Source organism: Podarcis cretensis (genome assembly GCF_951804945.1).
Source record: "Podarcis cretensis genome assembly, chromosome: 7".
Taxonomy (NCBI): domain Eukaryota; kingdom Metazoa; phylum Chordata; class Lepidosauria; order Squamata; family Lacertidae; genus Podarcis; species Podarcis cretensis.
This window is the reverse complement of record NC_137176.1, coordinates 36,531,259-36,603,347: the sequence shown is the minus strand read 5'-3', so window position 1 is coordinate 36,603,347 and position 72,089 is coordinate 36,531,259. Positions and strand designations below refer to the sequence as shown.

The 72,089-nt window shown below is 41.6% G+C and overlaps 1 protein-coding gene across 1 annotated transcript; it reads left to right on the top strand.

Annotated features, from left to right (window-relative positions):
- Nucleotides 1-23,893: 23,893 nt before the first annotated feature.
- On the top strand, nt 23,894-39,819 carry GALR1 (galanin receptor 1). The gene is made up of 3 exons (XM_079983806.1): nt 23,894-24,651; nt 36,322-36,387; nt 39,162-39,819. Exons 1-3 carry the CDS (start codon nt 23,932-23,934, stop codon nt 39,471-39,473), a joined length of 1,098 nt encoding a protein of 365 aa, XP_079839932.1. The 5' UTR covers nt 23,894-23,931; the 3' UTR covers nt 39,474-39,819.
- The last annotated feature ends 32,270 nt before the right edge of the window (nt 39,820-72,089 follow it).

Genomic DNA, 72,089 nt, shown 5'->3' with positions numbered 1-72,089 from the left:
AAGGAGCCCTGCTTGGTCACACCAAAGGCCCATCAAATCCAGTACAGTGGTACCTCGGGTTACAGACGCTTCAGGTTACAGACTCTGCTAACCCAGAAATAGTACCTTGGGTTAAGAACTTTGCTTCAGGATGAGATCAGAAATCGCGCGGCAGCAGCAGGAGGCCCCATTAGCTAAAGTGGTACCTCAGGTTAAGAACAGTTTCAGGTTAAGAATGGACCTCCAGAATGAATTAAGTTCTTAACCCGAGGTACCACTGTATTCTGTTCCCACAATGACCAACTAGATCCTATGAGAAGCTCCTAAACAGGACATGAATGTAAATTGTTTGCCCCACTGGTGCATCCCAGCACCTATCATTCAGAGTCCAAATGGTAGCAGTAATTTCCATGTTTGGGTAATGGGTCAAAAATTCATCTTATATATTCATTTTCTGATTATATTTGGTGGTGGTTTTTTTTAAAAGCCTGAATGGGTAATCTGAAGTATAATGCAGTTCTTTATGTTACTTTGACAGAAATGTATCCTAAACTCAGTGTGAAATATGAGGTAGAAATGTGGTTGGTTCAAAATATCAGCTTATTTAACATTTTATGGTTGAATTAGCTGTGCAGAGAAAGAGATTTCTAAACGACTTAAGCAGCCAATTCTTAAAAAGTCTGGAATCATTAAGTTTCAATTAAAAATAATTTCCTTCTGAGCACTAATGGTGCCAAGGAGTCTAGATGTCTAAGAATGTAATCCAGGGCACCAATATGTCCTGCACAGGCAGTAGCACCATCTAATTCCTGAGATGTTATTAGCCTCATTTTCCAAGTCCTCTACTTTCCCAAGATGAATGAGACTTTTGTTACTGTGGCAATTTGGTGATTCATTATCTGGGCTCCCTTTGCTCAACTCAAAATTGTCCTGTGCTCCAGCTACCAGGGACTTCGGCTATTCCTCCATCAAAGCAAATACAAAGCATTACTTAGAAGAACAAAGGCTGACCAAGCAAGCTATTGCTAAAACAAAAAAACCCTGGATACCTTCACACTGCAGACCAGAAGCAAATCCACAGGAGTCTTGGATGCTTAATCACAGAAATCTAGATGCTTTATCGCATTGTCATCTAGGTATAAAAAAGAGGCACAAACTCAAAATAGTTTTATTTGCCATAAGGAAAACTGAATTTTAAGAAATAATAGAAAACCCTTACAAAATGCCCTAATGCCTTATTCTGGTGTGCAAAAACACATTTTCCCTATTATAGAACCACCTTTTCAAAAGGGGGTGCTGCCTCCTTTTCTTCCTACATCGCATTACAAGACAAGCAAGTAATCCTTCACAAACACATTCTCCCTCCCTCCCTCCCTCCCTCTCCCTCTCTATATTTCTTTTAAAAAGTATCAGCACCTAATGTGAAGGTAACTTTGTTCTTGGGTACCTCATTTAAGCATGTTCATCATCATCATTATCATTATTTCTAAACCATTTAACATGTGCTAAGTGTTTTACAATGCCTTTTTTAATAGCAATCTCAGCCTATAAATATACAATCTGGTAACGTTACTGATAACCTTCTTCACAGTTTCCTCTGATAGACAGAAGTTATCAAAAGCTCTCATTTTAATTTTTAACTATATATGGTTTAGTTAGTGTTATGGCCAAATGCAGCATACTGGGGTGAGCCTTTGTTGGGGTTTACTCAAAAAAGCCAGCATCAGACTGTTGCTGCCCAAAAAAAGGCCCCATGTCACCATTTTGTGTGTCTCCCATCATTGAATTCCTCGGCTCTAGGTGCTTATCCATTTTCTTGCCTGGTACAGGAAAGCTGAGCAGGGACTTGGCTGCACATAAAGAGACTTTCCTACCAGAACATCTCTATTAGAGCTGGAACAGAGAAAAATATCATGGACAAATAAAAACAAATAGAAAAGTTAAGGAATCAGTTGTAGCCGATAGTGTAAACACCTTGATTTCCAATTGGTTCCAATCAAATGAAAGCTCCATGGCACACCAACTGATGTGGGCTTTGATGAGTGCTGCTTATCAATTAGGGCTTCTTGATACAATGGGGTGGGGAACGCTAGGCTCAGAGACTTTCTCCCTAACTGCCCCTGCTTTGCAAGCACCAGTGAGTGTTTTGGCCTGGCTTGAATGAGTCCCTGAGATCTTTCTGGCCTGGCTGCAGGACAGAAGAAGAAGAAAAAGAAGAAGAAGAAGAAGAAGAAGAAGAAGAAGAAGAAGAAGAAGAAGAAGAAGAATAGTAGTAGTAGTAGTAGTTTGGATTTGATATCCCGCTTTATCACTACCCGAAGGAGTCTCAAAGCGGCTCACATTCTCCTTTCCCTTCCTCCCCCACAACAAACACTCTGTGAGGTGAGTGGGGCTGAGAGATTAAGAGAAGTGTGACTAGCCCAAGGTCACCCAGCAGCTGCATGCGGAGGAGCGGGGAAGCGAACCTGGTTCCCCAGATTACGAGTCCACCGCTCTTAACCACTACACCACACTGGCTCTCCAAGTCCTGCTTTGCAAGCACTGGTGAATGTTTTGGCCTGATTTGACTGAGTCCCTGAGATCTTTCTGGCCTGGCTGGGGGACAGAAGTGTATGGTATGGTGCACCGTGCAAAGGCAAAATCGACATTTGTTGCTCCGCCCACTTTTTTGTCTCCGGCCCCACCCACTGTTGGTGCCTGGCCCCAAGAAGGCCTAATGTTAAATGCGTTTTTGCACTTAATGTGCTTTAAACAACCAACGCCACAGAAATGCAAATTTGGATATTCCTTCCAAATGCCAGCAGCAGCTGTGCAGGAGCAATTTTCATACAGAATATAAGAGAGGGAAAAAGGATGAAACTCCTGCTTACCACCTGCTGTGATCCTGATAATAATCAGTCCTCCCTCACTACTGACTGGTATTTTGTATGTTTTTGTAAAAAATGTTAGTTGCAAGCAGAATTTATTTGTTATTTATTAGTTATTACATTTATATGCCCACATTTTAGTTTCACAACAACCCTGTGAGGTAGATTAGGTTGAGAGACAGTGACTGGTCCAGGGTCACTCAGTGAGCTTCATGGCTGAGTGGGGAGTTGAACCCTGGTCTCCAAGATCTTAGTCCAACACCCTAAGCACTATAGCACACACTAGACTCATCTAATTTAGTCCCAGGTTAACAGAACTGGTCATCTTCAACCTCCTGAGCCACTGAACTATGCACGAGCCCTTTAGCTGGTTTCTCACCAAGCAGCAAAGCTCTTGGGGCTGGGGCTGCCATCACATTCCCTTTTTCTACTTCCAAAAGCTAAAAAATCTGTGAAGAAATAAAATAGAAGCAGAAAAATTACCCTTGGTTCTATTTTATCCGATTCCAAGGAGAAAGGATTTCTTTAATGGCATCTCAAATAAGAAATATTAGCAAAAGTGTCTTTAGATTTCCTTCAAAGCCGGCACTTCTTTCATGAAGCCTGACAAATCCTCATTGCATATGCATGCAATCTCGAAGAGACTAAAGTTACCTTTGTGGAAATCATGATTTATACGATATATATAAATTATATAAATGTAATAAAGGACCCTTATAGTTATTTTCCCCCTTGCTCTCTTTTTTCTTTCTTTTTCTTTTTTCTTGGTTTCTTATTCTTTTTATTATTTAGATTAGTTTGATTTTTATTGTATTTCATGTTGAGATATGTGTGTGTGTGTGTGTGTGTGTGTGTGTGTGTGCATATTCCTAAAGAAGAAGCTGTTGGGGTGGTGCTTGGCAATCTGTCATAATATGGCACCCTGTGCAAGGCCAAAATTTGATCTCCCCAAGTGGATCTTCTCGATTTTGCACCCCCTTGACTCTACACCCTGTACTGGGGAAACACCCAAAACCTGGCACTGCTGCTGTTTGTTATGGGAGGGAGGCTGCTATTCAGCTAGAGATCTTTGTTGGGAGTCTAGCACAGGAGAAGGGATGGATTAACCTCCGTTCCCCATGGTCTATGGTCCCAAACCCATGATCACTTCTTTTTTTAAAGTGGACATGCTAGATGCAATCATTAATTCAACCAAATATGTCATTTGGCCCAGAGTTCAACTAACAACTGGCCCGGGTGTGTGTGTGTGTGTGTGTGTGTGTGTGTGACACAAATGAAAGGGTGGAAGAATTAAGGATCTCTGTTAGATCAATTTAGAGCACCTTACTAAACCATAGGGACGTTGGTGGCACTGTGGTCTAAACCACTGAGCCTAGGGCTTGTCGATCGGAAGGTTGGCAGTTCGAGGCCCTGTGACGGGGTGAGGTCCTGTTGTTCAGTCCCAGCTCCTGCCAACCTAGCAGTTCGAAAGCACGTCAAAGTGCAAGTAGATAAATAGGTACCGCTCCGGTGGGAAGGTAAACAGCATTTCCGTGCGCTGCTCTGGTTTTGTCAGAAGCGGCTTAGTCATGCTGGCCACATGACCCGGAAGCTGTATGCCGGCTCCCTCGGCCAATAAAGCGAGATGAGCGCCGCAACCCCAGAGCTTGTCACGACTGGACCTAATGGTCAGGGGTCCCTTTAACCTTTAACAGGAGCCCACCCCGTCGCGGGGATTCGAACCGCCAACCTTCTGATCGGCAAGTCCTAGGCTCTGTGGTTTAACCCACAGTGCCACCCGCGTCCCTATTGCAATTTGTAAACTTAAGGCGATGGCATTGCACTATGGCTGCTAATATAATTCTCAATTTCTCATTTTTCTAATCAGTTCACCATGTTTCTGCATGAGTGTGATTTCTTTTTAAAGCCCTCACCAAAATTTGTCAACATTTTCATACACATTTCTCCTAACATAGACAACTTTGTATACACTTGGCTACCACTTACGTGAGGGTTTGGTTCTGGGGGGAAAAACAGAGAGCAGAGGATGGTGGGTTTCCCCAGCTTTCCATTTATTTATTTGTTTGTTGATTCCTCACCCACATAAGGTTGTGATACTATAAGTAAAGTGAGCATAAGCTGCAAGTGCACTGTTTTATTTTCCCTAATGTACACTGTTTTGCAAGCTATTTCCCCCCCTAATATGCATTCACAAATATATGCATTTTTATGCACGGTTTCCCTTGTTTGCAGAGCGGCTGGTCATCTCAATCCTCCTTACCACAATTGTACAAACAGATTTCATAAAAATGAATGTATTGCCAAGGATGCTGTTTTTGTTTCAAACATTGCAAATTTTGGATAAAATGGAATGTTTCAAGAAGTGGCAGAGAGATATTTCTAGATTTGTCTGGCAGGGCAAGAAGCCTTGAATAAAATTTAAGATATTAACTGATGCTAAAGAAAGAGGTGGATTTGCCCTGCCAGACCTTAAGCTTTATTATGAATCAGCCGCATTTTGTTGGCTGAGAGAATGGCTGCTTCTTGAAAACACTGACATTCTAGACTTAGAAGGTTTTAATAATGTATTTGGGTGGCATGCATATTTGTGGTATGATAAGGTCAAAGCACATAAAGCGTTTAAAAACCATATTGTCAGGAAAGCACTGTTTAATGTCTGGATAAGATACAAGGACTTGCTTGAAAACAAAACTCCAAGGTGGTTGTCACCAATGGAAGCGAAGGCTCAGAAAAAGCTCAATATGGAGGCCAAATGGCCGAAATATTGGGAAATTTTGGAACAAGAGGGAGATAGATTAAAACTGCAGAGTTTTGAAAAACTAAAAAACAAAGTGCGAGACTGGCTTCATTATTATCAAATAACGGAGGCTTACAATTTGGACAAGAAAATTGGCTTTCAGGTGGAAAAATCAAAATTGGAAATGGAACTGTTAGATCCTAAAATTAAGAACTTGTCAAGAATGTATAACTTGCTGTTGAAATGGAACACTCAGTTTGAAACGGTGAAATCTGCTATGATTAAATGGGTACAAGATGTTGGACATAATATTATGATGGCTGACTGGGAACAGTTATGGACCACAGGTATGAAATTTACGGCATGCAATGCCCTAAGAGAGAATTTAATGAAAATGATTTATAGGTGGTACATGACACCAGTCAAGCTTGCAAAAATTTATCATTTACCCGATAATAAATGTTGGAAATGTAAAGAGACGGAAGGTACATTCTTTCACCTTTGGTGGACATGCCCAAAGATTAAGACTTTCTGGGAGATGATCTATAATGAAATGAAAAAGGTATTTAAATATACCTTTCTGAAGAAACCAGAGGCCTTTCTCCTGGGCATGGTCGGCTAATTGGTGTCAAAGAAGGATAGAACTTTCTTAATGTATGCTACAACAGCAGCAAGAATACTTATTGCAAAGTACTGGAAGACACAAGATCTACCCACCCGGGAAGAATGGCAGATGAAGGTGATGGACTACATGGAACTGGCGGAAATGACTGGCAGAATCCGAGACCAGGGAGAAGAGTCGGTGGAGGAAGATTGGAAGAAATTTAAAGACTATCTACAGAAACATTGTAAAATTAATGAATGTTAGAAGGATGTTGGAATGAAGTTATGTGGTTTTAGCAGAAATGTTATAAGGGTTTAGGAAAAAATAGACTGTTAATTGGTGAAAGGAGGGAAAGTAAAGTTACATTATATTAAGATAAATTACAGAGCAAAAAGTGGAAAAGATGGAAAGGATTTGCTGAAATAGTTAACTGAACTAGAATACAAAAAAGGGAGGTGTGAGGAGGTCAAGGAAACAAGCAAATGAAAGACAAGTTATGGGAAGATTAGCTGTGTTTTTTTTCTTTTCTTCTTCTTCTTCTTTCTTATTGTGATGCGTTGTTTTGTTCTTGTTTGATATGGTGTTTTTTCTTTTTCTTTTTGTAACCTTTAAAATTTTAATAAATATTATTTATTAAAAAATAATAATAAATTGTACAAACAGATTTTGGTCAGAGGACTGCATTTCAAAAATAGGAGAAGTGCATATTTTGAAGGACAGCTGCATTTCATTTTATAATATTGTTTCAGGAAGTAAAAATTAGTGCAAACTTCAGAAGTGCAAACTGGTATTCTCCCCATCTTTAGCTGCGACAGATTTCTCTCTCGCGCACACACTTCTCCACCCCACCGCTTCTGCCTTCAACTTTCCTTTTGTGATCTTTCTGAGACCTCTTTTTGGAAACCTGTAACTGTGGAGCACTTCAGCAGTTTCACCTTGCTAGCTGAGAGCATGAGCAGTGTGGCTGTCTGTGGCTACTGGGCGAGTGGAACAACAGTATAATTCATACGAAATGGGTTGCGCACTTTTGCTGCAGAGAGAAAACTGGGAAGTAAAGGATGATTGATGCCCACCTGTTATCACTATTTTCACACGCTGTTCCATATTCAGGGACAGAATGAACCTGTGACTGGGTTCTAGTGCTATGTCAGGAATCAGAATTAAACCAAATGTTCTGTTTGAAAGAGCTGTCGTGAAAGGACAGGTTGCACCTTCAGTTCCTTCTACAGCATCTTAAACTCACAAGGACGGATTTCACCTTTTTTTCTAACATGTTGTTGTTTAGTCGTTTAGTCGTGTCCGACTCTTCGTGACCCCATGGACCAGAGAATGCCAGGCACTCCTGTCCTCCACTGCCCCCCGCAGCTTGGTCAGACTCATGCTGGTAACCTCGAAAACACTATCCAACCATCTCGTCCTCTGTCGCCCCCTTCTCCTTGTGCCCTCCATCTTTCCCAACATCAGGGTCTTCTCCAGGGAGTCTTCTCTTCTCATGAGGTGGCCAAAGTACTGGAGCCTCAGCTTCACAATCTGTCCTTCCAATGAGCACTCAGGGCTGATTTCCTTCAGAATGGAGAGGTTTGATCTTCTTGCAGTCCATGGGACTCTCAAGAGTCTCCTCCAGCACCATAATTCAAAAGCATCAATTCTTTGGCGATCAGCCTTCTTTATGGTCCAGCTCTCACTTCCATACATCACTACTGGGAAAACCATAGCTTTAACTATACGGACCTTTGTTGGCAAGGTGATGTCTCTACTTCTCAAGATGCTGTCTAGGCCTGTCATTGCCCTTCTCCCAAGAAGCAGGCGTCTTTTAATTTCGTGGCTGCTGTCACCATCTGCAGTGATCATGGAGCCCAAGAAAGTAAAATCTCTCACTGCCTCCATTTCTTCCCCTTCTATTTGCCAGGAGGTGATGGGACCAGTAGCCATGATCTTCGTTTTTTTGATGTTGAGCTTCAGACCATATTTTGCACTCTCCTCTTTCACCCTCAATAAAAGGTTCTTTAATTCCTCCTCACTTTCTGCCATCAAGGTTGTGTCATCTGCATATCTGAGGTTGTTGATATTTCTTCCGGCAATCTTAATTCCGGCTAGGGATTCATCCAGCCCAGCCTTTCGCATGATGAATTCTGCATATAAGTTAAATAAGCAGGGAGACAAAATGCAGCCTTGTCGTACTCCTTTCCCAATTTTGAACCAGTCAGTTGTTCCATATCCAGTTCTAACTGTAGCTTCTTGTCCCACATAGAGATTTCTCAGGAGATAGATGAGGTGATCAGGCACTCCCATTTCTTTAAGAACTTGCCATAGTTTGCCATGGTCGACACAGTCAAAGGCTTTTGCATAGTCAATGAAGCAGAAGTAAATGTCTTTCTGGAACTCTCTAGCTTTCTCCATAATCCAGCGCATGTTTGCAATTTGGTCTCTGGTTCCTCTGCCTCTTCTAAATCCAGCTTGCACTTCTGGGAGTTCTCGGTCCACATACTGCTTGAGCCTTCCTTGTAGAATTTTAAGCATAACCTTGCTAGCGTGAGAAATTAGTGCAATTGTGCGATAGTTGGAGCATTCTTTGGCACTGCCCTTCTTTGGGATTGGGATGTAGACTGATCTTCTCCAATCTTCTGGCCACTGCTGAGTTTTCCAAACTTGCTGGCATATTGAGTGTAGCACCTTAACAGCATCATCTTTTAAAATTTTAAATAGTTCAGCTGGAATACCATCACTTCCACTGGCCTTGTTATTTGCAGTGCTTTCTAAGGCCCATTTGACTTCACTCTCCAGGATGTCTGGCTCAAGGTCAGCAACCACACTACCTGGGGTATATGAGACATCCGTTTCTTTCTGGTATAATTCCTCTGTGTATTCTTGCCACCTCTTCTTGATGTCTTCTGCTTCTGTTAGGTCCTTTCCACTTTTGTCCTTTATTATGGAAATCTTTGTACGAAATGTTCCTTTCATATCTCCAATTTTCTTGAACAGATCTCTGGTTCTTCCCATTCTATTGCTTTCCTCTATTTCTTTGCATTGCTTGTTTAAGAAGGTCTTCTTGTCTCTCCTTGCTATTCTTTGGAAATCTGCATTCAATTTCCTGTATGTTTCACGATCTCCCTTGCATTTTGCTTGCCTTCTCTCCCCCGCTATTTGTAAGGCCTCATTGGACAGCCACTTTGCTTTCTTGCATTTCCTTTTCATTGGGATGGTTTTCGTTGCTGCCTCCTGTATAATGTTACGAGCCTCCATCCATAGTTCTTCAGGCACTCTGTCCACCAAATCTAAATCCTTAAACCTGTTCCTCACTTCCACTGTGTATTCATAAGGGATTTGACTTAGATTGTATCTTACCGGCCCAGTGGTTTTTCCTACTTTCTTCAGTTTAAGCTTGAATTTTGCTATAAGAAGCTGATGATCTGAGCCACAGTCAGTCTGTATGTCTCCAAACTGAAACCACACCAATATACAATAGTATACTGTATCAGTTTTGTCTTTCCCCCCACATAATTTCTACTGGCATTTCCTACCATACCCAGGTGCATGCTACGTGTGTGAGTCATTTGCTGCACTGAAATTTCTCTTTTGTGCAATGACGATAGCTCCCATGTCTTTATACTAAGATCCTCCAAGGGGAATTTTGTTTGTATTAGAGAAACAATCCATAGCCTGAAAGGGATACGCTAAAGGCCTCTTGATCAGTGCTATCTTTTATATCCTTTTCTGGTCTATTATTATTCCACATGACTTCACAAGATGACTGAATATAGAATCAAACCCACCATCTGGGAACTGTTGGTGTAACAGAGGACGATGAACAAAATCTGTCACAGATGGTTGTGTGATTCTTCTGAATTGTAATGCAATTCTTTTCATGTTGACTTGGTAGTTGTATCATGCTTGCTCAGCGTGTTGCGCTGGGCCTTATTAGTTTAGAAACAAGTGAAGAGTAGGATTGAACCCAGGACCTTCTACATGCAAAGGATGTGTCCTGCCACCAACAAGTTGTCAGCAGCAGCAGCAATTCATATGTAACAACTACTCAATGATTTCCACAGTAACAGATAAACTAAGCCACTACTGCATGATACAGGAAGACCCTGAAGCTAGTCAGCTCAGCTCTTGGCAGAATGTCAGGAATGCACAGCAGGTGACTCGAAACAAAATAAAACAGCTTACTAAATTTACTGTCCCACATCAAACCTGTTTCATGCTTTTAGTAACACAGAAGCCAAGGCCAGCTAAATCTCTCCTCTAGGCTGGTAGGCTTTATCACAGTTTTCTTTCCATTCAATTACCTTGCCTTTTATTATTTTTTTACCAGCTGCTTTCGCTTTGCTCTGTTTGATTCCATATAGTTCAAGCCTTTCTGCACTGCTGCTTTTGTAAAAGCCTGCACTTAGCTGATAATTGATGTAGGCTCTGTTCTTGGTTATATAATTTGCTCTGTTTTTGAGTCCAGCTGATTATGCACAGTCAGTTTACTGTAGTCTCAGGAAGTTCATTTATAATTTCCTCACTTGTCATTGGTTAGAAACTCATTGTGAAATTCATTGTTTATTACACATAGATATTTTTTTTCTGGCAAGAATCCTAATTTCATCTCTGACAAAGAGAAGACTGTTGGATTGAATGGCTTCCTAATGTATGAGATAAATATTTGATTATTTTAGATTGCACAAGCAAGTTTTTGCTCTGGATCTTCTCTAGATAGTGTTTGTAACAAATAAACGACTACCAGCTAAAAATGGTTGCATAGTTAATTTACTGTACAATGGTCTACATGTCTATTAAGAAGTAAGCCTCTCTGTGCTTAAGGAAGCTTACTCCCAGGTAAGTGGGTACAAGATGTCAAATGAAATTGTGGTTTAGGATTAGCATGGGGAGGAAATAAAATAATTGTGTCTTTAGCTGCTGTATGGCAGGCAGAATTTCAACAGGCTACGCCTTTTCTAGTATGGAAATTGAATTATGGGAAAAGCTTCACCTTGACTGTACTGTCTCTAATTTTGTGCTATGCCATGCCCCTATGGCAGCCATTTTGTGACTGGCGCCCACAGCCCTCTCTCAGAATTCAAAATGTGCCCACTAGTTTTGAATTACAGTGGTACCTCTGTTTACGCACTTAATCTGTTCCAGAAGTTTGTTCTTAAACCAAAACCGTTCTTAAACCGAGGCACGCTTTTCCTAATGAGGCCTCCCACCACCAGTGCCCTTCCACTGTTTGGATTCCATTCTTAGACCGAGGTAAAGTTCTCAAACCAAGACACTATTTCCATTTTTGTGGAGTTTGTAAACCAAATCGTTCTTAAACCGGACTGTTCTTAAACCAAGGTACCACTGTACTATATTCCTGTGTGCAAAGATGAATGGTAACACTCTGAAGAAGTGAATGAGAACAGGGCTTTGGGTGTTAAATTGGGTTGCCTGCGTTGATGTGTTCCATCAGCTGACAAGTGAGACTATAGATTGTCAGTGCCTGAGTAAAGTGACTACAGATTTGTAGTAAGTGTAAGACCTCTTTACATGCCCTGGCCCAAACCCTATAACCACAGATGATAAAGCAGAAACAAAATTACTCATTGAATGTTCTCTCTAGGGTTCATAGGATTAAAGTTGTTACTGGCTTATAATAGTAGCAATATGACATTTATATCTCTCCTTCTGACTGGTAAATACTTAGCTATCCAACTGATACATATGTATTTGTTTTTCTAAAAAAGAAAAGAAAAAAAGACAAAATATTTTACCCATAAACAGAGACAAAATAGTATCCAGCTTATCTACTTCTTGGATACATTTATTTTCATAAACCTATTCTACATTTGTTGCAAATGCAAAAACAGAATAACAAGTTACGATTTTTGGAATGGGCATAGCTTCTGTCTCAACTGACTACTGCAGAGAGTTATGTTTCTTTGACACAATTCTACAATATCAGCCACTTGATACAGATAACGATGCAAATGTAGTAAAAATTTCAGGACTGGTATAAACGTGAGTTTAAAATTTCTAGTATAAATATGAATTTGTGACAAATGTTTTTAATTTGCATTTTCTGATGAACCTGGAAATAAATTTCATTGCAAAGCCTGGTAAAAGATTTATGATCTGTAATTCTCTTCCCAGCTAAACATGCTGTAATAATATTAGCATAGAAAATACTTGCTTTCACTTGCTTGCTAGAGAGAAAAATATCACCCTAAACTTCAAGAAGTTGTTGCATTAATATAAAGAAGATCCATCAAGTTGAATGGGATTTAACTGCTAGGCAGGTGTACATAATGAAAAGCTCTTTTTAACTGTGGAGTATGTTAGTTTATTGGGTTACCAGAAACTAAATAAAAAACAGCACAGCGTTCTCCATCTCCTTACCAGAAAAGCAGTGAGTCTGGTCAATTTTACATTCTCCGATGGTCACTGATGCCTTATAGACATCTATCAGTTAGGGCAGGGATCAAACCTGATGGGGCCCTGAACCAAGGGACTGAGTTCAGTTTCCTTTTTATTGGTCTCTGCCAGCTCTCAAGTCACATTTCACAGGTAACGGTGTGTGCGTGTCACACCTTTCAGAAGGCAAGAGATGCTAAACACCTCCTGTGGGTTATCTTGGTGTCAAGTAATGCCCCAAGTTTTCCCCTTATTATTTTTGTTTGGCAGCTTATTGTATAACCTATGGATTTGCAAGCTGGGTAGGAGATACTTGCTCAGGGAAAAGAGAGGTCAGAAGACCAAGACTGTCCCTGTCAGTACTTAAAACAGTGGGGTTATCCTGACGCTTTCACAACTCCTACATATATTCCATGGTTACCAAAAAAAAAGGGCTGTGGTCTTTTGTGTTTGATGAAAAAGCAACCCACCTACTCTCAGTGTTCTTGCATGTATCCCACTATATGGTGAAAAATGATGCTCAGGTATGCTGATAAGAAAAATGAAATACGACTTGCACAAAATGTGCTTTTCAGTAGAAGTAGAAGCAATTCAAATGTGATAATATATTATCTAGAGAAATGAGTTGATTTCATTGTTCTACCCCAGCTACAAGAAAAATCCAGTTTCAAGTTTGTTTTGACAGAAAATGGACTTTTTAAAAAATCTTTATTGCATTTTAAAATATACATAACAAGAAAATGGATTTTTATTCCATGAACCATTTATCTTGGATGTGCATGTTAGCTAATATGGTGTATTTGGTTCAATTTTATTTTATTTTATGTGATTCTGGCTTTATTTCTCACAGCTCAGCACTAGGGACAAAAGAATCAAAGCTTTGAGTCAGATTATCATACATTATTGTATTGCCATTTAAATGGATTTAAAGTGAACAAATATTACTGCCACTCAGATATTACACGTGTTTCTGCTTATGAAAGGTGATGTTAGAAGGGGTATATTCTGTATGCCATAACTTTTAATACATTGCCTGCATATTTGGGTGGGGGGTGGGGGGGCAGGGGAAATAAGGTCTCATAGAAAGCTACGTTGTTGATATTGAATGATTTTCCTTCTTCTTGGCAGATGGATGCCCACAGGAAACCTGTTCCATAACTGGCAGAACTGATTTATAGAGCTCATGTGAAAGAAACCCCAAACCAGCAATGGTGAGACCAGGTTCACTACACACATTGATCCATTATCAGGATAGATGTTGAGGCACTGTATTGATATATCCATTGATACAGTAACCCCCATCCCAGCGGCTCTAGAACGGGCACTGTTTTAACAATCAATATTTTTTCCTTGATTCTTCATTCCCATAGTTGAACTAGATGTAAGCAACTGCTATTAGCAACTGTGTGAATGGGTCCTTAAAGGCAAATTGTAGTTGTGGAAGTCCTGATCTGGATTCAGTCTCCTGGTGTGAAGGGTAGAGAGTTATAACCTCCCCTCTTTCTTGTCTTAGTCAAGACAGAACCTGCACCTTTTTGCATTGGGCAAAAAAAGGAGAAAAAGCTCACTTAAAACAAACCATCTACACAATTGCTGATTGCATAAACAACATCTTGACTATTTTGGCCCTCGATTTTGAAGCCAAACCCTTCTTTGTAATTAGCAATATTCCAAGGGCTGTAATAAGAACCCAATGGGGAAAAGTGGAGTTACTGTCAGATATGACAAATAAGTCTCTTAACATGGTCAAGAATGTTGGTGAAAACTGAAGGAGAGGGGCTGGTAGGCAAGTAAGTATTTTATGTGAAACAAACACTGCTACACTGAAAGAAAGTTAGATTTTCATCTTGTCCGGGCGGGTGAATATAATGTTTGCCTGTGTTTATAGCTTCTCAACCTATCTAAAACTTCCGAGCCTCAGTTACTAGATGAATGTATCAGACACAAAATATCATTTGGTAGCATTCCTTAAAGGTCCAACATCTGTTAATGCAGGAGTGCCTTCAAGCTTCTGAGTGGCAAAAACATTTTGTCACGTAGGAACTGAAAAAGGCAGTTATTCCCTAGAAATATCCCATAGCAAAATGCTACAATATCCCTTCTGCTTTTCTTCTTGCATGCATGGCAGATAGTGAAACTCTGGGGTCATAATCCAATACAGGTTTAATAATGTTATAGATCCAAACTACACGTTCTATTAATCACATGAATGACATTAATGAACTTTTTGCAATTATAATAGCAGCTATGGTGAGTCCAGATGGACTAAAGAAAGCCTTTTAAATATAGAATTAGTGGCTTCAGGGGCTACTAATTTTCAGTAGGAAAATTATCAGCATGTCATGTTCCAGTTCTGAGATGCTCTCCACCATCCCCAGAAGTTGATATTTAAATGTTAAAAAAATAAGGACATTAATTGCATCCACATGGTTTATTTGGAGAGTATTTATGCATGGCTAAACCTATTTTAATTGGTTCTCTTGTCCTTCATATAGCTGAGATCAAACTAGCTTCCCATTCTGCCTGATGAATAACACTGAAAGACTTAAAACTTATGGTTGTATAAGTGTTGTCAGAAAGGCTGTGTTCAGGGTCACCCTTTTAGAATGACTACTCTGAGACTAAACCCTGCCAAGCCCTTGCTCAGAATATGCTTTTTTGTTTTAGTTTTCCATCACTGCCACCACCATACCATTTACATTGAGACCCTAGTCATTTAATTCAGAATTTTTTAAAATCTAAGTAAAGATAACTGGGGGGACGCAGGTGGCGCTGTGGGTTAACCCACAGAGCCTAGGGCTTGCCGATCAGAAGGTCAGCAGTTCAAAGCCCTACGACGGGGTGAGCTCCTGTTGTTCAGTCCCAGCTCCTGCCAACCTAGCAGTTTGAAAGCACGTCAAAGTGCAAGTAGATAAATAGGTACCACTCCGGCGGGAAGGTAAACACCGTTTCCGTGTGCTGCTCTGGTTTGCCAGAAGCGGCTTAGTCATGCTGGCCACATGACCCAGAAGCTGAACGCCGGCTCCCTCAGCCAATAAAGCGAGATGAGCGTCACAACCCCAGAGTTGGTCACGACAGGACGTAATGGTCAGGGGTCCCTTTACCTTTATGTTAAAGATAATTGGGAACGTAAGTAATGATAACTATTTTGGGCCTCCAGTTTTATTTATTTAATATAAATATTGATATACAGCTCACTCATGTAAAATAGCAAGGTGGCATACAACAATAAAACCTAAAAATTTTTTTTCTTTCCAGTAGCACCTTAAAGACCAACTAAGTTAGTTCTTGGTATGAGCTTTCGTGTGCATGCACACTTCTTCAGATACACTGAAACAGAAGTTTCCAGACCCTTCTATATAGTGAGAAGGTGGGGAGGGGTATTACTCAGAAGGGTGGTGGGAATGGGTGATTGGCAGATAGCTGTGATGAGCCTGTTGATGACTCTTAACGACTGCAATAGGTCTTACAGGAAAAAGCAAGGGGTGAGAAGGTGAAAAATGGCTTTGTCATGTATAATGAGATAAGAATCCAAGGTCTTTGTTCAGACCAGGACTCTCCATGGTTTTAAGTTTGGTGATAAGTTGCAATTCAGCAGCTTCTCTTTCCAGTCTATTTCTGAAATTCCTTTGTAGTAAAACAGCTACTTTGAGATCTTGTATAGAATGTCCTGGGAGATTGAAGTGTTCTCCTACTGGTTTCTCTGTCTTGTGATTCCTGATGTCTGATTTATGTCCGTTTATTCTTTGGCGTAAGGTCTGGCCTGTTTGTCCAATATAGAGAGCTGAAGGACACTGTTGGCATTTGATTGCATACACAATGTTAGACGATGAGCAATTAAATAGTCCCGAGATGGTATGTGTGATGTTGTTGGGGCCAGTAATGGTGTTGTCCGGGTGTATGTGGCAGCAAAGTTGGCATCTGGGTTTATTGCAGGCTCTGGTGCCAGTGTCCGTGTTAGGTCTGGTTGTAGTATTATTGTGGGTTAGGAGTTGTTTAAGATTGGGTGGCTGTCTGTAGGCAATGAAAGGTCATTGTCTGTAGGCAATGAAAGGTCTTCCTCCCAGAGCTTGAGAAAGAGAACTGTCATTGTCCAGGAGAGGTTGTAGATCTCTGATGATGCGTTGTACTGTTTTAACTTGGGAGCTGTATGTGATGACTAGAGGTGTTCTGTTATTTTCTTTTTTGGGTCTGTCTTGCAGCAAGTTCTCTCTGGGTGACTTGCTGCAAGACAGACCCAAAAAAGAAAATAACAGAACACCTCTAGTCATCACATACAGCTCCCAAGTTAAAACAGTACAACGCATCATCAGAGATCTACAACCTCTCCTGGACAATGACAGTTCTCTTTCTCAAGCTCTGGGAGGAAGACCTTTCATTGCCTACAGACAGCCACCCAATCTTAAACAACTCCTAACCCACAATAATACTACAACCAGACCTAACACGGACACTGGCACCAGAGCCTGCAATAAACCCAGATGCCAACTTTGCTGCCACATACACCCGGACAACACCATTACTGGCCCCAACAACATCACACATACCATCTCGGGACTATTTAATTGCTCATCGTCTAACATTGTGTATGCAATCAAATGCCAACAGTGTCCTTCAGCTCTCTATATTGGACAAACAGGCCAGACCTTACGCCAAAGAATAAACGGACATAAATCAGACATCAGGAATCACAAGACAGAGAAACCAGTAGGAGAACACTTCAATCTCCCAGGACATTCTATACAAGATCTCAAAGTAGCTGTTTTACTACAAAGGAATTTCAGAAATAGACTGGAAAGAGAAGCTGCTGAATTGCAACTTATCACCAAACTTAAAACCATGGAGAGTCCTGGTCTGAACAAAGACCTTGGATTCTTATCTCATTATACATGACAAAGCCATTTTTCACCTTCTCACCCCTTGCTTTTTCCTGTAAGACCTATTGCAGTCGTTAAGAGTCATCAACAGGCTCATCACAGCTATCTGCCAATCACCCATTCCCACCACCCTTCTGAGTAATACCCCTCCCCACCTTCTCACTATATAGAAGGGTCTGGAAACTTCTGTTTCAGTGTATCTGAAGAAGTGTGCATGCACACGAAAGCTCATACCAAGAACTAACTTAGTTGGTCTTTAAGGTGCTACTGGAAAGAAAAAAATTTTTTTGTTTTGACTATGGCAGACCAACACGGCTACCTATCTGTAACTGGAACAATAAAACCTAATATACATTCTGACAATACAGAAGAATCACAAAATGACCAGCTCCACAAATACTAGGCAAATTAGAATAGTAATGCTTTAGATTGTATGCAGCCTGGATAGTTCAGTTGGTTAAAGCATGGTGCTGATAACGCTAAGGTTGCAGGTTCGATCCCATATGGGACAGCTTCATATACATTCCTGCATTGCAGAGGGTTGGAATAGATGATCCTCAGGTTATACCTTCCAGTTCTATGATAGTGAGAGGGAATGTTTTGAAACCTTGAGGCCATAAAAGAATAAAAGTTGCTGTCCTCAAACTTTTTACTGCAGAGTTAACCCCTTTGACCACAGTGCCCCCAAACATGCGTAGATTGTGCTGAAAATGTCAAATGAAATAACTTTCAGGTTCATGAGTCTCTTCTGTGTTAGAATGCAGAGAACACTGAGAAGGATGTCCTTAAATTATTGATCATGAAGTATTCGAATCTATGCTTTTAAAACAGGGCAGCTACAAGCAATATTGGTGTGTTATAGTTTGAGAATCCATTCCTTGCATCACTTGGGGGAAATTTGTGTTCTTTATCTGCCGAAGCTGAAACCAGTAAAATACAGTTTCTAAAAAAATGTGCATTGCAGCGGACATATGCCTTTCTGCCCTAATAAATAATGTAAACTTTCCTGAAGGTTCAGCGGCAAAGATCTTAATGATGAGGGAAACAGCAGGGAGAATATGGACAGGTTTGAGACTGACCAAAAGATTAGGTGTGAAGGTGATGTGAAAGTGAAGAATGCAAAGATTTGTCAGATGGAAATCTATAATAGGCAGGAAATCTATAATAAAATTGGACACTAAGGGGACAGCCCTATGATAAGACCCCACAGAACTACCAGTTTAGGCTGCTGTCTGGCTCAGCTGACTGGTGCCTGGCTCAGCCAAGCTCAGCTTCTGTTCAATCCTCAACCCTGGCTGAGCCAAATATACACTAGTGATACTTGCTCTGCCCCAAGAGACTGGATCCTAAGCCCACTCTGCTTGGTCATGTGACCTGGCAACATGACAAGGAACACTATTTAAAATGCTTGTTTTCCCTCTGCCGGGCTTAGGTAAAGCAGGAGCAGCAGCCCTGCTGGATCTGGTGTAACTATGCCAGCTTAATTTACACTGACTTGTTTTATGCCAGCTTCTTAAGCATAGGATTGCTCCCTTGCTAAATGGCAATTACTATCCAGAAATCACTTCTACGCAATAAAAATCATACACCCCATGAATAATACCTGGCAGTCTGTATCCACTTTGCCATTTTCTATACATAATTTAAATTTTATGTAAACATTTCTTATATCCTCCCCATGTATTCCATGTTTAGCACAATGAAATGCAGAGTTGTTAGCAATCAACTGAACACAATCCAGACTTCTTCCCTCAATGTGGTACTTCTGTTTGAGTTTTAGTGCATTTTCACAGTGCTGGGTTCACTGTATTTCATATCTAGAAAAATGCAATTATTTCTCCAAGTAGTGCTTTACTACAGTGATAGCTGTGCGAAATGTGTCTCTGGAGGGTCAGAGTCACTTATTGACTATTTTCTGTAATGTGTGATGGATGATGAGTGACAGAAATGAAGTGTATTTGTTATTGTGCATCTGCCAGTGTCCATCTGCAACCCTCCTTCCAACTTTGTGAAGCTTTTGTTTTTCATGTATTTGAAGTCTGCGCATTCCTGTTTTCAGCGCTTGAGTGCCTATATCATGTTATTTTTGTTTTATTTTTTAAAAACCATACAATCGTATGCCAATTTCATTATTGAATCCACCATACTTATCCATTGCATGAGGGCAGGATATTGCTTTATTTCACTTCAAATATGCACTGATGTTGGGACAGTCACAAGGAGGCATATATTTACTAATCATCATCTTAAATTCAAGGAAGATTCTTCTCATTGAAGAGTGATGGCTTCTCAGTGTTCTGTCTTGCACATGCAACGTACCCAAAGAATACCAGAATTTTCAACTCTAATATGGGGGGGGGGGTCTGAAAGATTTTACATCTCCCTTCTATTATACATATATTGCATGTTTTCAATGTTTGAATAAATCCTTTTATCAGTTTATGCATCTTCCCTACAAAAAGCCTCACAGCAGCATATAATGTTGTTCATATTCCATCATGTCAAGATTCTTGAAATGAGACTCATTTCAGCCCTGAGTGCTCACTGGAAGGACAGATCCTGAAGCTGAGGCTTCTATACTTTGGCCACCTCGTGAGAAGAGAAGACTCCCTGGAAAAGACCCTGATGTTGGGAAAGATGGAGGGCACAAGGAGAAGGGGACGACAGAGGATGAGATGGTTGGATAGTGTTCTCGAAGCTACAAACATGAGTCTGACCAAACTGCGGGAGGCAGTGGAAGACAGGAGTGCCTGGTGTGCTCTGGTCCACGGGGTGACGAAGAGTCGGACACGACTAAACGACTAAACAACAACAACAACATTTTCTTGTAAAATGTATTGTAAAGGCAGCTATAGTGTTTTGCTGTTTGCATAGATGAACAGCTACTATGTGGGAAAGAATGTTGAAAATGTGAATAGCTTTTCAGGTTGGGGTAATGGTAAATTCTGAAGTGTAAGCACTCTTCCTGGCTAGCCCCATCCCAGCCCCATACCTGTTCCCCTTTAAAGGCTATGCCAAGGCAGACATTGTGGCTCTGATATTGAGAAGGCTCTCCGCTCCCACTTTACTTAACATGCAGCCTCACGAAGAGTTGCAACAGACTGAAAAAACTTGCTCACTATTTTGTGACATTTTGGTTGTTCATAATAAACAGATTTAGGAATTCGCAGAAACAAAAGTGGCAATTTAACAATTAGCAATCCGTGTTAATGCAACTTGCCTCTCCTGCTTAGGAGAAAGGCTGGTTCGTTTGGCAACCAGCACTCTAGGACAATACGCCATTGTCCTTGCTGCGCCATAAGCACCAGCTCTTTGTTCCTTCCTGTCCCTGCTTTGTACTGATTATCCAGGTCCATGTACCTTTAAAAACACATCCAAGAACTTCTAGGAGAACAGAGATGCAATCAAATATATATTATATGCAGAAGTAAGCCCCACTGTGTTCAATCCATACTAGGACATCTCTTTATTTGGACCAACTAAAATTTCACAAAGTAGCAAGCTCTTGAGTTCTTCAGCATTATTCAACAAATAAATTGATGATGATGATGATGATGATATATGTATACCCCACCCATCTGGCTGGGTTTCCCCAGCCACTCTGGGCAGCTCCCAACAGAATATTAAAAACAAGGTAAAACATCAAACATTTAAAACTTTCCTAAGCAGGGTTGCCTTCAGATGTCTTCTAAAAGTCAGATAGTTGCTTATTTCCTTGACATCTGATGGGAGGGCATTCCACAGGGCAGGCATATAGCTACCGAGAAGGCCCTCTGCCTGTTGAAAGCTACGCTCAGTGGGATTCAGGGATGCATTTTAAAGAGAGAAATGAGAGGCAGGCACAATTGTATGTGTTTAGCTTAGGACTTTGTTGCTAGTTTGGGGTGGTCTAGTGAAGCATCTTGAATAACAAGCTTCTTTAAGAACAGTAAGTTTAGGAACCTAAATGAGAAAAGATGGCAACAGTGAAAAATGTAGCCAGCAGGGGGTGCTAGTGAACAGCAACACCCATAGCAGTGCTTGGGTAAACCATTTCATACATAAGCCTTAAATTAATTCATCACCACTGAGAATCTTTCGCAGAATCATAGAATTGTAAGGGACCCTGAGGGTCACCTAGTCCAAACCCCAGCAATGCAGGAATCTCAACACACAGTCCCCCACCCCATTCAATTTGAAACCATACCAGTCCCTGCTTAGCTTTGCACATGTGCAAGCAGTTTTATTGCTGCACCACTAGGAACTCCTCATCAGGAGAGGCAATTGTTATCCAAAGTCAGGGCAGGCTTTACATTCGCTTTGCAGACCAATTGACCAGGAGCCCCCTTAAACCCTCAAGTTGTGAAAAACTACTAGCTCATTCCAGAGCAGTAGCTACACGGGGGGCAGGGGGGCGAGCCGGGTTTTTTGCCCCAGGTAAAGCCTCCAGAAGAGCGCCAATGAGGGTCCCAGCCTGTGCATGTGTGTACACAAATGTGTGTGGGTGTCAAATTGGGTCTTTGACCTGGGTGAAATAAAGCCTAGTTTTGCCCCTGGCTCATTCACGACTTACTGAGTCTGAGAGTGTGCCCCAACTCCATTTTAGTCTTGTCTGGTCTGCAAAGCAATAGACCAGAGCTAACAGATAGGGATTGCCCTGTGCTTGCCTGCTGATGACTAAAAAAAAGAGAATTGTGGTTGGCATTTCTAAAACTGGGACACTTTTAGATCCCCAGGGGAAATATGAGTTGATACATAAGCCTTAAATTAATTCATCACCACTGAGAATCTTTCACAGAATCACAAAATTGATGAATCTGTGCATTGCCTACAAAGAATGAAAAAGGAGAGGTATTGGATATAACCCTCAATAGCTACACTACAGCTCTTGCGTTCAGTATTAAGCCAAACCTTTAAAGAAGATAAAAACAAAAATTTAAAGCATATTCGATGCCATGAAGGTAGTGATTTAAGATACTGTCATGCTACAGAGAAGGGAAAATGGAGTGGAAATGCTTAGTGGGATTTCTAGAGTAAGAAACGTTTTTAACAGGTCTGTTCCTCCGCAGCCAACAGGAGACATGAATCAGATGAAGGTATGCAAATAGCCTTAGGAGAAATGCTTTGCCCATTTTGTTTCTAAAAGTCACAGGATCCTTTTCAGTGTGAAAAAGTTTGTCAAAAACTGGGAAGTGTAGAGATCGATGAATGACACCTGTCGAACACTCCATGGGCAAAGTAGCCATTTTTCACAGGTGGTTTTCCTCCCCCCACCCCCGCAGTAGCAATATGTGACATTGCAAGGCCCCCTCTTCTCATACAAATAAGGATGCTGCAGAAGCTTCAGAGGGGGAGAAATCCAATGCTGATTTCCCATTCACACTGGGCGATCTCAGAAGTGAGTCACACCCAAGAGAAGATCCACAGAGCACAACAGACTTAAATCCGCTGATTCCAAGTCAGTCTGCTCTGACTATGACTAATTTCTAATATTGTATTTTATTTTATTTTTACATTGCTGTAGCCCTTACGAAAAAGAATAATAATAAATAATAATAATAGTAAATAATGTATGCTCCCTGAGCAGCTTAGAGGAAGAGCAGAATACAAACGCAAGGAATAAAACCCAGACGGAGTTCTTGGTGGGATTCTGTGGCGGCTTTTGCCTCCTCTGGCTGGCTAAATAGAGGCGCCCTTTCTGCTACCACGGGAGGCAAAGCGAGGAGGAGGAGGAGGCACAGCGCGCGCCTTCGGACCGGCCGCGTTTCCCCTCCGCATTTCCCCTTCCCGCCCCGCACATCCCCACAACAGCGGGCTGCTCAAGCCCGGAAATCCCGAGGGAGCGGAGAAGCTGTTGCTTCGGCTGGATTTCCGTCCCCGTCGCGCGCCAGGGGCAGGAGCCGGGGAGAAAAGGCTACCCGGGTCTCGCGGCCAGCGAAGTCGCGAGCGGCGCCTCCGGCAGCCGGAGGGAGGAGCCGGAGGAGGAGCTAGAGGGGGGCGCGGGGGAAGCGGGAGAAAAAGCGCCAGCCGAGCGGTCCGCGCGCAGTCAGGCAGCGGCTGCCTCCGAGCCGAGCGAAGCCCCGCTCGCCCTGAGGGATGAAAGGCGGGAACGGGGGGGCGCAGTCCAGAGGTCCGCTCCTGCGAAGAAGCAGAAGACGACGACGACGAGGCGAGAGAAGAGTCCCCTCTCAGACGGTCTCTCTCGGAAAGGGAGCTCTAGCTGACCGCATGGGCTGGCGAGCGGACCGCCAGAGAGGGCAAGCGCCGCTTCCCGCCTTTTAAGTTTGCCGCTGCTGAGCGGGCAGGAGAGGGACACGCTCGCCAGCGCATGAGGGGAACCGTCCCGGGGGCTCGGGCCATTTCCACGCAAGGCTGTCTCCCCTGCCCTCTTCCCCCTTGTTCCCGGGGAACAAGAAGGGGCTGGGCTTAGTCCTTGCGAGGTGGAGGAGAGGAAGAGAGAAAAGCCTGTTGCTTTGTGGAGTTTTGCTTTCCTAGACTGCCCCGAGCATGGACCCCCAGCCGCCCGCCCACACCTCCCTCTACCACATGAACCACACCTGGGGCTTGTCCTGGCTGGACTCGAATGCCTCCAGGTCAGCTCCTGAGCGCCCCCTGGAGGAGGGGAGGGCCAGTTTCCTCTTCGAAATTGGCATCGAGAACTTCATCACCTTGATAGTCTTTGGCCTCATCTTCATCCTGGGTGTGGTGGGCAACTCCTTGGTCATCACCGTGCTGGCCAGGAGCAAGCCGGGCAAGCCCCGCAGCACCACCAACATCTTTGTCCTCAACCTGAGCATTGCCGACTTGGCCTATTTGCTCTTCTGCATCCCTTTCCAGTCCACAGTGTACATGTCGCCCAGCTGGGTGCTGGGCACCTTCATCTGCAAGTTCATCCACTACTTCTTCACCGTCTCCATGCTGGTCAGCATTTTCACGCTCTCAGCAATGTCTGTGGACCGCTATGTGGCCATTGTGCATTCCCGGCGCTCCTCGTCCCTGCGAGTGTCCCGCAATGCGCTGCTCGGCATTGGGGTCATTTGGCTGCTCTCGATTGCCATGGCCTCGCCTGTGGCTCACCACCAGCGTATCGTTCACCATGAAATCATCAACCAGACTTTCTGCTGGGAAGTATGGCCCAATCTTCATCATAAGAAAGTCTACGTGATCTGCACTTTTGTCTTTGGGTACCTGCTACCACTGCTGCTCATCTCCTTTTGCTATGCGAAGGTGAGTGCAGGTGAATTAGCACAAGTCATGCCATAGATGTGTGTGAGAGGCTGCCATTCCCAAAGTATATAGGGAAAGCAGCCTTGGAGAACAATGACTTACACAGCAGACTGCACAGTGGTAAAAAAAGCTTGGACTAAAATGAATGTTTAGTGTGCAATGAATGTTTAGTGTGACATTACTGTGCATAATCTGTGTTGGCTACAGATATAATTGCATACACTAAAAGGTTAAAGGTTGCATTTGCAAGGACTTTATTGACCATGAGGCAGTAGTTCATGTGCATAGAGGCTTAATTAAGTTATATATGGTGTAGTTTTGGTAAGTCAAAGTTGAAAAGTGTGTGGAATGGTTGCACAAGCTAAATTCCAGATGGTAAGGGGTGGGGTGGGGTTTGATCTCTTTATGATATTATAAACTTTAGTAATGAGAGATATATTTCAGAGGTTACAATAAGTGTAACTTCCCATTTCAAACATATAGTACTCAGCCACATTGTATTGACTTACTCAAGGCAGAGCCAAACAACCTCGTTATATGGCTTCCATATGAACTAAATTGCAGCTGCTTCAAAGACAGGGCAAATTACAGTTCTTACCCTGTGTCAAAAATAGAGAGGCCCTGATCCAGATAACTTTGCAAGCAGCAACAGGCTGTGTAAATGAATGCTGCTTCATATTGCAGTCTTTTGCTTAAAAAATCTGGGTATCTCAGTGTGAATGACTTTCTGAGGGAAAGAAGATCAGGGTTTCCTAAAATCTGTTCATGAACAAAGGCACTTTCCAGGTGGTAGTTGCACAGTTCCTATCCATAAGGCAATCTGTGAATTAAAGTGTAATGTCTTTTGATAGATATCAGTGGATGTTTTGCTTCTGAGATGAAGGGTTCATCCTGACTATCTGATTGAGATAAAAAGAATCAGTAGAAATGCTAGAACTAGATGGGACTAAGACATTAAATTACAATTGATTTGAAACTCCACACTCTTCATTCTGACAACACAGTGTTTTTGCTTAAATTTATAATCTGGAGGCTTGGATAGCTTAGTATGTTGAGAACGAGACTCTTAATCTCAAGGTCCTGGGTTCAATCCTCATGTTGGGTGAAAGATTCCTGCATTGCAGGGGATTGGATTTAGATGGTCCTCATGGTCTCTTCCAGATATACAATTCTATGGTTCTAAGTTGTCTTAATACAAAATGGCAATCCATTCATCATACAACATTTATAATTAATTGTTACCATTAGCCATAGTTTCACTGTTGTAAATGGTAACAAATTTTGAAACCAGTTTTTAGTTAGAAAGACTTTGTATTTGGCCCAGAATCCCAGTACTTCCAATATTTCCAGTACATCAGAATCCTTGCATACTATATGCATGCACTGATTTACTAGTTTTATTAAGCAGAAAACAGATAACAGGAATGCAAACCATCACTTTTCAGAATGCCTACTAGTTAATTTATTATGTGATCTATATGAAGCTGTTGGCAGCACTCATTAGGAGTTTTAGAGCAAGGTGTCATGATGAAATGCTGCTCTACTTCTCCATAACATCAGGAGAGAATGTGAAAAATCTGGATTGGTATCAGAGTGCAGTGGTGAACTGGATGAGGGCCAATAAACTGCTTGAATCCTCAAAAGACAGTCTGTTTGTGTGGTGGTTTCTGTGTCCAGGATACTGGAAATTATTTGTTCTTGATGGGGTCACACTGCCTCTGAAGGAGCAAGTGCATAGCTTGGGAATATTCCCAGATACCACCATTAGATGTCTGAGTGTCCCTCTGTGGCCATGGAGTTCTTCTTATCAGCTCTACCTGGTTCATTAGCTATAGCTGTTCTTGGACTACTGTAGTCCATGCTTTGGTAACCTTGAGGTTGGATTACTGTAATGTGCTCTATGTGGGGCTGCTCTTGGACCTGATTTGGAAGCTCCAGCTGCCACAGAGTTCGGTGGCCAGACTGCTGATGGCATTGCATAATCTCAGTCACTGAGATCATCTGCTGTAGTATCATTGGTTGTTATCCAAGCTGGTAAGACTCATTTGACATCAACACAAAAAAGAGCTTTCTTTCATCAGTTCAATCTTGTGGAATGTACTTCCAATAGAGATTCAGCAGATGCTTTCTGTCTTTTTAAAAGCCTGCTGAAACCTTTACTATTTTGCCAGGCTTATGCAGGCAGATAAGAATGCATCTTTCCATAATAGTTAGCTGATTAGCTCTTATTTTAATTTTTAATGTGCTTTTATTATATGTAGATATTAAAATGCCTTGATGTTTTATTATATAGGTATAGGTAAAGGTAAAGGTAAAGGTACGGGCCAGTCTTGACAGACTCTGGGGTTGTGCGCCTATCTCACTCAAGAGGCCGGGGGCCAGTGCTGTCCGGAGACACTTCCGGGTCACGTGGCCAGTGTGACATCGCTGCTCTGGCGAGCCAGAGCCGCACACGGAAACGCCGTTTACCTTCCCGCCAGTAAGCGGTCCCTATTTATCTACTTGCACCCGGGGGTGCTTTTGAACTGCTAGGTTGGCAGGCGCTGGGACCGAGCAACGGGAGCGCACCCCGCCGCAGGGATTCGAACCGCCGACCTTTCGATCGGCAAGCCCTAGGCGCTGAGGCTTTAACCCACAGCACCACCTGTGTCCCCGGTTTTATTATATAGTGGCATATAAATATTTTGTTATAAATAAATAGTTTTTGTAAGGGAAATGCCTCCATATTCAATAACAAAAGTGGCAGAGTTAAAATGATTAAAAACATTGTCAGAGTAAAAATGTGACATTAGCCACATTCAGGCATTTTCCCACATACAATGCCTGCACATAGAGAGAAAGGGGCAATGAGAGTACATTTGCTGATCTTGTTTTGGATAGCATGCCTCTTGGACATCTGTGCATTGGTGAAGACATTGTAGTTCATATGGAGAATTTTTCTATGCTGACATCTGTGTGGACGTCCAGGGAGCTGGTTGCGAGTGGAGCCAGTAGCCTGCTGCCTCCTTCTGTATGTTCTTCGACAGACAGAAGTGACTCCCAAGTTTGGACAGAGCTGCTATTCTAGTTTCCTGGTAGGTCATTCACCGTGGCTTACTGCTCTGGTAGGGGGTGAGGCAGTAGGGAGATTGGCTTGGTGTAAATGCACCTGAAGTAGTAGCAGATTGGCTCTGCTGGTGCACTTTCACTGTACCAACCCCAGTATTGATAAGCAATAGTGACTCACTTGCCAGAAAACTAATGTGGCCCCCCTTCCCCAACCTTGCATGCTATTGCTGATGAATGGTGAGGAGGTTTGAGTATTGAACCTGGGAGACCACATGGCCATGAAATTCCCTGTGTGACCTAGGGCCAGTCACAGGATGGTGTAAGGATGAAATAGGGAAGGTAGAACCATCTATGCCACATTATTAGAAATGTAATAATAAGTAATAATAGCTAAATGTATCAAAAATGCCTTAATGGGGCTAACGGCTCTTCTGATCTTGGCTGCACCTTATATGCTGCAATGTCAAGAGAGGGAGAGTTTAATCATGTGCTTATTTAAACAGTGTTTGGTGAAGCAGTTGTAGGTGAAATCACTGGTGGCTGCTTCAGGAATTGGTGAAAGAGTGGCATTCTTGCCTGTACCTTTAAGTTGTGGGGGGGATGGAGTGAAGGAAGAAGAAGAAGAAGAAGAAGAGTTTGGATTTGATATCCCGCCTTTCACTCCCTTTAAGGAGTCTCAAAGCGGCTCACATTCTCCTTTCCCTTCCTCCCCCACAACAAACACTCTGTGAGGTGAGTGGGGCTGAGAGACTTCAAAGAAGTGTGACTGGCCCAAGGTCACCCAGCAGCTGCATGTGGAGGAGCGGAGACGTGAACCCGGTTCCCCAGGTTACGAGACTACCGCTCTTAACCACTACTACACCACACTGGCTCTCAGGAAGGGGCTACTTCAGTCAGTACCTTGCAAGTGAATGCTTGCTGACTAAATAGTCACCACTGGTCCAGCTATCCATGAAGCAACTGTGTGCTTGTGGAAACTGAGATTCTCTCTTGCCTCAACAGTCCTCTCCCAGTGCTAAAATAAATGCAGGAATCAACTACCTCTACCCCTGATTGCCACCAACTGCCTGCTGACACTTTTGCCCAGGAAACTCCCGAAGTGGCTGTCACCATTCTTAAATCTCCCCTCCCCCAACTGCTCACTCAGATGAGCACAAACCTTAAAAGTAGTACAGTAATAGAAGACATGCATCACAATGGGCTTCCTCCCTATTGAAACTTACCATTAAAGCAACCCTCTGCTCTCATCTTGTCAATCCAATTCTGGTCCAAATAGAAATGTCTCACAAAAGTTCAACAGAGCAGCTGCTACATTATTGTCATACAACCTTGGTACAGCCCACAGAATTACTAAAGCATAATGAGTTACAATACCTCAGTGTAGTGGTTGTTATTCCTAGTCTTAGTTTAATTGTTGGCATAAGATATCCCAAAGTTGGCTGTATGTATAATTGCTTATATCACAGCTGCGTAATTACAGCCTCAGGAGTTACTAGGGTACAAATGAAAACACACACTAAATAAAATCACTTCTAGCCTGTTGCCTTCTCAAGGGGCAAAGGGCTCTTTTTGGATGCCAGTGGCAATAAACAAAACAGGAACATTGTACTTAAACAGGGATTGTTTGCTAGACAAAAATAGAAAGCAAACCATAGAAAATACCAGATATCTCAGGGCCCTGTGAGTTGCCACAGGGCAGCAGCACACTCTCCCACTCCTTCAATCTACAGCTGGCACTGGGATCTCTGACTAAGCAGGGACCTGACTGAGTTTATATACTTTTAATGTTTCAAATTGAAGTCACCAAAACTTCTCCACTCTTCTGGTCACTGACTTCAATGCCTGCTGGTGACTTCAATGGTTAGTAGCTAGGGGTGATGGCTTATTACTCCTGTGCTAACCTCCTGCCTTGATGCAGCTGTGCTGTTTATCTGCCTTCCAGATGTGGAAGTTGCTGCCAGATATCAAGGGAGAGGGGCCAGGCAGCAGAAGAGTCAGTGTGGGCCAGTGTTCCTGCCATTGTGCCCACACCACATCAATGTCCCTGCCACCTTGCTCCTCCTTTTCCTCTCCCTCTCAGTATTGGATCACTGCCGAGTAAGCAGGAATTAATTCACCCAATGAGATACTCCCCCCCAAAAAAACCCCTCATGTTTTTGCCCCACCTCTTTATAGATGGAGTGATTCAATAAATGCTGGGACATATCAACTACATTCTCTCTGTAAATACAATGCCTCTGGTTATATGGAATATTTTAAAAGCAAATAATCAAATCTATAATCTCCATAACCAAAAATATTACACAATGTTCTTAAACAGGCCAATGTTTACTAGATTAATTTTTGTTACCTTTTTTGGTCGTAACACCACTGATACATCCAGCCCAATGGGATTTTCCCATAAGGTTAATGGCATCAATAAATTTGACTGATTTGGGTCTCTGCCACACTCATTTGTTTCTAAAAAGTTTGGGTGGAGGATGCTGTGCTCATTAGAGTGGGAGCTTTCTGACAAATAAATTACCTCCTCTGTCACCTGTTCTGTAACAGATATGTGATTAGCTATTTTCAGACTATAGCCATCTAAAATATTTTTTTCAAGCAGTTCATTATGGCCTCTTGGGAGAAAAGCTTTGTGAACTTTTCTGCTGTTGTTAAACTTTAGACATTAAAGTTTATTGCATTTTTCATGCATCTTAATCCAGATAATGTCTAGGATATGTCCCTGAAGTACTACGCTCCTTCAGCTCCTATAAAAAACAATAGCTGTTTAATAAATCTGCCTTCTACTGGAAAGAGAAGCAGCATTTCGGTAGCAAGTTTCTCCTCAGGCTGTTCATTTGTCTGAATAAATAGTGTTATTTAAGAACACTTATGAATACGATTTTCACATATGCTACTAAAAGTGTCTTTTGCTATTTATGTGTATACTGTGGATGAATGACTTTAAGAGTGTCATTCAAATATCACAAATGAGTTGATGGATTTTTTAAAAAAGAAAAAAAAAATAGAATGAGGTAAGGAGGTGGAAATGTGAATTGCCATTTTGATGCCAACAGAGTTGTGTGGATGCTGCGAAAAACATGAGGAACAACATTTTTCACAAGAAGTACCTGCCTGAAATTACCCTTGGATGATTCAGAATTGGCCCCAGAAGCTAAAGTAAAGCATAATTTTTGAGAATCTTTGACATGGATTTTCACAGGTTTTGCTTCAATTACAAGAATGATTGCACTGTGATTAATACTGAAAGATTAATGAGGCAATTTCAGCTCAGTTCATTCACCTGGCTTTTCAAGGCTGAAAAACGAATAAAATATTAAAAATTAACATCTGTTTTTTCTTGTCTCTGAAGAAGTCATTTTGTACAAAGTGCCTGACTACTGTGGATTCACTAAACATTGATTTATAACCTTTCCTGAGCCTCTGGAGTGGCTTTTCATGAGGTGGAGGCATCGTTCGAAATTTGCCAGGTGCATTTTCCACCTGGTTATTGGCCACTTGCAACCAAGTGAAATGCCTGGGCACCAGGATGGGGCTTGCTATCTCCACCATCTGGAGGTGCATTCCTGGAGATCCTTGGACTAGCAACAGATTCTGTAGAATTCAATCCATTATATTTTATCTGCACAATCAGAATGGATTTCAGGAACCAAAAAATTGTTTTGGGGAAAAAAGGACCTTTGAGCCCCCAAATGGCAACTAGGCATTCTGTTTTGGCAACTATAACTCTGGTTTAAGGAGCCAACTGGTGCCGGGCTTATATTTCTGAGTTTCTAACATTGGATGGAGGGGATTGCAACCTGCAAACCATGCATCATAGCAACAGCAGGACTATAATAGCAGTAGTAGGAAAGTATTAAAAAAATAATTGAATTGATCTGTTTTATGTAACAGGTAAGTAAGAGCAATGCATTCATATAATTATCTCTACTGAACAGTTAAGAACATCCATGATTTTATCGTTAACCCCAATGAAAATTATTGATATATTAATTTAAAGCAACACTTCCCATATACTAAGTGCTAATGAAGAGGTATTACATGAAACAAGTGGATGAAACCATAATAGCTGCCTTTCAGCAATCAATATTGGCCGTACTTGGGGCTTAAATCATGCTTCAACCTCTTATGAGCTATTAATGTATTTCCACTGATTGACACTGGACTCACTGATTGCCTTGGTGAGGAGAACAAGAGCAGGATGAGAGGGCATTAGCAATACTCGCTCCTGTTATAGCAAGCTGCTGGAAGGAGGAGGGCAGCACTGAACTCCAGACACTTCTGCTTATAGCCACTCCATTGAGTCAAAGCTTACCATTGTGATGTGATGGTCCTCAACAAGAGTGATCCTGAAGGGGGAGCCACCAATGGGTACCACACTTTGTGTCACTTGTCAGGATTGCCATGTCAGTGAGGCTGCTGCCCCCCCCCCTTTGGCTGTTGTTAGATTAAGTGGGTTAGGCAGTTTGGGGCAGTTAAGAGTTGTCACTGCAGATATAGGCGGGTGATGCTCAGGGTGACAGCAGGGGGCTCCCAATTTTTGTTTGTGGTGGGAGGTGACTGTGAACCGTGAGTTAAGAGTGTATAACCCCAAGTGAGAGATGGGGGTTGAGTGGCTATAAGAGAAGGTGAGAGGAGTTTGCGAGGGAATGGATTGATGGGTGAATAAGTGACCGTGCTGTACTGTATATGTGAAAGACTCTGGGGTGTTTTATTGCATTCCTCCTGTCCTGTCTGCAAGGCTCAGCCTCTGCGGGCGAGCCCAAATTGGCTCGCCACCCAAGCAGGGTGGGGGTGGAACGTCAATCCTGGCTTTCAGAGCATAGTGATCAGACCATGGCACCTTCATCGAAGGAAACATGATCACATCTATACCGACGCCAAAGATCAAATCCAGCGTGTGGCCTGCTTGATGTGTGGGGCCCGAAACAAACTGGGAGAGCCCTAGTGTCGCCATGGAAGACACCAGGTCCAGAGCCTGTGAGGAGGGAGTGGCATCAGCATGGATGTTGAAGTCCCCCAATACCAATAGGTTAGGGAACTCCAAGGCCCAGCCGGCCACCGCCTCCAGCAGGCCTGACAGGGTGGCTGCTGGTGCGCTAGGTGGCCGGTACACCAGCCAGACAGCCAAGCTCACCTCGGAGCCCCACACTAGGCCAACACATTCAATGCCGGGGATCGATGGCGATGGTAGAGCCCTGAAAGAACAATCTTCCCGGATTAATAACACCATCCCTCCCCCCCGGCCCACAGTCCGCGACTGGTGGAGGACGGAGAAACCCGGGGGCGCCATCTCTCGTAAGGTAACAGTATCCCCTTCGCGCACCCAGGTCTCAGTCACACATGCCAGGTCAACCCCCTGCGAGGTGAAGAAATCTCGCAGGGTGGCGGTTTTGTTGCCTATAGACCTGGCATTGCACAACACCAGTGACGGAGGTGAGTAATCCTTGCTCACCCTACCCTCGTCTCTCGGGATGGGGCGCAGATTGAAAGGGGTACGAGCATATCCGTATCTCGATCCCCTTCGCCTATGACATCTGCCCCCACCGCCATACCTCCCTCGCCCCTCCACAGTAGGAATCCCAAGCCTCATACTCGCCTCCATTTACAGAATATAAAAGCAAACAAACAAAAAACAATTACACCAAAACAAACCAATCCTCACCCCATTCAACAACCACCCCACCCCAACCCAAAATAAACCAAAACAAATAAAATACATGGATAAAAACCACCGCTTATTATAAAATAATCTAGACTGGTTTATCACATTTCTCTCTGTCCATCTTCCTTCACTAGACATTTTCTTACATTTATACCCACCTTTCTTCTATAAATGTGGCATTAATGTGGTTCCTAAGAGGTATCCTATACAGACACTGACCAGACACATATCTACTTAGAGTCAGCAAGATGATAGCCTCGTCTGCATTCAGACCATACCCTGGAACTAGCTATTTGTTCCCTACCCTTTACATGCGGAAGGGATTGATCATATGTTTGGTGATAAACTACTTCAAACATTTGGGCGATAAAGTAAAACATGTTCTTTCATATTGCATTGTTAAAATATGCTACGCCAAATACAACCAAATATATCTGTAGTTTAAATCTCTTTTGGTCTGTGATGCTCTCATGCTCTAATGTAAGAGATTTTTCCAGCCTTATCTTGTAGGAAAGCTTTTTGCAAAGAACTGTAATTTAATTTAGCAATATAACTATTGCAGTTTATATTGCTTACATATATTTCCAGGAATATTGTTTCTGAAATCTTGTTGTAGAAACCATGCATAGGCAATTTATAGGCAAAATTTTCGAGAACTCAAGTATCCACATGGTACTAGATGTAAAAGAAATAAAGGTTTAGATCTAGAATATCTTTATTCTAATATATGTTTTTCACCTCTACATCTAGTAGAAGGGCAGTAAGGGGGGGGGAATAAAAATAAAATTAATGAACCAATGATAACCTGTATGTATTTTAAACTGGAATTCATGGGTGGCTTAGGAAAGCCTAATTTATTTTATGAAGCAAAATACTGTATTGCAGAGAGCTGATAATCTACTAAATGTACTACTATGCCAATAGTCTGGTCAAATACACATTGTGACTAAAACAGATGTACTGTATTACTAAATGGTTAGCCATGCAAAGTACATCGTAGCAAAAACAAGAGAGTCTGGTGGCACCTTAAAGACGGGCAGATATGTACAGCAATCCTAACTGAAGGGAGAGCTAGTAGCAAAGTGATGGATGATCCATTATCCCCAGCATGTGCTGGTCAATACAGAAGATGGAAGCCCTCCTCCTTCTCTGGCAGTTCTTTATACAGTGGTACCTTTGGTTAAGTACTTAATCATTCCGGAGGTCCGTTCTTAACCTGAAGCTGCGCCGCCGGAGCACGATTTCTGTTCTCATCCTGAAGCAAAGTTCTTAACCTGAGGTACTATTTCTGGGTTAGCAGAGTCTGTAACCTGAAGCATATGTAATCTGAAGCGTATGTAACCTGAAGCGTATGTAACCCGAGGTACCACTGTACATATTTGAAACCCTCCCCCCAATGGTTTCCATGGGAGGGAATAAACTATGTGAGATGTAGCTGAAAAACACTGACAGTGGCATATCTATGACCATGGAGTGTGGATGTGTATGCAGTGGCAGAGAGGCACTTTCCCTCTGTCTTAATCCCCTCCAGCTACCAAATGCAAGGAATTCAAATTTCTCTCTTGACATATTTCTTGTGTGGCATGACCTTTTGTGGGCTAGAGTCCACTTTATCAGATGCTTGAATAGCTATTCTCATGATGACATCTATATGTATATATACAGGGTGAGTCTTTTAAAAGAGGCCCCGTGGAACATATGTACTCTATATCCATGGGGCCTCTTTTAAAGGACTCGCCCTGTATATTAGTGTAGAAAAGCTGCCTGGGCATTAAGCAGTAATGATGATGGTGATGATTAATAATAATAGAAGAGATGCAAAATGTGAGGCCAAGAGGCAATGAAATGCAAGTATAGTCTGGTGTTTCTATGTAAAACTCACGCAAGCATCCTGTATAAATTTCTTTTATACATTTCAGCTTTTGATGGACTATCACAGACTGCACTTCCTGTATTTCATTGTCGTTTGAGTTGAAGGTACACAGCTGTCCCCTTCACTGCGCTGCCCATGTATAAATTATATATCAGGATGCAACTCACTACACAAAGAATCCACCTAAAAGGAATAGATTTAGATGCATAAAAATATCAATGGGAAACATTAATATAAGGAAGGGATGGTGCATTCTTACTTAAATTACACTTTTTCAGTTTAACTTAATTGTTGGGATTTTTTTTTTTTTTATGTGTTGGATATTGTAGCACATTTGCTTTAGCTCATTTCCACTCTTCCCTTTTTTCCCTTTGGACCATATTGTAATCCATTATAATCCCCTGATTAGGAATACATATAAAAAACAGAGAGCTACTGTTGCATTAATTTGGCAGTTCTGCCTCACCCACCTGGATACACGAGCTTTTGTAGCTCCCCCCCCCCCCCAATATTTGGAAGCTGTAAAGAACAAATGTGTTCATAACTGCCCCTGAGGATGTGATTGTTTATGTTGGTATTTGAAAGCTGGTATTTGAAAAGTTTAAAAACTTTGATTGTAAAAACCTGTCAATGTAACATTTGAACCTGTGAATGTAGTAAATATTTCTCACCAGGTACTTATTAGATGCAAAACTCAGCATGCATCCTTTCTAACTAGACGTGAATAGGATGCATGCTGAGTTTTGCATCTAATAAGTATCTGAATTGAATGGGGTTTATTCCCAGGTAGGCAAGTGTTAGAGTTATTTGAGTGAAATTTTCCAATCTGGACCTTGTGCAGAGTAGGAATGAAAAAACTCCACTACAACAATGAGTTCCAAAAACTTTTACTGCAAAACTATTTTGTAGCTCTAAACAAACTAGACATTCAGTGTGTTGGTGAGGGGGAGTTATTGGGTTATTTTTGTTTTTATTATGTATTTGTCTTTTTATATAGCGCTTTTATGTTGTAACTACCCTGAGTTCTGCGGATAAAGGGTGGTATATAAATTTGATTTAATCATCATCATCATCTTTTCAGGTTCTCAAACACCTGCATAAAAAACTGCGGAACATATCAAAGAAGTCAGAAGCATCCAAAAAGAAGGTAAATAAATAGCTTTCCTTATTAAAAACAAGGGTTGAGAAGGCATGTTGTTGAGTGCATATTCATTTCCAATATGACATTTACCAAACTATATTAGTAAATTTAGAAAGAAAATGTGATAATTCAGTATTTTGTGACAGATATCCACACATTTCAGGAACCAGCAGATCTTACTAAAATATTCTGATAAATATTTAGGACTATGAAAAAGAAATCATTTTTTAACATACCCCCTCCCCATTTTTTTTTTTATTTAATGCAGATATGCCAGTGATTTTATCTATTCTAACAAATCAAGGCCAGTGAACAATCATACAATAAAAAAATATTTCCTGTGCAGGTGGAAATGGCCTCCTTGTGTTCTTTGCCTTATCTCGGGAAAGACTTCCCATGCAATGAGGAACAGGCAGTCTTACTGCAGCAGCCCTGACCTAATTGACCGTGGTCCCTCATTCGTCCCTCACTTGCCTTGTGCTGTTTTTTGTACATTTGCACTATGTATGCACAAAGAACAAAGCCAAAATAATTAAGGGGCCGGAAACATTATGATGGCAGAACTGGAAAGCGACACTAGCAATACTTGTGCATTTAAATCCTCCACACAAATAAAAGCATGAGAGAGAAAAGAGAGAGAATGAGAATGCTAGTTCTGCTACCAGTCCACTCCCCTCTGTTTGCTGGATGGCTAAATAGTTGCATTACGCAGTCTTCTCTATTTGTGTTATGCATGGCTCTAAATTGCATGGGAGGTCTGTACAAGTGCAGAAGGAGGATACAGTGGAGGAGGTGGGGCCAATAGGCTAATCTCAGCTTTCCCTTCGCATACTTCTAATTGCATGAGGGATAAATAACTGAAGAGGGTTTTGCTCATAAGTAGATCTGCTTCTGCAGCTATCAGGTCAGGTAGATGCTTTTGCAGATTGATGCTTAAGAGTGCAAACTTTTGCAGATAGATGCTTAAGAGTACAAGCCTATGCAGGTCTACTCAGAAGGAAGTAATACGCTTCAATGGGACTTGTTCCTGGAGTGTATATGATTGCAGCCACTTGAAACAGAAGGCTGCACTGCTCTTCAGGGAGCCAAATAGCTGTGGGTTAAACCACAGAGACTAGGACTTGCCGATCAGAAGGTTGGCAGTTCGAATCCCCGCGACGGGGTGTGCTCCTGTTACTCGGTCCCTGCTCCTGCCAACCTAGCAGTTCGAAAGCACATCAAAGTGCAAGTAGATAAATAGGTACTGCTCCGGCAGGAAGGTAAACGGCGTTTTCGTGCACTGCTCTGGTTCGCCAGAAGCAGCTTAGTCATGCTGGCCACATGACCCGGAAGCTGTACGCCGGCTCCCTCGGCCAGTAAAGTGAGATGAGCACCGCAACCCCAGAGTCGGTCACAACTGGACCTAATGGGCAGGGGTCCCTTTACTTTTACCTTAAGCATCCTAATAAGTTATGTTGAGTAGTAGGCAGACAGTCTACTCACAGGCACACCATCTACTCATGAGTAAATGACATAGCTTAGCAGCTTGAGTCACTTTGAAGTGAGATAAGTATGTTTAATTATTTAATTGGATTTTCAAATATATAAGAACAAAAAAAAGGAACATCGTGTATTTATGTTGCACATACAACATAAATAAGACGTTAGAAATGCATTTCAATTTTTTTGGCCATTATTATATTTCATGTACTTTGATTTTCTAAGGAGAATACCCAAGACATAAATAAATAAAGAAGAGCTATCTTGTATGTCTCCTTGGCTGCACATTATACCAATAATGTCACAAAGGCTTCTGAGATATAATGGAATAAGATGTAGCAAGGCATTTTCAGGCCATTATGTAAAATGACTCTAGCCAAAGGAACCATCTGTTATAAATATGACAGATTTAAGAGGTAGAGGGTCAAATCCTGCCAACAGTTACGTCTGAGGTTACTTGAGCATAACATAATGAGCTTCATATTTTTTAACAAACAAGGGCAAATGAAGCATACTTAACTTGTTAGATAATTATATGTGACAGGAGCTATAATTTGTTTTAGTTAGATTCAAGGACAGAAGGATTTGGTTTTTTACTGTTAACATAAAGTGATATAAACTCCCCCCCCATTGAAAATATGTATGACAAATGTAGTATTTCAGATTTTGATTAAGATTTTTTTCCTTACCATTTATATCAAGACAGACAGCCTGAATTTTGTCCCAAATAAGTCATTTATTTCATGTGCCATGGAAAATCAACTGGTTGCTGTGTCACACAACAGCTGTATTTTGGGCATATTGTTATCTTACTATCACAATATATAACAGCAGTGATCTCAGTTCTCTGAGTGCATGTCCTTATGTAGACCAAACAACACCATCAATATGCAAAAAGACATGGGGGGGGGGTGGGGTAGATGGAAAATCGGGGTGGGAGAGGGAATGAAATGAAGTGTCTGAGATATTGAACATTAGTAATACACATTGCACTTTTTTCTGATCACAGATGTCCCCCTGTTTATGATGTTTAGGCAAAATGGCACCTCTCAGACACAGCTTGGTATTAGAGATCTCAAGATATGCAGAAGTAAAAAAAAATTTTTTGAAGGAAAATCTAAGTGCTTGTATGGCCCGAGTCTCATTTGTTTAATTCCCATAAGCTACTTTTTGGAAACTTGAATAACATCTGTAAACGTTTACTGTACCTCTCCCCCTTTTCATTGCTTTTCAAGCCTATATTGTAAGTCTGCTTGTTCAGTTGTTAAGAAATAATCCACACTTTAACTTTTCTGTCTCAGACAGCACAAACAGTCCTGGTGGTCGTAGTGGTTTTTGGGATATCCTGGCTGCCCCATCATGTTGTACATCTCTGGGCTGAATTTGGAGATTTCCCACTGACTCAAGCCTCGTTTATCTTCAGAGTGGCAGCGCATTGCCTGGCTTATAGCAATTCTTCTGTGAATCCTATTGTATATGCATTCCTCTCTGAGAATTTTAGGAAGGCCTATAAGCAAGTGTTCAAATGCCAGATTGGTAGCAAATCACCTCTGAATGAAGGTAAAGAAAATCATATTGACACACCACCATCTACTAATTCAACACATGTGTGAACAACACTAATAATGTCTTTATTTGCAATGCCAGGTTTTCATATACGTAGACCTGCTTCAGATAAAAAGCACAAGTGCTCCAAAACTTTATGTTGGCAATTGGTAGTCAGCTTATTGAAGTTCTGTTTGTAATAACAGCTTCTGGAGGAAAAGTTTTGATGCAAGAAAATCTGGGTTCATATGGAAAGCACTCTAATATTATTTTTCTGGAATGCTTTTCAAATGAAGAGTACCTTAGTTATTTTAAAATTAAGCCAGAAAAGTAAATCAGAAACCTGCTATACATTTAGAAGGGTATTCATTTATACCTATTATAATGTTTTGCTCCTATACAAACAAATGCATTTTTTTTAAAAAAAATCACTAAAGCTGCAATCCTAACTGTACTTACCTAGGAGTAAGCCCCGTTGAATGTGGTAGGACTTAATTTTGAGTGGTCATGCTTAGAATTACACCAGAAACTATTATTTTTCAAAATGTGACCTTTTGCAAGGAAATAGGATACAAATCTCAGGCACCTGAGGATAAATGTGAAATGTGCTTCGAAGCTTATCTGTCCTAACTGTGCAGTAGGTCCATGTAATTAATACCACATTTACACAATCAGTCAGAGATTGTCCAGTGTAAGATTACTGCCCACTTAGAACAGCTGCTTCAGAAATGGAATATATTGTGGTGTTTAGATGTTCATGGTTAATAAAGCCAGATTTGCTGCGCAGCTTTCAGTACAGTGGTACCTCGCAAGATGAAATTAATTCGTTCTGCGAGTTTTTTCGTCTTGCGATTTTTTCGTCTTGCGAAGCACGGATTTTGGAAAAGCTTCAGAAATCACCAAAGTCTTCAAAAACCTCAAAAAAGGCTACCACACCGCGTGCTATGAGTTGCTCCTCGAAGTCAAGTCGCAATTGCACCCCCTGAATGCACGGTTTTAAGAAAAAGGAAACAAACTTGCAAGACAAAGGAAACAAACTTGCAAGACATTTTCGTCTTGTGAAGCAAGCCCATAGGGAAATTCGTCTTGCGAAGCAACTCAAAAAACGAAAAACTCTTTCGTCTTGCGAGTTTTTCGTCTTACGAGGCATTCGTCTTGCGAGGTACCACTGTATATGGAAACCTGTATAGGATTCCCTGGTGTGTAGATAATGAAAGAATATCAGGCAGACAGAATCTAGTTTCCAAATTTTGTCAGGTGCTTCCTATGGAAATAGCCATAATGGCGGCAAATTTCAGATACCCCTTCTCATGCTATTAAGAATCTAACAAATGAGAATCCACATTTTGATACAGGGAGCTGGTTCGTATGTGATGCTAAGACAAACTGTGGCTAGGCATGAACACACATTCACACTTGACTTAGCATGTTGTTCAAATCCAGGCTCATGGCTTGTCTTACTAATGGCAAACCTTGAGCTGTAACCATGATATGTTCTTAGGTAACAGCTCATGTTTTGTCTGGAGAAGACAAACCACAAGCCTGGGTTCAAACAGCACACTAAGTCAAACAATGGCTTAGCAGCGTGATTGCTGGGGGAGGAGCCCAGGATCCACAGTTCCCTCTCTAGTAATCCTCACATTTACGCTAATTAATCGTTTGGTTAAGCATTACATGTGAACCTGTTCTATATGCATTTCTATATCAAGATACAATATTGATAGTATTAGTCACAACACCCGATGGAAGCTGAACGCTACTATTTCTTCACTGATAACTCTAGATTTTTAATGAAAGTAATTTTAAATTAAAATTGAATTCTAATAACTTTTTCAGCTGTTGATGAAATGTGAAATCTAATTTCATGCACAGAAGCAAATTTAATTATTTACTAACTGTATACCCAACTTTTTGGTTTGGGTCAAAGATAACAATTTGTGGTCTATGAGTAAAGTATACTTCTTCTTCATATGTTTTGCTGTTTGCACAAACTGTACAACAGAAATACGAAATACAGTAGGTTAATTTGGATTATTGGCTGTAATAGTGATTGAGGTGAAAGCCATCATAGGCCATGGTGAACTGTCTTTTCTTTAGCATGATGATTACTTTTTTCCTTTTATTAATATGATGGCTTTAAGTACTCTGACTTCTTAGAAAAAAGGACAAGATCACACTTCATTGCTGCCAGGCTCAAATCAGTTTTCTTAATAGTTTTGAGTTGCAAAGCTATAAAGCCAATTAGAATCAACATATTTAATTTGGAACCTGCTCTTAATGATACTGTTCTTCCCCCAAGTGTGCTCCACGTACCCAGAATGAATACATTTTAAAAATCTGAACTCCTTGAAAAAAACCTTGTTTTAGAGAGCCATGGAAAGTCCATGGAAATTCTGCCCAATCTTCTATACACAATTGGTTCCAGTGATGCTGCTAATTGAAGCAGCTCACTCAAACTACAAGCCCAATGCATTTATTCAGTCACCTCTAGTTCTCAATCACAATTTTCTTATAATGTTGCCCTATTTTTGCTCCCAGCTCTGTATTCGGAGGGATTCGACTGCCACTCAAATCTTAGGGGGAAAGTTGACTGATGCTTTGGAGAGCCTCCTGCTTCCTGCCTTCCTCAAATTTAGCCAAAGCATGTCTGCCAATAGCTTTTTAAAAAACCAGCAGCTAAATGGGCTATCACAAATGCCACCTCCCTTCTCCCTATAATTCAAGCACTGAATGTGACAGCAATGAAGAAAATTGAACAGTGCTTCCTGAGTGACTTGACATTTTGTTCTGTAGGATTATTATTATGTTTTTTATTAGCTAATTAAGAGTGTGTCTTGCATTTAATAGTTTACTTGCAGCCTACTCCTAGAAGATCCTTCATCCTTTAAGGTGCTATATGTACTGTTTCAGGCTTATGCAAGGGGCTTACTGCGACTAGTTTAATTTTTAAAAAAGTCTCCAGAAGGACACAAACCACATCACAAATGGCTTCAGTGCTGTTCAGTTTGCCATGTGACATTGGTGAGAGGGGATTGTGTCAATAATATAAGATTATTTGGGGGCTCATGGAATTAATTACATAGTATCATAACCTTCCTATATATATTTACAAATTGACAAAAACACCTAGGAAAGCATAAAACATGGGCCTTCTTATGGGCAAATGTGCATAAGAGAAATGGAAATCTTTGACAACAACATGATAACCACATTGCACTGAAATCTGAATACTGTATTTAAATAATGGGAGCTATCCTACTGAATATATTCATTTTTAAGTAGGATGAGAGTCATGAAGCCATGAGTTGATATAATGGTTTAATTCGGCGTCAACCAACCTTTCTGGTTGCAATTGTGTTTTATAGAGGCACAGGGCACATCTTTTTACATTCCATGGTCTGGGAAACAGTATAATTGTTGTCCTGTGAAACCCTATCAAGTCATGGAACACTTTCTTTAACATATGCAATTGCTTAGACTGAGTCTGAAGGCTCCTTATCTTTTTTTGTGGGACTGAAGGTTTGAGTGTGTGGGCTTGCTACGCTTTGAACACTGTGCCACTTGTCCATTCCAACTACCATCCCATCATCGCTGTTTTGAATGTAGCATACAAAATGTTCCAGAAGATTTGGAGTGATGGTGATGGATTGGCCAAAATATGAACTGCAGCAGGGACAGTTCCAAAACTGTAAACATAGCACTAATGTTTGCACATCAGTTTCATGCACTTTACTTTTACTGTTACTTATACACGGACTACACAGAGAAACCTCTTAAGATTCTTGTGCAGGGTTATATGCTGCCTTTTTCAATAAGAAAAGACCACTCGTTATTACCAATTCACTGATGCATTCAGCTGCAAGAGCTTAGTGTTGTTAGCCCATGTAAAATAATAATAACGAATAGGCCAAATGAATTTTCATAATCCTCAATTGGATTAAGAAGTTTATGAGTGATGAGTGATGCAGCATGAATGTCATCTGAAGATTTTTATTCACACATTCATTAATTAAGCACAGCACAATAAAAAATAAAAAAAAATAAATCTGAAAGCTTTTCTTATGTAAGACTTTAATTGAAGTGAACTGCTCTCTGTCAATATTGGAAATGAAGTGTGAACAGAACTGGCTGGAATTTTAATAGACAAGTAGATTTCCAGAAAAAAGCTATTTTTTCCAGGGTTAGGAAAGCATAACTGAAAGGCAAATCTACCTTCAATTTTTGCACAAGCTTAGTATTTTGGTTGTTCAATGAAGTAATGCAGCCTCCTCTGTATTTTAGTCATTAAGGAATGACCATTATTTCACAACCAGGTTACATTATGTGTCCATTAGCTGCAACTATGGTAGCACTGAGCACATATGCCTGTTCCATCATCACAAGACGTAGACAGGAAATTTGGCCTGGGGAAGCATCCGAAACAAAGTCATGTCAAAAGATTTATGTCACAATTCTGTGCATGCTTATGGGGAAGTTCAATTGGGCTTACTTCTAGCCAGGTGTACGTAGAACTGTAGCTTAAGGCTGGAACCCTAAGCACACTTAGGAGGGAATAAACACCATTAAATACAGTGGAGCTTTCTTCAACTCAAAGGATTGCATAGACCTTAGTAAGGGCACATAATAATAATAATAATAATTTTTTATTTATACCCTGCCCACCCCAGCCAAGACCGGGCTCAGGGCAGCTAACAACCAATAATAAAAACAAGTTGATTAAAATACAATTTAAAAGATTAAGATACAACATTAAAACATTAGGCTGCAGCCTCTTCACAGGAGGAGAAAGGAAAAAGAAAGAGGGGGAGGGAATCAAACTGATTCTAAGCCAAAGGCCAGGTGGACCAACTCTGTCTTACATTAGATCAGGGGGAATGACTGTCTCTCTATAGTCTCATTATCAACTCAATTATTTTTATAGGAGGAAAGCAGCCCAGGAAGAGCTGCCATTTTCTCCAATCATGGTTACCTGTATGTATTTGTAGAACAGGGTTTCCCATACTTGGGTCTCCAGCTGTTTTTGGACTACAGTTCCCATCATCCCTGACCACTGGTCCTGCTAGCTAGGGATGATGGGAGTTGTAGTCCAAAAACAGCTGGGGACCCAAGTTTGGGAAACCCTGTTGTAGAATGAGGTAAGAAATGATATATCAGGGATGGCATCGGTACCTTGTGTCTTTGGGCAGCTGCCTAGAGTCTAGCACCCTGGCAAGGTCCACTGTGGGCGCCTGACCCCTCTTTAAGTCTAGCCACCATTTTAATTTCCCACAGGGTCTGTGACATAGCTTTGAATTGCGGTAGATATTCTGCTGTGAGATATTTTCCTCGGGCCTTTTCAAATCTGTGGCCAGCCTGCACTGATTTGGGTGAGGGGGTCTGTTTCTTTTCTAATGCCATTTTGGGCTTAGTTCTCCAGTGCACAGATCCTCACATGCAGCAACAAGCTGGGTGCATCCATACAAAATAACCTCTGTGCAATCACCTGTGGAATAGATTATGGATGTTGGCTTGTGGCGGCCATCATCCTTCATAATCTCGAGCCATTCAGGTGAAAGAAACAAATTGCTTTATGGTCATCATTCAGTTTTAGACAACTCTGAAATATTTATTTTCACACTTCTGCATCTGATAACCTGTACAAGGAAAATATTTCCAAGAAGCGATACAATAAATCGGTGAAAGGGGGAAGCATTATACATTGACTCTCATGCATGCAGCTTCCTCTTTCCCTTTCCTCCCTCCAGCTGAAAGCCTAGCAAGGTATCTGGCCATTCCTTTGAATAGGCGTGGGTGGTTCTCAATGCTGCTTTTCATATGTAGATCTACTCCTTGCCAGGGCTGTGTATGCAGTTAGTGCTCCAGACTTCATCGTTATTACTGGGGTGGATCCAGACTAAATTAGTTGCACTTTGTTACCATTGGGGATGGATTTAATCATGACTTGACTTAAATGGTTTGATTTCTGCGGGTCCCAATTTCAACTAACTTTAGCCTGCAATCCTAAATGCACATACCTGGGAATAAGTACCAGTGAGCACAGTGGAAATTACTTTATGCCTTTGGAGTTATTATCTCCCAACCCAGTTTAATTATTTTTAAAATTAATGAATGTTACCATTTGTAAGAGATGCACTATTGTTTTTTAAAGTATTTCCACGAAGAACTATTACTTTAAATATATAACCAGAGTATGGGAAAATGAATGTACAGTTACAACTTTATGAATGTATTCATCATTTTATGATTTTATAGTTAACAGCTGCTCAAGACTGCTCTCTTTGCATATTATTAAAACATATACATACATTTTCAATCAATGAAGTGGAAAGGATTTTCTAAGATTGCAATATTAAGAGTGAGAGCAGGAAGTAAAATATGTAACTATATTTGCTACCTTGAAATAATTTTTAATGTATTTGACCTGTGTGAGTTTCAGGTTTTCAAATATGAATGTAACATTTGAATAATCTGTATTTCCACAGATAATGTAACACAAAAGTTGCTTTATACTGTGTTTGCATCACATCATTATATTTATAATACCATAAACCGTCTGAGTTTTTAATTTCCTTATCTGATGGGAAGCAATGCACCAAGCTCTGCTGCCAGGCAACTTTCCATTGACTTGAGTGTGGCCTCACGGATCCTTCAGTGAAGAGAAACCTCATTGTGTCGTTTTACTGCTCTAAAATGTCTTTAAACACTTACACAAAAATGCATGAATAGCAATTGCAGAGAACTGAAGCCAACGGTCCTACATCAATGATATGATAAGCTGGTACAAATGAAAACAGATATTGGCCGTCACTCAACAGTTCAACATAAAGAACCTTATTTACAGAGGCAGATTAATCCCATTTGCATCACTAAGCACAGAAATCTGTTATTCAAAAAGAGCATATGGGACTCTGAATGCTGCAGCTCAGGGGAGAGGAACCTCAGGTGGGGGGGGAATGCATCTCTCCACACCTCTCTATGTAGCTCTTGGTATTCTTCTTACAGGTTCTGCTTTACATCCTCCTTGAGTAGTAGTAGTAGTAATAATAATAATAATAATAATAATAATAATAATAAATAATTTTATTATTTATACCCCGCCCATCTGGCTAGGTTTTCCCAGCCACTCTAGGTGGCTTCCAGCAGAATATAAAAACGTAATAAGTGGTTTTTGCCTGACCAGAATGTGTCCTTGAACTCTCTAAATGATGGTTCCTTGCTTTCTTAGAGAAGAAAGGAGTGCATGAGTATGTGTAAAAACTAGTCTTCAATCAAAGGTGAAATGTATATCTTTACTTTAGGGGGACACACACAACTAGTATATGGGAAAACAAAATATACTTAAAAAAAAAAAAGTATTCTACATGCACCAAAACAAAATAAAGCCTCTTCCCTTAAGATATATTAGGAGTGCGAGAAGGAGGTAGAAGACAAGTGTGTACACAATTCCTATGTGAGTTTGGGTCTTGGGAAGGAAGAGAGAAAAGTAATCTGCCATGAGGTGAGGGAGAGTGGACTTTCTCAGCTGAACTCTGAAGCACCCTCCTCATTGCCTCAGCAAAGAGAGAATAGCCACTACCTGTCTACCCTGGAAAAGGATGAAGATGCCATCATCCTAACTACAGCCAATCAGGCAGAAGCACCACCCCACTGCCTTTTAAATTGATTCATTTTCAGCTGCTGGGGTCTGCCAGTGCAGCAGCAGTGGTCCTGGAGGTGGATCATGACCATCAGGGCTGTGGACCAGTGCCTTACACCCCCAGCACCAAGCCTGACTTCAAATAAAGATCTAAATAAGTGGCCAAACTCCTATGGGATCATTTCTAACAGGATAAGGGTGCTGCGGAATGGATCAAAGTCCTTGCATTATGGTCCTGATTTGGTCTCTGCCCCCCAAAAAACTTCATTTGATCTTGAGAAGCAAAAGACATGCCTAGTCTCTAACATACTATTTAAGCAAACTACTAATGTAACGTGTAGTTTTCCCATAAGACTGGGGGAACTCTAGAGAAAACCATGCCTTGTTTTTACATTGGAGTAAGAACCTAGGACTTCAGGGGCAGGACAGAAGTATTTCATGGCAAAACCCTATACATGGCCAGTCAAGATGAAGTCTTGTTGCATTCTGTGGTGCTTAGTTCCAGATATGTGGGACTAAGATGCAGCCTGAAACAAGTCAACCTTCCACAAAAGCTATGAGCACTGTGTCAATGAACCACTAACTCTGCTTGCTAAAGGCCAAGCTAGATTTGATGGGGAAGGGTCATGCATATTTCATTCAAGCGTCTGCTCCATTCACATTTATGCCAGGGTAGATGGATTCTTTTTTTAAAATAAATGTATGGGATGGAGCATGTGGGGAAAGGGAACTTCTGAGTTTCCTTTGCTTCCAGTCCACTTCCAACAACAAAAGAGAGCTGGGTTGGGAAGGAAAAAATGCTCGAGACAAAACAGAGTAAAAGGATGCAGGGCTTTGCTCTCCTGACTTCCCTGTGCTTCATTTTATGCTAAAAGAAATTAAAATAAAATCTCCGCTTTATATGTGAGCAAAGATATACATGAATAAAATACATGTGGCTGCATCATAACATTGAGACTGGACATGAGAGAACTGGAAAGAAGCAGTGGACGTTATGCATTCAGAGCATGTTTGGTTTTAGCTTTTAATACATTGTCAGAAAAAAGCTACTCTAATGTGCAAATGAGCACACAGTTAAGAAGAATGAAATGTTCTGTCACATGCATCCTCTTAGGGTCTTTCTTTAATTGAACCCGCTTGCCTTTTCACCTCATTAAATGTCCAGCTATTTCTCATGTGCAGACATGGAACAGGAGGGAGAGAAAGAGGCATAATAACTTGCATTTTCCTGTGGTTTGAGGGCTCTGCCTTGCTTCATGAATCTTGATTGCTGGACTATTTAGAGTGTTACGAACAACCTAAGAATACTTCATTCTTTTCTGAGAAAGCATTATTTTGCTTTCTAAAAATAAAAGTGGGGAAAGCTTGCGGGAACCAAACCAATGTAAATGAGATTGTTCCTATGTTCCTATGCTTGTATATTAATAGAAATGTTAATAAAAAAACCCTGTGATAGTGCAATATATGGCTTGTTATCTTTCATTTGCTACAGTTGGGCTCCTTTTACAATGTCTGCATTTGTTGTACCAGTTTCCACGATGAGAATGTCTGATGTTTTGTGTTTTCACCTCATACATCACATTTGTTCATGCCATAAAAGGAGTACTTATTTGACTCTGGCACCTCATGCCCATGTTATCCTAAAACAGGGGTCAGCAAGGTTTACTTCACCTGGGCCAGTTCACTCCAGTGGAGATCTGTCTGTGGGCCAGATCATATGCGTGCATGAGTGCGCCCGCCCGCAGTTTTTGGCATCTGTGCATGTGCAGACGCGATTTCCAGCACCGCGGAAGCGAGTCCCCGTGCCGCACTGCGCTGGTTTAGCACAGCGCACAGGGACTTGCCAAGTGGGCGGCTCGGTTTGGGGGTGGCTCATGGGCCGGTGGAATGACCCCTGTGGCCCATGGGTCTTAGGTTGCTGAGCCCTGTCCTATTCCCCCCATCAGATTACCATGCACACACAGAGAGAAATAGGGAGAAATGGTGGAGGGTTTTTTGTGGGGTTTTTTGCTATTAGTATATTCCCACAACTATAAATAGCTCAGTACAGGAACACATGTAGTGGGCACTCAATACTCCAGTAAAGGTCAGCTGCATGGGGTGAAAGTGAAAGTGTAGTGACTTGCCGACCTACACAAACACCATAGCTGGCAGATGAAATCTAAGCCACCAGTGTGCAGTTCAGGCAGATGTGGCTGACCCACCCAGTGCTCATGTGTGGAAGTTAGCAAAGGGAGTTGGGAGGTCCCAGAGTGAAAAAGAGAGCCAAGCAGTTGGGAGGTCCCAGAGTGAAGAAGAGAGCCAAGCAGAGCTAGGCAAAGGAGTGTGGGAGAGTCTTCTTAAGATACATCCATTGAGGGATGTGAGTATACATTGGATGTGTTGGAAGTGCAGCAGCAGGGATCATTCAGTTAGTAAGCCGAGAGTTAATTCTGTTGACAGTCTGCCAACCAAGGAGTGTGCTTGGAGGTGCTGCCTAGATTGCTGACGTACCTCAGGTTCTGATGGGCTGGCTTGTTCTGAGGGAGTTTCTACTCCATATGTTTCGTTGATTCTTCCTGCTTCGAACAAATAAATACGACAAAACTTCTCTGCTCTTTTCTCCTCAGCTATACACTGCCTTTCTTCAGTTTTCTTAGTCAAGTGCCATCAACACTTTTCTCTCTGGACTCCATCCACATAATTTAAGTGGATTGCTAACCACATGCACCTCATGTGTGGTCCTCTTATGGAATCGTTCCCTTTCCCCCACTGGTCTGGCAAAAGCAATTGTGGACATAGTCTTTGCAATCTTCACAGTAGGACTCAAGTCAGGCACAATTAATACAACAGTGTTCTTTTTTGAAATTTTCCCCAGTATCCACACATCTTGTTTAGCAATAGAGGTGCCAGTCCAGGAGTGGGGCAAAACGTAATCGTAACCAGATATGCAGTACAGGATTTCCGCATTTTTATAAGCTAATTAAAAAATGGGGGCAGGGGAACAGCCCCGTAGACCATGTTTGCTCTTCATATTTGTAATTAGCTTATGGTGATACACCATTCACTGATACCTCCAGCTGGGTATTCAGGAAGTCTCACTGCTGCTGTATTATGTAGTCTGATAGATGAAATTTGGCAATTTGGTTGGAACACAGCCAAGTGCCACGTTGAGGAAACAGCCATGAAAACTCATATTAATTATCTAGCCTTTATGACATGTTTCCTTTTTTAATGAGAAAATTCTATCAGTATCATAGCAGGAAATGGTGGAAAGCCCCCTTACACTGATAAATTCTTTATGTAAGGAAGGTTCTTTTAGGTCAGTAATTTGAGCAGAGGCAGTTAAATGCTGGGATATATTATGGAAACAGATAGTAAATGTTTCCTGAGTGTTCACAGTGAATGCCAAGGGCATTGAACGCAGCCCCCTGTTCTTGCCAATATAACAGACTAGATAACTGTTACCCATTAGATTGGCCTGCAGGCCTGTTACTAAGGGAAGTATTTGCCTAATTGAGCCATAAATGACTTTTGAAAATGTTTTCTGCTTCTGACAGGGACATGGGAAATAACAAAAGTGAATTAAGAGCTAATAGGAGTGGAAAATTTGAGATAGGCCTTTTATCAGTGTGGTGAAAAATGATGGCATGAACGTAATATTAGGAGAATATTTGCTGTGGTTATATGATATGGGTGTTTACATAATATATTTAACAGCTTTCTTTATCTGTGGATGAACTATTATTAAGAAATTATCAGTAAAGTCTTCTGAGTATCTGTCAGTATACAAAAGAAACCTGCTTCTTACATCTTATGCTAGAGCAATAATATATTCACTGGGTGACCTTGGGCCTGTGCGTAAGTCCCTTTTGCGTACGCAGGTGTCCAGCGACCCACATCCAGTGGAGCTGTGGGCACGCTAATGCAGAGAACCAGCAAGAAGCGAGGCTGTGGAGGCATTTGGCATAGCAAAAGCTTCTTTATTTACAGCAAATCAAAACAACAAACATAGCTAGTGTGAGCAGCAGCTTCACACATGTCCACTCTGTCCGAAAGTAGGCAACAACAACAACAACAACAACAAAAGTACAAAAGCACACAGAACAGAAGTACAGTGTCTGAGTTCCATTCCCACATTCCTATCACTATGGAATGTAGACAGTGGATCATGAGACCCAACAGCAATGAGAGAATGAAATTACCAACAGGGCCAGTCACTGCATCTTGGCCCAATCTATTTTACAAGGCTGTTGTGAGGATTAAATGAGGAGGGAGAGAATCATACACACCATCTTGACTTCCTTGGAGAAAAGGTGGACTATAAATGCTACCAACCAACCAACCAACCACTTTCTTAAATACCCAACAAGGAATGCACATAATACTTGCAGCTACACGTTTGACTACTGTTTAAAAATCTCACCAATCAACTATTGGAGAATGGGAGCAGGCCCAACAAATCTGAAGGGAAGTCCCTAAGAAGTACGGTATGCCAACAACAATCTAGGAATCACACAAGTTGTTATGTGGGGCTCAAGGTGACACAGTTCTAAGAAAGGACTTCAAAGTGGATTAAAGAATTTGGAATGAGTGGTGCACTCAGGGTAGGACGTTGAGGGCAAAGTCCAGGCCCCCGCTTGTTAGACTGAGCCAAAGTGCTCCCAAATGCTACAGGGCTGACTTAACAGGGCTTGATGGAAGTGAAATAAAACATATCACTATATAACCACTTTGAGCATAAGACCAGCATCCAAAATTACTCAAATGCACCTCTAAAGGTTGAGAACTGTTCACAGTTTTTCAAGGAGTAGCTCTATAGTACTGTAGTTAGTTGCAAGAGAGAAATGGGAAAGAAAGAAAATATAGTAGCCATATTCATTTATATCCTACTTTTCTTTTATAAGGGCAACATTTTTATCCACCTCTGCTTTGTGGAGCTGTTACTTCCAATTAGTGCTAGAGACAAGATCAGAAATGCTGACAGCATTATATTTGCAAAGAGAGAACTGCCATTCCCCCCCTGTCTCTCACTAACCCTTAGTGAAAATTGGTTTTCATTTGCAGGAGCTGGCAAGGAAGTCTATATTAATACCCTCCTCCTGTGCCCCATCTTAAAGCTCCTACATGCTACAGGCATGAAGCATTTTTTTCTTTCCATACCTGTTTTTTTTTAAAAAAAAACAACAACATTGAAACTTAGTTCTGGAGAACTTGAAAGCTTGCTCATTATTTTGCCATTGTTTTGGTTCAGGGAGGTTACTGGACTCAGAGCCCTCCGTCCCTGTTTTAATTGGCTTCAATAAAATGTATTGCACTGCTATTGCTTTTTTAAAAAAATACAATTAAAATATAATGAGGACAAGCATGGCTATTTAGAATTTTCAATGACACAATGAAACTTCATAGTACTGGTGGGAGAAGTGGGTGGAAGGAGAGAAGCTTCCACTCACTTCTGGGCACCACAATTTAGGAAACATATTGACAAGCTGGAATGTGTCCAGAGGAAGGCAACCAAGCTCATCAAGGGTATGGGAACCAAGCCTGTTCAGGAAAGGTTGAAGGAACTGGGTATGTTTAGCCTGGAAAACAGGAGACTGAGAGTAGATGTGATAGCCATCTTCAAAGTATCTCAAGAGCTGTCACATGGGGGATGGAACAAGCTTGTTTTCTCCTGCTCTGGAGGGTAGAACTCGAACCAGTGGCTTTAAGTTACAAGAAAGGAGATTCCAACTCAACATTAGGAAGAACATTCTGACAGTAAGAGCTGTTTGACAGTGGAATGGACTCCCTTGGGAGGTGGTTGGCTCTCATTCCTTGGAGGTTTTTAAGCAGAGGTTGGATGGCCATCTGCCACGTTGGCTTTAGCCAAGATTCCTGCTTTGCAGAGACTAGGTGACTTGGAGTCCCTTCCAACTCTATCATTCTATGATTCTATGAAGTTCCTGTAGTTTCTTTTCTATTCTCAGACTTGCTGGATTAGAGAAGATGTGAGACTCCTGGAGTAGGCCAGGAGAACGTTGTCAAAAATAGGCCAAGGATGAAAACAGAAGGATCAAGGAGAATACTCCCACTGACCCTACAAATAATGGAAGCATCTTGTGGCCCAATGGCAAAGCACACCTTTGCGACTGGTCTGCCCAATTGCAAGTCCATGAATATTTACCTATATTAGAGAATTCCTATGTATCCATGCCCATTAGCTTGATGGGGTGCCCAGAATCTTGGTATTGTTTCTTTATCTGTCTTTGTTCTGTATTCTCTGATTGTTCTTATTGGTAATTTGCCCCTCTTAGTCAGTTGTTGGCATCTGTTTGTCTCAAGAGACAAGAGAGTATGTCTCTGGGGGGGTGAAGTCAAACCACTGCATTAGCAGCACTGAAGTGACCTTTCCAGGATACAAGTCTAGGCAATGTGTATGGAGATCCTGGGCTGCCCAGATGACATGACCCCCCTCTTGGTATTGCTGATGTGGTCCAAAGACAAGCAGAACAATACATTTGGCACCAGCTTGGTTGCAGGAGTTGCTGGAAGGAGACATACAAAGCACCATCCAACCGTCTTAGGGACTCCACTCTAGATTTGTGTAGGGTTTACTCCTTAGCCTTCTTCGCCCGAAGATATCTTGCAACACAGTGGAGGTTGAGGACCAGAGTTTTCCTTCTCTTAGATGGGCTACCTAGTATCTTTATAATAATCACAGACACTTGTTATTCAGCTACCAGACGACAGAGAAAAGGTACAGGGGAGGTGAACTGATGGAGAACTTCCTGGAGGCATTTGATAGGCCACTGCGGTTCTAGATCAGAGCTGGGGGACCTGTGGCCCTCTAGACGTTGATGGACTCCAATTCCCATTGGGCCCAACTAGATGAAGGGAGTTGTGCTCCAGTATCATCTGAGGACGATCACTGTCTAATCTGTAAGGGATCCATTTCACCTAATTCTCTAGCAAATTCTTCTTTGAAGGGAATTGTGTCCTGCTTCATCTACTATTTGTTTCCCAAACACTGACAAATGCATTCAAGCAACTAATACATTGATTCTATTTAGCAATCAATGAAGGTTTACTCAGTGTCCATTTCTAACCATTAGCTGGCATGCTAAAGATGGGTGTGATTCTGTAGCAATGAAACCCAAGAGAACTGAGTGACGTAGTTGTCTAGGCAATGAATTGATTCACAAACAGATAAGCTAGAGGTGACCACCATATGAACACGATCCCATTGGAGACATAAAGCTGCCAATTGGCTATCCCATTTCCCTCAGCTCTCTGGAGATGCTGGGAATAAACCAAATTACACTGAAGGGTTAGTTAGAATTAAAGATTATATTTATGTGATTTTCTCCCGATACCTGAAGTGTGCAGGTAATTAAACGAAGTATATTCCTAAGGCAGCTATTGAGCACTCAAGTCCTGTGTTTCAACATAAATGAGTGATGTGCTCTCAGGGCGCATGGAATTAATGTAACTAAATTACATGGCATTATTCAGCAGCACACATCATTCAAACGAAGTGTTAAAGCAGCAAAACATAATATCTCCAGCATGACTGGAAAATGCAAAATAGCATGAATTCTAATATTGGGCAAAAAGAAAACAACAAATATCAGCTATTGTACAAGCATAGATTTTGGATGGGAGGAGGATATTATACATTTCTTCAGAGAGCTATCTGGAAGTCTGAGCTACAGCACAGTGGTACAAAACTGCTTTGAGATCTTGACCAATGTACAATATTGCGCCTTACACAAATTGGGTCACGGTGAAAATTGAGAAGTGTAATTTTCTCTCTTGGATAAAATATCAGTATTGTTAAATTAGTTGCCAGGAAATGGGATTCCTTATCAGTCAGCACGGAAGCTTACACAATAGTGTTGAATCAAAACAATCTGTATTATATTTTTATACAGCATTGAGCTTTCTCCTGTTTCAGTATAATGGAATAATAATAACAGCATATCAGCCCAGGTAAAGGGCATTGGCATAGTTCCCAAATCAACAGCTTTTAACATATGAATGTATTATTGATCAGAAAATTAATCACTTGCTTGACCTGTGATATGGTTTGTAGATGGTCAAACTGGTCATAATGGCCACAATCCTGAATCTTTAGGCTTCCACCTGTGATTTTGCCTGTAGTAACTAGCGTGCCTGGTCCTTACTCAGATATGCTATGGCTCCCATCTCATTTAGGTCTCCCTCTGTTCTACTTGCCTGCTGTCTTCTTTAATTAAAAAGAGTGAAACATCAACAAACCATTGCAGCCCTACCTTTGGCTACAACCCATGGCTTCCTGACCTTTCTAGTTTAGTATCCTACAACCTACAGTGCATGTTGCTGAAACGGTACAGTCAAACCTCAGTTCCTGAATGCCTCAATTTTGGAATGTTTAAGCTCCCAAACACTGAAAACCCAGAAGTAACTGCTCCAGTTTTTGAACAATTTTCAGAAGCCGAACAGCTTCCAAGCCGTATTTTTCATTTTTTTCCTTACTAACTTTGCAGCCAGCCCATTGATCCTCGGTTTTCAAACTTTTTTGGAAGCCAAAAGGTTTTCTACAATGTATTAAGTTTGAAAACCTAGGTTCCACTGTAATTCAATCTCAACAGAGTTGGGGGCAGTTTATTAGCTTTTCTCCACATCTGAAACAGCTTATTACAAGACAAAGCAAATGCTAAAACCATAATGTGAAGAATTGGCATTTGAGCAGTAGGAAAATGACATGCAGCGTGAGGCATCTTACCTGCCTAAGGCATAATTCCTTCTAGCCGTGCCTGTGATCAGGATGAGACCACAACTCCAGAATCATACTGTAGGTTGCACTGAACAAGCAGATAACAGGGCTTATTTTGATGATGGCTTTTTGTCAGTTCAAAAAACATGTTATGCTAAAACAGGTGTGGAACCTCAAATCCAAAAGGCATCTCTTTATAAGGCCTGGGGGAACAGACTGATTCTGTTCTTCATCATGAGTGTTTTTGTCTGGCTGAGATTTTTGAAAGTTTCGGGCTGCCAAAAGTGTGTCAGATTCATGATACTTCTTCTCTAAGATATGGTTTAGGCTCTTTGCCAGCAAGTAATATTATCTGATTTTCTATCACCTGCAGAAAGCCAGGCTCACTGGAACATTAACTAATGAAACATTTCATATTTTAGAAAAAACAATTTTTGGAAATCACCAGTTTAAAATATCATGTTCTGCTGGATCGCTCTTTGTCACTCATTTATCTTTACTGATTCAAATTCAAAGTTTAGTAAAATTTCTATTCCAATTCATTTAAAAAATGCAAATACCCCCCATTGTCTTTGCTGCAGCTGCCCTGGAAAATATACAAACTGCTTTTTTACTTAAATGTTTTGGTGTACGGCCCTCAGCATACTTTGAAACTCCAATATGGAGACCTGATAACAAAACAAACTTCAACCAAAAAGTAAGATTTAAACATATTAGGTGTTCAAAATGGTACCCCTTTAAAACAAAGTCTGAGAGAAGCACATGGTTTTCACTCGGTATCTCAAAGTAAATGGAGGAAGTTGCTGTCTGTTCTGCTCAGTAACGATGGTATTGATGAATCTGTAAAAAAAACCACCTTTGAGATATTTGCTGATCCCACTTCCCAAAACAAAATAATCTAGAAAGCAATCTAGAACACACTAATAACAATGTTTGAAGAAGTGAAAGAAAGCATTTCTTCAATATACTGGGCCTAGGCTGACTGAGAAAGGGTGTGTGTGTGTGTGTGTGTGGCTCTAATCCTAAACAGGCACATAACTGTTTTAAAAAGCTAGCCACCTGTAGATCAGCAGGGGGAAGATAGTAAATGCAGATATGCCTCTTAAATAGTTGATTGGTGATCAACACATACATATTGGTGATCGACACATGCATATGCAGCTGCTAGATTTGATGGAGAATCTCACCACGCCCACCATTTGAGCATCTGGTTTCTTACTCATTTTGGAAAGCTAATTTGACCAGTGGTTTGAGGGGCAGCTTCCCATATTTATAACCCTACTCTCTCATGAAAATAGCCCTTAGCTAGACTGCAGTGAGTGTTCCTATGCAAATTCCAGCTAAAAGAAAAATACCAAGATAGTTCTCGCCCTTTCTTATTTCCACTCTTTCAATACCAAGGGAAACATTAGCTGCTTGAGAAAATAAACTTTTATAAATGCATACATGCTGGAAGGCATTCAAGAGTGATTTTTGATATTTTTTTATCACAGAATGGCAAGAAGAGGAATGAACCCCCCGCCCCCGAAATTTCAGCATTCTGTTTTGAAGCTCACTGGCTTCCTACAGTGTAGGTTAGTATATATTAGAATGGAAGGATATAGGAATCCTGTTAAAGGCCCTAGGTAAAGGTAAAGGGACCCCTGACCATTAGGTCTAGTCGTGACCGACTCTGGGGTTGTGGTGCTCATCTCGCTTTATTTGCCGAGGGAGCCGGCGTACAGCTTCCAGGTCATATGGCCAACATGACTAAGCCGCTTCTGGCGAACCAGAGCAGCGCACAGAAACGCCGTTTACCTTCCCGCTGGAGCAGTACCTATTTATCTACTTGCACTTAGACGTGCTTGCGAACTGCTAGGTTGGCAGGAGCAGGGACCGAGAAACGGGAGCTCACCCCGTCGCGGGGATTCAAACCGCCGACCTTCTGATCGGCAAGCCCTAGGCTCAGTGGTTTAGACCACAAGGGAAATATGGACCCAGTCCTATTAAGAAGAATCTAATGATCAAATCTGTTAGCATGAACTGGAGAAAGGTATAAGGTTGTTTATCCTCTGATATATCCCACCATTGTGCCTGTTTGCTTTAACGATAAATCAAACTTAATTTGTTAACCAATAAATTTTCATATGTGGGAAAGGGTGTGTGTGTAGTAGAATACCTGAATTTCTTTCGGATAGACAAAATATGTGGTGTGAAGATATTTGGTTACATATGGTCCTTTGCTTTTTCAGTTCTTTCAAATGAGACAAAGCTTAGTTCACAACCAAACCACATGCCCCTCCCCCATTGGTTTGGAATTGCGATTTGTTGAGGGTCATGGGAATTGTAGTTTTGTGAGGGCTAAACTACAGTTCTCAAGATTCTTTGGGGAAGAGCTATGTGCTTCAAATGCATGGTGTGGGGGTGCTCTAGAGCAAAAGAGAAGGTTGAAATAAATAGAAAATGAACAAAAAAATTTTTTTTTGGGGGGGGGAGAAACATGATACAGCTGAAAACTCTGCATTTTATGATATCTTACTTATAGAGAACCAGCAGCTTTGTACCCAGCATTGGTCAGCAATTCTAAGAAACAAAAAAGTGGTGCAGTTTGGGAATCAATGATTAAAATCAGTGTAGTTTGGTTCTTGCCCCAAACACCTCTCACCCTAGTGAGTAGTGGGGCTTTGGAAATGATAGATCTGCTACTTCACACACAAATCTCCCTCACCCTACCCAATTGTCTGTCTGTCTATCTATGAATATTAATGTGTATCTGTGGAAAACATGTCTTGACATATTTCTGCGGAGAGCTTGGTTCTCCTCCCTCCACCCCCTGGAAACTCAACTCATACTGGCTAGTTAACTGAAAGAAAAGGTTTGCCATCAGTTGGGCAGTTTGGTATTAATTTAATACAAGACAGGGTTTTCACAGAGTCCATTTTAGACATGTAAAACTAATCTCAGTGCCTTTGGTTTGCAAGGTGGCATTTATCATGCCATTTGTGTAGCAAAGTGACTTCAGATAATTAGGTTTCAATGACTAGTAGGCAATTTCCTCATTTTGGAAATTTCACTGGAGAAAATGTATATAGATTTTTGTAAAGCTAAAAACTTTGAAAACCATGACCTTTTCAACAGTCCGTTGAATGTCACAGGCAATTACGTCTCATTGGGATGTGGCATTTGCATCCTGGGATTTTAAATTTGCTTTCATGGGGGTATTTTATATTTGTATGAATATGATGTTTCATTTATGCACATTGGGCACAATATTGCCAAAAAAGAAGCAATATTAAGTTACCTTGATTTCAGTGGAAGGAAGGTAAGCATGTGTTCACTGCTAATAATAATAATAATAATAATAATAATAATAATAATAATAATAATAGTCATTTTATTATTTACACCCTGCCCATTTGACTGGGTTGCCCCAGCCACTCTGGGCGGCTTCCAACACATAAAAACAGAATAAAACATTAAAAACTTCTAATACAAGGCTGCATTCAGATGCCTTCTAAAAGTTGTGTAGTTCTTTATCTCCCTGACATCTGATGGGAGGGCGTTCCACAGGCAGGGCGCCACTGCCAAGAATTTGATTTGATTTCCACTCAAATCAATAGGACAGTACTTTTGGATGGATTGTATTAAGTGACAGATATAAATATAAAGTTAGGTCTGTAGAACTTATAAGCCTAAAGGTCAAATGCAGGATAGCAGCCATGTAGTACAGCCTGCAAATTGTTTGTACCGGTACAATCCATTTTTGCTCTCTCAGGAAGCTAGCAAACAAACAAACCCTGACCTTTCCATCTATCTGACATATACAACAGTTCTGGGCACCACATTTTAAGAAGGATATTGAAAAGCTAGAATATGTGCACATATAACAATTATTACTTCTAAACCTTATATAATTCCAGCATAATTATGTAAAGCTGAGCTGAAATTTCTCAGATTTTTGGGGGCGGGGGTGGGATTGTTGTTTAAGCAATCTTGTTGCATTTATAGTATTGAAATGTGTGGGGTTTTTTGTATGCTATTATATTTGCTATTGTTTTCTTATGTTATTATGAAATTGTTTTTGTAGCATTTGAAATGCATTCCTGTTTCCTAAGTTGTAAATTTCTTTGTGCATGATTTGTGTGTGTGGAAAAGAGGCAGACAAATAAAATGAATGAATGAATGAATGAATGAATGAAAGAAGGCCGCTTTGCAGAACTTTCTCTGAATATTCTATACCACATTTGTGCTGGCTGCACCATACATAAAAGTCCCTGCCAACAGAGTTACATGACATAATGCAAAAGGTCAACGGAATCAGGAGAAAAGCAAGCACTGAGGCAGCTACTCTTTCATTGGATGATGGATGGGGTCATTCTAGCATACTCTTAGCCATCATGTTTCCACCTGAGAGACAGGTGGTGCCGCCTCCCAGGGAATTTTAGTGCTCTGGCAAGTGGCAGAGGCCAGAAAGAGTTTCTCTTTTATTATACTGTCCTAAGTTAATTAAGGGACGCAGGTGGCGCTGTGGGTTAAAGCCTCAGCGCCTAGGGCTTGCCGATCGAAAGGTCGGTGGTTCGAATCCCTGCGGCAGGGTGCGCTCCCGCTGCTCGGTCCCAGCGCCTGCCAACCTAGCAGTTCGAAAGCACCTCCGGGTGCAAGTAGATAAATAGGGACCGCTTACCAGCGGGAAGGTAAACGGCGTTTCCGTGTGCGGCTCTGGCTCGCCAGAGCAGCGATGTCACGCTGGCCACGTGACCTGGAAGTGTCTCCGGACAGCGCTGGCCCCTGGCCTCTTAAGTGAGATGGGCGCACAACCCCAGAGTCTGTCAAGACTGGCCCGTACGGGCAGGGGTACCTTTACCTTTACCTTTAAGTTAATTAAGCTCTTATTCATTTGCCCGCTAGCAAGTAATGCATTGTTCCTATGGCAATGGATATTTACAATTTTATAGGTGAAAGGCTCATTTTGCTACTTTTAAGAACAAAATACTTCTGAACTCTGCTTCAGGTTAGATTAAATTCTGCATTAACGGTGGTTTTCTGGAAACTGAAAATGCACTAATGTAAACAATTACCTGGGCTACTTCCAGATTCAATTAGGATGGTATCTGCTGCTGCCATCTTACAGAAACACATGTTCCCTGCATACAAAAAAAATCCACGTTCCCTCAGCAAATTCTAATGGGAAAACTCAGTAGACAGGTGTTCATCAAGAACCCGTGAACCTATTTGCAAGGTGTAGAAAATCCAGCTAGCTGTGTCATTTATCTATTTTTTCCAAAAGCAGGAAATTCATTTAAAAGACAGCTGAAAACATTATGGGTAGAAAATAGTTCTAAATTAAGAATGGCAGAGCTGGGGAAGGGCAGAAAAAGAGTTGCTTTCGAAGAGATCGCTAAATTAAAAAGGGTGTGTATGTGTAGTTAAAGCTAGCCTTTAAAATTTATTATTATTATAGCCCTTCTCAAAGTAGACCCACTGAAGTTAATGACGATGATTGACTTAGATTCATTAACTTCAATGGATTTACTCCGAGTAGGACTAGCACTGGATATAAACTTGGGATGGGGGAATTTATAAAGTACCAAAACATTGTTTTTATATACGCACAATATATCCTGATGCATGTAGATGTGGGATAAATGCATGCTATTTATTGGGTAGTCTCATGTGCATTTTTCTGCATAGATGATGGGTGGTTGTAGCTTTGATGGTGCTGATAATTTTGGGGGAGGGAGAGAAAAGAAACAGGTCATCACAGCTGTCAAACTGACCCTCAGTTGAAAGATTTGCAATGCAGGCACAGCCTAATAAGATCAGCATATGTGTAGCCACAAGTAGTGGATCTGTCCCCCCACCCCTCACAAAAATCACTATCAAAGGAGTACAATGAATATGTTGCAAACATATATCTTGATTAAAAGGAGGTTTTTGTTTGCAAAAGGTTTGGCGGTTTTGCTTGTCAGAAAGCCATTTCCCACACATGGCTCCATGAGTTATTAAATATAAAATTATGCATACGGTTACAATTCATTGAGCAGGGAAGAAATGACAAAGAAAAATCTTTCTGGAAAGCTTATCTTCCTCATGAAAAAATCCTGGAAGGAAAGGAGGGCTGGGGGTGGGCCATTTATTATTCCTGTCACAAATGCAGTGCAACTGGGCTATGCTTGGAATCAATTCACCAATACTGTATTTAAATTTAAATTCCACAGAATAAGCATGGGGAATTTGTGGCCCTCCAGATGTTGTTGGACTGCAATTTTCATGCTTCCTGACTTCACCATGCTGGTCATGCTGGGTGGTCATGCTGGGTGGGACTGGTGGGAGTTGGAGTCCAACAGCGGCTGAAGCACCACAGGTTCCTCATCCCTGGCATAGAGAGTCCACCTTGGGCCACCAACAGGTCCACCATGAGAACACTTTGCAGCCTTTAGCTCAGCCTTTTGTAGGTCACTTCCCGTAAGAAGTTCAGAAAGAGAAGTTATCTGGGCTGATAGTTTAAATTGCTTTAAACCCTATGCGAAAGTATAGTAAAGGGACCCCTGACCATTAGGTCCAGTCGTGGCCCACTCTGGGGTTGCGGCGCTCATTTTGCTTTATTGGCCAAGGGAGCCGGCGTACAGCTTCCGGGTCATGTGGCCAGCATGACTAAGCTGATTCTGGCAAACCAGAGCAGCACACGGAAACGCCGTTTACCTTCCTGCTGGAGTGACCTTCTGATCAGCAAGTCCTAGGCTCTGTGGTTTAGCCCACAGCGCCAAAGGATAAATGGACATAAATCTGACATCAGGAATCACAAGACAGAGAAACCAGTAGGAGAACACTTAAGTCTCCCAGGACATTCAATACAAGATCTCAAAGCAGCTGTCTTATTACAAAAGAATTTCAGAAATAGACTTGAAAGAGAAGTTGCTGAATTGCAACTTATTACTAAACTGAAAACTATGGAGAGACCTGGTCTGAAGAGAGATATTGGATTCTTGTCTCATTACACATGCTAATGCTATTTTTGGTCATTTGCATACTATCCCTTGCTTTTCCCTGTAGGACTAATTGCAGTCGTTAACAGTCGTCAACAGGTTTACCATATACCCATTGAGTCAATCACCCATCTCCTACTACCTGTCTGAGAAATACCCCATCCCACCCTCCCACTATAGATAAGGGTCTGGTGACTTCTGCTTCAGAGTATCTGAAGAAGTGTGCATGCACATGAAAGCTCATACCAATAACAAACTTAGTTGGTCTCTAAGGTGCTACTGGACAATGTTTTAGTTTAAATTGCGGTTTAAGAAGATTCATTTGTTAATATATGCCACCCAAATCAATCCCAGAAGGAGTGCACACATAAACTCTCCTACACTGGAGAAATTAGATGTGAATAGGTATCACCAGCTCATATTTAAAAGTGCTAATATGCATCCTTCATGCCTTGCAGCTAGGCAGTTTTGTAAATCAGTATTCACCAAGGAAAATGACATTGTTTTCATTTATTTTTCTACTGCATTTTAATCAGGCTCACATTTATTTTCTTACAAGTAAAAAACACATCACAGTGCCTGAGGTGACAAGAGTGCGCACCAAAAAATTTACCCTAACTGTTTATGTAAAATTTAAATGGCACTTAGGTGGAAATGATGGGTTTCTTTTGTCTAGTCTATTTGGGCCAATTACATCAAGATAGATATCTATATAATTTATGCTAGGGTAATTTTATGACACGTTATTTGGGAGGTTGCAAAATACCAACCTTTGAACAAGAGTGAAAGTTTCTTAGGCCTCAGTTCAGTTTCTAGCAAGTTGCTCATTTTAATCCATGGTCCTGCAGCCATTAGCCTTGCCTTGTTGCCTTAGGAACATCAGGCTGAGGTCTCCAGACACAAGATAAAGCTGAACACTGCTATCCACTGTATACAGTTCTCCTGGTCTTTGAAGTAAAGATACATATGTACAGATCCACTAACACTATCACCATGCTAGTTTACACTGCTGTGTAAAACCCACAGATTCAGGCTGGGAGTATTCCTGAATCCTTTGCTGTTGCTTGATGCTCAGTGGCATGGAATGCCTTCCATCAGTTTTGGTTGGTGGCCCAGCCGTGCCCCTGTCTGGACAGGGATAGCCTAGCTTCTGTTGTATATGCTCTGGTAACCTCTAGGCTGGGTTACTGCACTGTGTTATACATAAGGCTGCCTCTGAAGATGGTTTGGATACTTCAGCTGGTGCAGAACTTGGCTAGCAGGTTGTTCATGGGGGCAAGGTAGTTTCAGCATGTTACACCAATCCTGGCCTGACTGCACTGGCTGCCAATTAGCTTCTAGTCCCAATTCAAAGTGCTGGTTTTTACCTATAAAGCCTTAAACAACTCAGGACTGAACTATCTCAAGGACCACCTCTCCCCATATAAACTGATCCAGACCCTGTGATCATCATCTGAGGCCCTTCTTTTTGTGCCTCCTCCATGAGAAGTCTGGAGGGTGGCAACACTAGAATGGGCCTTTTCTGCAGTGGCCGACCTGAGATCTTTGCTGAATGGTGGTATATAAATATAACAAGGAATAAAATAAAATAAACAAATGTTATGGCATTTTCAGGGACAAATAAACGTTGCTGTACCAATCAAATTACTTTATTGCACATGAGAGAGTTGCAATGTCCATATTAAGTTTGGTACAGGTATGGATTGCTCTGTTCTCTTCTGCTATTAATGTTTCCCTCAGCAAACAGCAAAGAAAAATAGAGAAATGTGACTAGATACTAGAAACAGCAATAACAAAGTATGTTTGCACCTTATCATGAATTTTGTCAAGCATCAAGAACAAAGAACAAACACTATCAGCTTGCCTTCTCTCATTCACTGATACAAAATAAATTAATCTCAACACAGAGAAAATAATATTCCATGCTTTGTTCTGTAACCAATCTGTTATTGATGGAGAATCAATTTTCCCTCTAAAGCTAAGTCAGTGTCAGCTCTGGCTTCAGGAGTCCTCAGAACCCCAGGTGGTCTCTGGGACTCGCAGCTTCCCATGGCGGGGGAATTACTCAAAGAGTTCCATTACCTCCTTTCAGTTCCAAACTCTAATCTATCTGTGTCTGTGTATAATAAGCACTCACACTTTACATTGTGGGTGCCCTTTGCAGGATTGTGAGTGGTGTTACAGTTCCCAGGGAACTCACTGGCAAACAGGGACTGGCCTGCCTCTCAGTATTAATTTTTGGAGGTTCACGCCCAGCCTCAGTAGTCAAGTTTCATTGCTGGGAGGTGGGCCAGTCCCATATATATAAGGGAGTGGAGCCAACAGTATCCAGGCAGTCGGCTTAGTGGCAGCAATCCCAGGGTCCCCCACTTAAAGGAGTTATATGTATGGGTGTCACTGGCCATACACTGAAAGATTGTCAGTGAACTACCCTGTGTGTGGGGATATGGGCTTGGCTGCCTGCTACACTTACGTCTCGCAGAGCACCCCCATATCCCATTTACCCTGATGAGCCCCAGTTCCCCCTGGCTGCAGGGCTGGGAGGGATACATGCCCAAGGTCTAAGCCAAGGTTTTTTGACATTTGGAAGTTCAATAAAGTTGTGACCTAATTTTAATTCCATATAATGTTGTCAGAGTCTTTATCCCTTCCTTATGATCCCTGGGGGCTGGAGCTGTCGCCGTCTGGTCACGCAATGTATTCTCTCCTGCAGCCGCTTATTATGATTTATTAAATTTGTAGACCATCCTTCATCCGTAGCTCTCAGGACAGTTCACAACATAAAAATACAATAAATAAAAATGCTCATTCAGTTCTTATACTGGTGTACAGTGTCCTATCCTGCTTGCTCCCCCCCCCCTTTTGCTCCTCTCCTTCTCTCTGGGTTACCACTAGGAATGACAACCGCAGACTCTTCTGTACTATTATTTTTCTTCTGAGTAAGAAAGGTAGCGGCCAACCAGGTTCCTCCTTGCCTTCACTGCCCCAGCAGTGGTGCCACCTGCATGGTGTTTGTGTGGGGTGGGGGGAAGTGCTGCAATGATAATATCCATTTCTAGCCCTTTTCTGTTATTCTGTTGTTGTTGTTCTTCCTCCAAAACACATACTACTTCCAGGTCTCCCCTAAATGGGTAGAAAACTGTTATGTACTGAAGTTCTTACCCTGGGCCAGCAGGGGGATACTGTAGATAGTTTTTACTCAGGTCCACATATGAAAATAAGGGATCAAAAGTGACGTTCAGTGATTGGATAGTTACAGAAAGTTGTTTCAGTTACGTTGTACTGGAGCTCTATATAAGCAGGCTGACTGAACCCTTCTGTTCTGGCCTCTGAATAAACAAGAGCTGTTTGAAGAATCGCTGTGTCATCTGATATGTTCACCCACAGCTTAACGAAAACTGACCGGGGTGGAGAAACTGCCTTGTGCTTCCACTGCCTAACAATGGAAGTGACAAGAGGAAGAGACCCTCAGAAACTGGCTAGGAAGACAGTTTTCTTAGTCCCTCTGCAGTACTTTTTCAGAGAGGGGTACTGAGTTGGATGGATGGGATTATGATGCATCTGCACATAATGGTTTAATTATGACTCGGTAATATACGGTTCTGGAATGCTCTGCAAATATTTTGTATGAACCTGTTCCACAGGAGCTGAAGCTATTGCAAATATGTCAGGTCAAGTTTCTCTTTAATTGCTAGAGAAGAGAATAAAGCAGATTTATGCTTCAGCTTTGATCTAATATAGGAAGTTTGCTGATAGAAATAGGCTTTTAACAGGAATCTAATTTTTATCTTAGTGTGGAATTGTTTTATGGTAGTTGCTTTTAAATCAAACATGGACTTTAAGTGCAGAAGAGCAAATTAGAAATCAGTTCGGTGGGGGAGGGGGTAAATGCATAATTCCTTCAACATCAAAATATAATATATTCTAGTGTTCTGACTCAGCAGTGGCCAATGGAAATAAGGAAGGTTATTTTCACTTGCAGCCTCTCGTATCACCTCCCATGCTGTTCTGGGAAGTCTCCCAACCCTCTGGAGCAGATGCAGGGCTGCTGTAAGAGGAAGGGATAATTTGCAAAGATCATCTCCAGTCCTTCTGCACATTGGATCTGAGCCATTCAGCTTGCTTGAGAAATACCCACCATTAACGGCTCACAGTGGCAATCCTAGCCATGCCCACTCAGAGGTCTACTCCTGGGTAAATGGGGCTAAGATTGCAGCCTCGTCCACCTTCTATTTTTTTAAAAATAAAATAAGCCATATATGAGTGGTCAAAATAAATCCTGGGATTTTATGCTTCAAGCCGTTCCAACTGCAATGTGAGTTTCCTTCTGTTTTGCATCGCACAGCTCTGTTTCACTTGGGCAATCACAAGTTTGATAAAGGCACATCATAATTGAATCAGTTTTCTATCACAGCACTCACAACTGAATCTTTTCATTTCAATTAAGAGATCAAGTCAAAACCATTTGATGATTGCATGATTTAGTTCCTTCACGAAGCAAACCTGCTGTCTTCTCGCAGTCTTTTACTGCAAGAAGGTGGACTTATTGAATTAAATAGCACAAGCCAGGGAGATTGGTGATAGAAATAAAATACGTTGTAGTGTATGACTTTAATTACTAGATGGTTAGTCACTGGAAACTGACAAAGAGGGATATTAATAAATCGAACGAATAGCTAGTTCTCTTGAAACTGTGAAACAAGTTATAGATTTACCAAAAAAATATGCTTCTAAATACATTATTAGGAACATACTTAGGAAGCTGTAGCTGTCAGAACTTTGGTCTATTCAGCTCAGGCTCATCTGCACCAACCAGCAGCAATGGTCCAGGATTTAAGATGGCAGATATTCCCAGGCCTAACTGGAGATACCCTGGATTGAACATGTGACCCTCTGTATGCAAACCAGATGCTCTACCACTGAGCTACAGCCCTTTCCCAAGCTAAAGTCCCGTTAAAACATTTAGAGCAGGTGTAGGGAAGCTTTGGCCCTTCTGATGTTGCTGAACTGCAACTCCCATAACCCCTAGTCATTGACCGTGCTTGCTGGGGCTGATGGGAGTTGTAGTTCAGCAACATTCCCTCTCCTGGTTTCATCTGACGTGGTGTAAGGCAGCATCATATGTTACTTATTTAAAGCCAGCATCTCCAGGCAGGATAGCCTGCTTGTGCCACCCCACCTTGACCTTACCCTCCCCAAGCTAAGTTTTCTGATCTTGGGAAAGAGGAAATACCGTACCTTTTTTTAAAATAAAAGAGTTCTAATCAAACATTCAACGAAACTCTTGAGGATTTTTGAGTGCTTGATTGGAACACTTGAAAGCCTCCAAGAATCGTTGGCTTGTGTAGGGGGTTGATTGCCTGTCCCAACAGGGAACTTAATTTGGATGAAGATTCTTTGGGATAACAATAGCTAATTTGTTTGACAGGCTTATAAATTGATTTGTAACAGCGGAGTTCAATGAGGCTTACTCTTAAGTCAGTCTGCACTCAGCTGCAGATATGCAGTAGAGTGCTAAGCCTGCTTACTCAATAATCGATCCCATGTTATTCATGACCCTAGACCAGGCTTCCTCAACCTCGGCCCTCCAGATGCTTTTGGCCTACAACTCCCATGATCCCTAGCTAGCAGGACAAGTGGTCAGGGGTGATGGGAATTGTAGTCTCAAAACATCTGGAGGGCCGAGTTTGAGGAAGCCTGTCCTAGACACAATTAAGCAGAGGTTTTGAGGCATCTAATCATAGCCTGCATTTTATTTAGGCTTATATTTTTGATCAGGGCCTGCATTTTAAAAAGAGCTTAAAGATTTTCAAATGTTTCATGCCAGGCAGAAGATCAGCTGCCTAAGTACTTTGGCAAGATGTTTATCCTCCTGGACAAGGGGGCCCCCTGATTTATAGCAGAAAACAATTCTCAAAGTCGTAAAAAGGGAATTACAGGCTGAGAGCCAAGGTTACACTGACCCTACATATTACAGAATATAAAAAAGGCTGAGAAAAAAACATAATTAAGACTTGGTAAATAGTAAAATAAAACCATGTGCCTCCCATTAAACTTGAGCCATATTTTCCTAAGGTTAAAAGGCCAAGAGCAAATGGAAAAAAGCAACTAGCTTGGCTGGAGAAGGGAAACAGAAGAAGAGGTTTTCTTCCTATTTTTATTTTGAGACTGTAAAATGTTCCTTCCTTTTTTACTTTGAGAAGGTTTATTCTTCTAAAAGGCTATCTATGATAATGTATGAAATATATTGGCTTAAATGTAATTATGCAAAGGAATTAGAAACTAAGAAATGTTAAATCCTTATGCTAGATTCTTATTTCATATAGTTGGAAGAGACCACAGGGGCCATCAGCCCAGCCACCCTGCCAAGCAGGAAACATCATTAGAGCACACATATGGTTGTCAGGCCTTTGTTTAAAGACCTCCAAAAGAAGGAGATCTTTCAATGTTGATGTGAACTCAAGATCCTTGACATCTGTTTAAGATAAAAATTTAAAACTAATGTCCATCTGTTTTGGAGGGCAATAGGGCAAGGAGGGCAAGAGGTGAGCTGGTAATTAAGGTTCCTTGTTGAGACAAATGTAAGATATATGACTACTTATTTGTCATTTATAGATAGAAGAATATATAGCTTTTTGTTTCCCATAAAAGGCAAAAGGAAATGGGTGTATCTTTTGTGATTGGTTCTAGCAAACAGCCAATAGGAATTTCAACCAGGCTGATTGGACAGAGGCAGCCACAGGAGGAGCAAGGGGGCTGGATTAAGGAAATATAAGTGCTGGCCATAATGGCAGGAGGCCAGGCCAGAGCTTGGTAACCATATACCACTGTGCCTCTCATTTATTTGTCTGACAAATAAATTATTATTTTAATTTCTCTATTGCTGCGTTGAATATTTCATTCCAGCTAAGCGTTAACCACAAGCAGGGTGCTACATTTTATTGCAATAAAATGAAGGGGAGATAATATGGCTGGCTACATATGAAGGCAGTGAGTTGGGGAGGTAGCCTAAGAAGCAAGTGCAATTGTGGTAAAGTGACACTTCAGAGGATTACATGGAGCAACTGAGGCCTACAAAAGTTTACACATATGTGCCATGCACTGTATGCCCTCCCCTTGAGTCTGAGGTCTTTTTTTGGAATTATGGGGAACTAGAATGTAAAATCAATACTCTTAACATACTTTGTTTGGTAGAATAAGATGATATATGGCTTCCTCCAAGGAAGCATTTCAGCTCCTGAACTAGTAGCAGTCAGTTGTAGAGGGGGTGGGTGAAGTGGTGGCAAGGTCAGTGTGCTGCAAGTGCACTGGCAGAGCCATTTTGGTGCTCCTGCTTGTGTGTTTGCACTGCACCAGCCTCTCCACCATCTTGCCCCTCCCCATCCACTTCCCACAGAGGTCAGGTGATATATGCCACCTGACCATGCAATCCTCTACTGCATGGGTAGGCAAACTAAGGCCCAGGGAACAGATGCAGCCCAATCACTTTCTAAATCCGGCCTGATGACAGTCTGGGAATCAGCATGTTTTTACATGAGTAGAATGTGTGTTTTTATTTTAAATGCATCTCTGGGTTATTTGTCGGGCATAGGAATTCGTTCATTCCCCCCCCCCTTCAAAATATAGTCCGGCCCCCCACAAGGTCTGAGGGACAGTGGACCAGCCCATGCTGAAAAAGTTTGCTGACCCTGCTCTACTGCCTTAAACAAATAATTCTGAAACTTGAGCTTGGGCTACTATTGGCTTCCAGAATTGTTATCAGGGATGTTTAACTACTGTTAAGTCAAAGAGGCTCTACTAAAGACAATAGAGTGGTGTTAATGTGAATCTAGACTTTTAATTTGCATATAAAGCATCCTCAGTGAACTGAGCAAACAGTACAAAATGTTCCACTGCCTGTTACAAAATTCAGCATTATCTTGTATAGTAAGTTTGTGTGTATCCACTGTCTCAACCATTAGTTGCCTATGTCAGCTTACATGATTGCCCAATAAATTTATGGAAAATAAATTAACATTTCACTGAAAGAGGCCTTGAATTATGAACTCTTTCTCTTCTCTAAATCACTTTTTGTCCTTGTGTGTGTGTCAGAGCTGCCTCCAGGTCCCAGCTCACAGAGGGCCAACGCTAGGCTGTAGTTATGTACAAAAGTCTTTATTGAGGTTCAGTTTCCATTTTAAAGCCGCAGCGCGCAGCTCTACGTCTCAACCCTAGACCGACGAAGTCCCGTCTGAGTCTCCGCCCCTTCCACACCAGTTTAACACTCTCGCTTTGCTCCACCTCTTCCTAAGTTCCTTTCTCCTCTGGGCCCTCCTGCCCGCTAGGGTTTCATGCTTTCTGGACTCCTCTGACGCTGACCCTGATGATTCTTCCCCCTCCCTCCGGCGGGCTTTAGGACCTGGTTCCCTATCCGGGCTACCTTCTGTGCCGCTCGCCTGTACATTTGAACTTGGCGCGCGCGCCCAGCCTGCAACTTTCCTCTTGACCGTTCCCTCGCTCTCCGATGGAGGCGTGGCCAACCCTGACTCATCTTCTCTCGCTGGTGGTGCATATGTGGGCTCTGATACCTGGGACTCCTCCCCCCCACTACGCTCTGGTGGGGAAGCTGGTCCTGATTTCCAACTGCTGCTCTGGGAGTCCCCGCTGGCCCCTTGCTTCTGGGGTGTCCCCCTTGGGTCCCCCCTTGCCCTGCCCATCGGCGCCCCCTTCTGTGAATCTTCCGATTCGCTGGAGAGGCTCACGGAATCTATTGGGCTGCTGTCATCCTCTCCTACGCTGCCCTCGGATTGCTCCCCCTCGCTCTCCATCTCCTATCCTCCCTGCGCTCCCGCTGAGTCCCTGACAGTGTGAAACAAAACAAAAAATGAAAATGAAATGGGGAAAAACAAGCCTTTGACTTAACGATAATGGAGAAAGACAAAACACAGCTTCTCATTTGAATGTCTGACACAGTCAGATGAAAAGAGAGCAAGGGGATAGGGCTACACATATTTATTTTATTCTATAATTCTTATAATTCTTCAGATGCCCTGTTTCACAGACACTAATTGTAAGTGCCATTTTGATGTATGGCTTTCCAAAGAAGCAATTTCTTATGCGAAAGGAAGATGTTAAGAAGATGTTAGGAATTCCTTTCACCAGCTATGACTGTTCTTGGTCAGCGAAAGTCTGCCCATGGTGAGTTGTGCACTGGGAACCATAAGACTTGAATGTTGCAATGAGCTCTATGTGGAGCTATCCTTAGGCCTGGTCCAGGTACAAAATGCTGCAGCTAGAGCCTTGATGGGGGCAGATTATCACCAGCAGTGCTTTTTTTCCTAAAAAAAATGTTTGGGGGTACTCTTTTTCCTACTCATATTGAAACACT

What these genes read in the sequence shown, in the direction of transcription:
- GALR1 (XM_079983806.1), top strand. Translation starts at nt 23,932, where the DNA reads ATGGACCCCCAGCCGCCCGCCCACACCTCCCTCTACCACATGAACCAC. An exon ending in TCTCCTTTTGCTATGCGAAG is followed by an intron (nt 24,652 to 36,321) that starts GTGAGTGCAGGT and finishes TCATCTTTTCAG; the next exon opens with GTTCTCAAACACCTGCATAA. An exon ending in CAGAAGCATCCAAAAAGAAG is followed by an intron (nt 36,388 to 39,161) that starts GTAAATAAATAG and finishes TTTCTGTCTCAG; the next exon opens with ACAGCACAAACAGTCCTGGT.